The following is a 57,617-nucleotide window of genomic DNA, read 5'->3' as shown; positions in this document are numbered from 1 at the left end:
GGGGAGGAGGTAGAGAAATTGGGAGCAAAGCTGAGCCTGGGAAGGAGGGAGAGGTGGGATAAAAATCTTTTTAAGATGTGGTTGTATTCCTCACTGTCCTACTCTCTTTGACTGGTAAATAGGTGTTGGTGGTATTCAAATTAAATTGATGTTCTCTCTTCCCAAGTCAAGTCTCTTTTGCCTATGACCATAATTGGTCAGTAAGGCTTCCCTGTCCTCTCAATCTCCAACCCGTTTGTTTTATTTTCTCCTCCCCATCCCACCACGGAGGAAGGAGTGAGTGAATGTCTGCATGGTGCTCTGTTGTCCTCTGGGCTTAAACCATGACACCAGGAAATCCAAACAACGATTAAAGTACAGAGCTAGGGGCAAGCATACCTAAGCTGTAGCTCAGGCAGGGACTGAAGGCCCAGGCATGAGATTAAATGAAGACTCCAGTCAAAGGGTGTAGGTGGAGGCTCTGGGAGAAGCTTGTCAGGCAACCAAGGCCTATTTGTTACCTAGGTTCCTGATAGGGACTTACTGAGTGTGAGCTCTCCCGTTGATTCTGTGTAGGTCAGAGACAGAAAGAAGATGGGATATCAAGGTGAAGAGAAGCCAGGAGAAAGGTGAAGTGATGAATGGCTGTTTGCAAGGAAGATAATGGTCAGAGCTTCCTTTGAGCAGAATGTCTGTTGAAAAAGCAGACATTGCTTTTGGATGAAGAAATAGTCCTAATTTTTCCTTTTTTTTTTTTTTTTTTTTTTTCCTAGTAGGATGCAGGGTGATGTGAACATCTTTTATTCAAAAATATCCCTCCAAGCCCGCTGGATAGCACCAAAACACTCCAACACATGTAGTCCATATTTTCCCCAGATGGAAGAGGTCTGAGTGTCATTTGCTTTGTATTCGAATAGTACTTACCTTCATGATGTAACTAATGAGAATATCTTGATACTATAATAAATCTGGTAATACTAATAAAACTCTGAATATTGGACATCATTCAGCCTAGGGTTTCTTAGTTGATTTGGTTGATGACTGAAGAGAAACATGTTGGGGTTTTTTCTATCTTTCCTGTTCTAAGCATCACTTTTCAGGACAGAGACTAATTTAATGCACTTACATCTTGACGTTCTGTGAACCAGATTTCTGGTACAGCATCTGTTCTGTTCAATAAAGTTACAAACAAATTGTGTGAAGATTTGTCATTCAGTGTTCAGATAACTGCTCTCTTTCTTTTGAGTACTCTTTCTTGAAGTCATGACATCTAAGTTTTCTCAATGTTTCTTCAACTGAGGCCACTGCCGTGTCTAATAATGGGGAAATGATTGCATCTTTTTCAAGGAGAAGACTTTGTATTTCTATGTCGCAGCAGCACCACACAGGTATAATAGATTTGTTACCTTGTCCAGGTGCCTTCCTGTTACAACCTGACATAACACGTGTGTAATAGATTTGTTAGCACCTTCAGGTGCCTTTCTGTTACAGTTTGACATAACAGTACCCTCTAGCGGTAAACTTTATTTATTTATAGTGTATTTGGAAGTGCCAGGGAAATGGCACAACTCCCAAGGTGGCCCATTAGCTGATAAATATTATAGGGGAATATCATCACACAACACCTTTTTTCTCTATGAAAAATTTCTTTGACATTCTTCCAGTGTTATAGATGAGCTTATGGTAGTAAATTTCATTAGTAGACCAAATTTCCCATCAGTACATCTCTCTAGAACATTGAAACATACCTTTATACTACAGCTCTAGCATGCTTACTTATGTTCCTTTCTTTCTTTCCAAATATTCAAATAATCTATTTTTGGTAGGTAATTGACAATTTCATTTTTCTTAGTACAACATTCTTTTATATCCATGTTGTTCCCTTACAGACTTTGACTAATCACTCATAGCATCATATTTATGACTTGTTTATTTTATATGTTTTTCATTACTTAGCTTTCCTTTAGGATGCTCCAGTGTGATTTTCAAGTTCAGTCTCACATTCTACTTTGCAAATTTCTTTCCCAGCTCCACAGGTTTTTGTTGCACAACAGATGTAAAAACAGTATCTCACATGAACTTTGTAAGTAACTAAATGTACCAGCATATGCATTACTGAGTGAGAAGTCTTGTCCAGGGAAACATCTGCTATATCCTGATTTCTGGAAATCTGGAATAAGGATAATTTGTAACTGCACAGTGTTACTTGTTAATGCAATATCTCTGTGTATTAATTGACCACAGGTAACAGCTCTATTCCACAACTTTTTTGAATTAGTTAGAACCAAAAACTTCACAGAGTTGCAGAGTTCACACTGACATTTAGTCATGTATCTCAATTATATGTGGCCACAAACAGCTACCAACTGACATACAGTGTTTGATATTGCTCTCATGAAGACTCAGATTTCTGCTTATACTTCTGTGGGTCTGAATAGTCTTTAGATTCTAGCCTAAGCCATCTGCCCCAGCAGAAGTTAGATCGCTTCATAGTGCAACTTTGGGGAGTTTGTATTTTTTATCAGGTTACAGTCTAAATGCCTAGAAAAGTGCTCAAGCACTGAGACCACAACTGGTAATTTTGTGCTCAGTCTTATGCTGTTTATAACACTGTGCACCCATTTAGGCTCTCCTGAATGACCTTTTCATAAACCCTGTCCCCTCTGCTCAGCAAACCATCTGTGTTCCTGGCAGATTTATCAGGCTACATCTGCCTACGTGAAGATGTATTTCCATTCATAGTTCTCTTCTGCTTTTTTTTTTTTTTAGTAACTGTCAACTGAACAAGAAAATTACAAAATTAACATGAGAAGTGGAGTTCTTTTGCTCTCTAAGACCAACTAGAAAATAATACAAAAAAGGTGTCCGCAGTTTTATTTAAGAAGTTTGCTTCTGCCAGCTCAGATGAAGTGCAGTCTTAAAAACACTTGATGTAGTAGAGCTAAAGGGAATGTGACAATTTGGCAGAGGATGAAGTGAGTATGGGAATAGGAACTGTCCAATACAGATTTAGCACAGCTTTTAGGAGTATGCCTTGTCACATTTTTTTCTTCCTTAATGACTCCTTTTTCCCCCATAGTTGTGAGGAATGACAAATCAACTCTGTGTCTGACTGCACTTCAACAGATGTGGAAGAAGGTGCTTACGGAGGGAAGCTAGATATCTGAGAATGTTATCAAAAGGTGATCACCATTTGTCAAAATCATAATCTGTAAAACAGTTAACATTTAGCAGCCTTCTTATTAATGACTGCATTGTTACTCAGCTCTTTCATGTACCCACCCTCTTGCCTGCCTTCTCTTTGGAATGCCCATTCTCTAGACCAGGGTTAGTCATGCACTCTGTGTTTGCTCAGCAAGTGGTCCAGGTCTCAGCCTTTAGAATATTACAGGTAAGCAACAAGAGCGAATAGAATAGAATAGAATAGAATAGAATAGAATAGAATAGAATAGAATAGAATAGAATAGAATAGAATAGAATAGAATAGAATAGAATAGAATAGAATAGAATAGAATAGAATAGAATAGAATAGAATAGAATAGAATAGGATAGGATAGGATAGGATAGGATAGGATAGGATAGGATAGGATAGGATAGAAGTATTTCCATTGGAAGGAACCTACTATGATCATCTAGTTCTACTGCCTGACCTCTTCAGGGCTGACCAAAAGTTAAAGCATGTTATTAAGGGCATTGTCCAAATGCCTTCTGAACACTGACAGTCTTGGGGCATCAATCATCTCTCTAGGAATCCTGTTCCAGTGTTTGACAACCCTCTTGGTAAGGAAATGTTCCTTCATGTCCAATCTAAACCTCCCCTGGCACATCTTCGAACCATTCCCATGTGTCCTGTCACCAGACACCAACTACTTACAAGATAGGCTACTGAAACAATGTAATTCTGCTTGAAGACTTTCATTTCTGACTCTTCCAGAGAACTGTATGAAGACTGAGAAAATTTGTCAAGCAGTTGCAGTAAGCAGTCTTTTCTTTACATGTTTCTCGTGACATTTCTTAGTGTTCTTTCTTCGTGAAAGCTCAGGGTACAAATATCTGGTGAGTATGTATTCCCCATTCCCCCATTTTCAGTTTTTTGCAAACAATTTGACCATGGTGTGAAGGCTTCAGATTAGGAGGATGATCTGTACCTCATTTCAGTTAAAATACATGGTGGAATACCAGAGCCTTTTACAGTCTGAAGGAAGAAAATAAGTAGTATAAACTAGTGGCTTATTGTATTCTGCTATAGATAGAGTTTTAATTTATATAATGCACTGGATGGCAGTCATTTTAGTCTAACTTCTTGTAAGGATGGTGCTTTAAGCACCAGAACCCAATTCTGCAAGACTTTTGCACAGGGACCCAAAGATTTAATTTAGGCTCAATGTGATTCTGGCTCAAAGCTACGAAGAGTTCATTTCTGAGCTGGTGACACTCACTGAACTAGATCCTCAAGTGTTTTTATGTACCTACTTCCAGCTTCAAACGGTGTTTTCAGAACTTGTCTAATATAAGATATGGTCAGTTGTAGCAGTGATTAATTTCCCTGTTTTCAAGAGGGCTTTAAGTGGCATTATGTCAAAATCAATTTAACTGTGAGTTCTCCTTGTATTGTTGCTGCAAAGGTTGCCAAGAAATATTTGGCATGTTCAGAAGGAAAAAGAAAAAAAAAAAAAAAAAAAAAAGCAAAGGTAGCCTACAGTTCTAAACTAAGAGAGACAGTGACAAATGGTCTACCTCAATTTCTCATGTTCAGGAGGGAACACCTGGCAGCCATACAGTATTATTCCAGCTGGTTACTTACGGTTGTCTTTGGTTCTTTGCTGTCAGGAACAGTGCCTCTATGATATCCCTGTTAAATGGAAATGAAAAGTATATGTTGAAAATATAAATGGAAGGGAATTAAGCTGTGGATGCTACTACTAATAATTATTTAAAGCATTTTGTCCATTTTTCTCACTGTGCAAGTTGCTCCAAGAACACCCTGCAAAAGTGCCTTCACATTTTACATGGAAACATATCTCCAAGTTTCACCATTACAGTTGTTGCACAGGATAATAATACTTGTCTAAATCTAACCACACTGGAAAAAAAAAAAAAAAAAAAGCTGATCAGTGACTGTTTTAGTCATTCTACATCTACACAGAAATGTCACTTTTCAAGGGAATAATGTAAGAGAAAATGCCTCTTGAAAAACTCCAGAGGTCATAAGATGGAAGAAAGTATTAAAAGCTTTTCTAAGAGATATACTATTAAAGAACATTAAATACTAATTCATATTCTTTTGACAGAATCCTTACTGCTGTCATTCACTCATCTCATATTTGTGAGTATTATGAAATTTAAATCCAGTAAGTCCACGTGCTCAGAAGCAGGAGCTTTGTGCATCAAAGAATAGTCATACAAACAGTCAGGGCAAATCCTACAAGCCTAGAAGAGATCCACTGTTCATCCAAAGTCAGTTGTTTCTTGCTATCTACCTACTCATTTAAAACCTCAGAAGAGTGATGTGCACACATGCTAACAAAAAAATTCTGTTTTAAACAGTTAACATTCTCAAACCACACACTCTTAGGGTCAAATGCAGTTTTCCACATATTCAAGCAGTATTACTGAACTTGGTGGGACCTCCAGGATGTGTTACATGATGTAGCTGGCCTACTTCTTTACCTATGAAATTGACTCATTTCAAGAAGAGTGTCACAACAGTCTGTGCTTCACCTCCCCTCCCAGAAGACTTCTGAGCAAAGTCAGAACTTATGTGTTAATTCCTGATAATATAACTTATGTTATTAATTCCTGATAATATATAACCTTGACTGTGAATAAAACCAGGAATACACTATCACAAATGGTTACTTCTACTGTTTTGTCTAAACCATGTCAAGTTCCCAAGAGGGAACTGAACTAGTCTCAACAGTGCCTTGAGGCAGAGCACCCTAGACAGGCATATCTGCCTTTGACAGAGGTGTGTACAAATAAACTGTTCAGGGTGTTTCCAATGCTGATACAGTTTTCAGGTTCTTTTACAGAGGTTGTGAGAATGCTGTGAATAAAACTCTTGGGAGCTCAGTTATCTGTATGAAAAGTGATAGGACATACAAATGTGCTGCTGCTTTTGGCAGTGGTGCTCTGCATTAATCCTCCAGAACGACATTGAAGGCATGGTCAGACATTCTTATCCCTGTAAAAGTCACATTGGTTGAAAGATGGAAGGGAAGGAGCTTCTGCTTCTCAACTGCACTTCAGCCATCTCTCTTCCTTTCCTTTCAATACAAAGCTGAATGTCTATATCTCATGGACAAAGAGACAGTGAAAGTAGAGGAAACTAAGGTTTTATTTGTATGTCAGACCTCTCTGTTAGTTCAAAGTCTATGCTGGGCTCCACAGTACAAAGTTTAAACATAGCAACATTTGGGGGCAGAAGCTGTCGATGTTACAAGTTCACACTTTTTGTATTTAAGGGCAGCTTGCTGTTGAGCCACAGGTCAGGAATTCAGGAGGAGGCCTAAGGCAGATCTGGGAGTCTGTCTGCAGATGATACGGATTCTGACTGGTGGGGAAATACAGAGACAGTTGTCAGATTGCTGGTCCCATTTCAGCTGCTTTGCCTTCTCACTGTGATTTTACAGTATAACTTCGTGGAGTTGTTGGCATGAGACTAGTGGTGAAGACCTGCTGACTCCTATCATAAAATACAAGCCGGGGCGGGGTGGGGGTGGGGGGAGGTTGGAGCATTAAAAAAGGTAACCACTTCTGAAGAAAACTTGTTTGCAGGAAATTGTGGAATAGCACCCTATATCAATCCCTTGAGAAATAGGGAAATGTAGGGTTATAAAAAGAAAGGAACTAAAGTCTTTGTGTTCTTTGACAAATTTTAGCATCTCTGGCTGGGTGGAGAGAAGGGAATTCTGCTGCTTAGAATAAAGGAATTCAGCTTCCAGTGAGCTGGAAGGAAAGATGCTGTACTAAAAAGATGTTTGGGTTATTCTAATGGTTTGGCTCTCCTTCTTGAAGTGAAAGTAATGATGTATTTAAAATGCTAAGCAAACTGACCATTGGCTTGTTTTCCTCTGTGGGCCCGAGGTGTCCTGAAAGGTTTAGATGTGAACCTGAAGGTTTCAGTTTTCTGAGATTCTTGGAAACAGCTTGTTTCCACCAGCAGTGGGAACTGGAGGAGCTTGGACAGAGCCAAACTCAGTGGACAGACAGCTGAATTTCAGAATCCAAATCTCAAGAAAAATTTTGTAAAAAACCTAAATGATATCCTGGGGAGGATGTATAGAAACCTGAAGTCTGAGAGGTCCCAGATTAGATCCTGGAAGGTGATACTGGCTGAGAGTTCAGGAGTGTAGTGCCTTACCAGCAAAGTGGTGAATGGCTAATTGGGGGTGCTGGCAGGCACTATCGCAGGCTGTACTCGTCAAGGCCCAGCTCACAGCTAGATCCCTGCGGGCAGACCTCCGCCTGCACAGTGTCTGAGTGAAATCACTGCATAGCCTGAGGCAGCTTTTTGTTATAATAACAACCACTGGGGCTGGTGGATACAAGCTCCCTTTGGCTTAATGAGAAGCAATATTTTATAATCCTGTAGTGTCGGCTAGGTAACAAAGAAAACTCTTTTACCAGCTTCTCCTGGGTTTTGGGGATTGTTGTATTTTTTCCTCTTGTTTTAGATTAGTTTTAACAGCCATTTTATTACTTAAGTTTGCAGACTGATTTTTTTCAACACAAGCACACGCAGAAACCTCATACTAGTATTTAAAAGCATCAGTTTTGTAACATCCTTATGTATAAGGTTTTGAGTTTATTTTAATGAGGGTACTTACTAATATTCATGTACAGTTGTCTGGCTCAGTTCTGATCCTGTGCATCTGACAATGCTTGTCTTCTAAGTTTGTTTCTTATGCTTCAATAAATATTTCTCCATAAAGCATATTCATAAAGTCATTGCTCCAAACATTAGTACCACAACTTTCTTCTTTTGCTGTGTTTCATTGTGACATATTATTAACTGACTTCCTCTTCAAAAATTAAATTATTCTGTTTTATATTTGACACATTCCTGCTGGTATTTGGTATTATTTCATAGTGCTAGAGACGCCCTTATATTTAGTCTAACAAAAAAAAGTTTCTTACTTTCCCTTGAATTTCTCACCTACAGAATTTCTAATCTGATCTTCTTTCAAATTGCTTGGCTTATACTCTTGTTCTGGAAAGCTTTATTTTGGGGTTTTTTGTTGATTTGGATTTGTTTATTTGTTTTTTAAATAATGTTCAGATAACTGTTGCAGTCAGCTTAGGATCTATCCTTTGACCTGATTATTAGAATGCCACATCACTCAGAAGATAATCATTCTGATTGCCTGCAGATTTCCCTTCTTTCCACTTTGATTTATAAAATAACTACTCTGTAAGATGACCTCTCAGACAATTTCATGTAAATAAATTTTGACTTTCCCCCAGAGAGGTTCCTGCATGGATCAGAAGGCTGAAGCTGTTGGCCTCACCTAGTAGAGGTGTTCCATGCCTGAGTTTTCTCTAAAACTGGTTGGAAGAAGCGACAGCTATGTGGATGTGTAGCAGCAGGAAACATTTGGCTGATCAAGCAGTGTTTTGCCTATCACTTTGGAGATTTTTGGATACTATTGACTAGATGCATGTCTTCATTTGGAAACTCCCACTCCCGGTGAGCTGTTGTTCAGCTTCTGCAGGAGTGCTCTGTGGTCCTTTAATGGCTGTGAGCGCTTCATGCACAGCAGTGTGTGTCTGTGTGTGTGTGTAGGGGGCTCTTTTCCTTTGCATTCGCATGTTTTCACTTGCTGCTAGGAAAAAATGAAACTGGTACAGCCACTGCTTCTACTTCTCTGCCACATGCCTTACCATGCTAAGATGATCAGCTTTATATGCTTTAGCTTTGCATGCTCAGAATGAAATTAGGCAAGTTATTTCAGTATCAAATGTCAGGATAATTCCTATACTACCCTGTACTTTGTTGAATGCAATTACTAATGGAGTCACTGCTTGACTTAAACAACGATAGGATTACTTAGGATGCCTTTCAGCATGGAGTATTTCTCCAAATTTTTACAGAGTGAGCAGGAACAGAACATTTGCTCATGCATCAAAATAAGAAAAATCTGATATTCAGAATCTGCAGAAGTGTTACAAAAGAGTGCTATCTTTTGAAAAAAAAAAAAAAAAAGTGAATTATGTTAAAGATTGACTAGTTTACTGATCCTGCAGCCTTTACTTGTGACATTATTTTTATTCTCATCCTCATGATTTGGAAGACTAAGATTAACGCATACATATATCTGTGTGTGTATATATTTATGTATATATATATATACAGACATATATATAATATATACATAAATATCATGCACAACCCCAAACCAAAGTTTACTTTCTTCCTCACTGAGTCTGATGTATTGTTGAAGTTTGTGGTGGACTCTGTCCTGCCAAATTCTGAGTTTCACTTTCAATGAGGGATTCTCAACAGCTTCCAGGACTGGACCAGAACATGGCTAAGTGGTTTGGTATCTAGCAAAGAAGAGCTTTCCTTTTGCAGTGTTCCATTTGAAGCAGTATAAGCAACATCAAAACTCCGTTAATGTAATGGTTATCTGATCCCTGATGTTGTATGCTAGAGTTATAAGGCTTTGAAAAATACATCAGCTGAACAAAGACATGCAGAATGAAAGCTTTTGCAACAGCATCCTGAAGGAATTGGAAGAAAGAACCTATTTTGCTGTTTGTACAGTGAGTCTGACATTATCAGTATAAATCTGCAGAAGTACAAGGAGACACGAGAAAGGCTAAAATGACAGACTGGGTTACTGCAGAAGCTAAGCCTCTAGCAACAAGTGTCCTCATTCATGGACAATTGACTTAGAGTTTCTAGGAGTTACTATGAACAGTTGTGTTTAGAGAGTGACTCAGTACCTAGCAGTAATTTGTAAAGGATTGGTGTTCCCTCTGCTGCTCAAGGATTTCAGAGCTACCTTGGAAACCTCCAGCCCACTTGATCCCTGTGGCAACTTGTTCAGTCACAGACTTCACGCATAATCCTCGCATGTCTTTTCACTTAGTATTAATTCAGGTGACTGACACATAGACAGAGACAGGTAGGAGTAGCCAGATTGTGAAGGTGCTGAACAGTGCTATATTTATCTCTGTGTAATGCTTCAATGTATGGGACCATATTTCACAGTTCACAGAGGTGCTCTACACTGAGATGATTCATGTGCAGTATTTTCCCAGTTAACTGTAGAGGCTGTTTTTGAAGGGCCATGTCTGTCATTTAGGAAATACGGAGAAGTAAGTGATAGATCAGCTCAGCCTGTAGGTCTCCTGACTGAACAGAAGACTCACTGTGACTTTAACTTACATTCCCAGAGGTGTAAGGGACGAAAGTCCCAGTGACATTCAGAAAGTGAAATGGAACGTGGGCTGTGGGCAGCTCTGAAATAAGAGAGCTGTGGTTCAGCTGGAACATTGAGTGTAGTCATTTGTACCAGTGTTGTAAGGAAGTTGGGTCAGCTAATGTGCAGCCACTTCAGTATGGAGCCCAGAATATTGAAGGTGAACCAAGTGGGTTCAGCAGCCGCTCTGCAAGCATCAAAATGGAAGTCCCTGGCGCCTTTGCAGAAAGGGTGGGTCAAGTAACTTGGAGTGGGAACCCTCTCAACCATCCAGGCTTAGGAAGCAGAATTTACAGGTTGTTAGCAAAAATATTTGAAGAGATTTGAAAGTTGAGATCATTTATTTCCTGTCAGAGAGAAGTGATCACAATGAAGATTTTTTAAATAAATCATTAGTGTTCAAATGCAGGCAACTGAGCACAGCTCTTGGAAGCATCCTTCCTGAGGTGACAGCTGCCTTTACCCTCAGCAGAATGTGTCTTTACATAAACTTGCATGACCTTTCTTGGTATTTCAGTGGAAATAACCCCTTTGTACACCTCTGGCAGCTTTTCGCCCTCTCGCACCCCTCAAGGCAATTTGTTGCCTTTCTTGCTTGGTCAATTGGGGTGTTCATGGCAGAGATCCTAGACCCTGCTGCCATCTGGACATGTGGAAGTGTCCATGTCTCCAGCCAAAACCCCATGCCAATGTGGCAACAAAGGGAGAGACTTCTTCCTATGCTAAGAGCAAAGTTGATGAAGGGGCACTTGTCTGTGTTTCGGAGGCCTTTGGTTTCAAATCAGATGAAATGGACTGATAATGGGAGATCCCTGAAGCCCACTGTTGTCCTTTGTGAACACCTGCAGTAACAAATCTGCTACAGAGGAGACACCCAGTCAGTCATGGATGGTGACCCCAGTGGCAGGCTTTCTTGGAGAGACCAGAAAAACAGCTCTCCTCTCCAGAGGCCTCTTAAAGGGCATCTGTAGGGGTTCCCTCAGTTTCTGAAGCACAGAAATGAGATTATCTGTGAGTTTTTTAAAAAAGTGTGAGAGAGTAATGCTTTGATTCAATGCATAGACTGTGTGTTGTGTGGCAATAAATCTCTCCTAGTACCATCAGTATTTTTTTCCCAAGAAGGGCAGTGTCCTGGCAATAAAGAGTAAAGCACATTTTCCTGTTTGTTAGTTGCCTCTTTTTAAAAAAATCTTTTCTTTGGGTTGTTGGAACATACTTCTTGGTACTAAGTGCAAAAAGAATAACAGCCAGCAGTGTCTTTGCTGCACTCTCTTTCAAAGTCTCACCCTCACTGCAAACCCCTCAGCTTTTATTAACCCTTTCCTTCACTGAAAACCCATTAACCTCTGAATGACCTTTTCTCACCCTCACCCTTTAGCCAAGTGCAGATAGACTGATCAACCCACACTGATTTCCATTACCATGTTTATCAAGATTGAATAAAACCTATAGAAGTCCAAAATTAAGAAAAAATGGTGCATGCTATCATGGATAGCAAAGACACTACACTTTCATCTTCTCCACTGGGGCCAAAGATGTCTACTGACAGAAGGGCTACCTGTGGCTGAGCTACAAGTTTCTGTGCCATAGCTCAGCTCTTAGCTGAACTATTAGCTTAATTTCTGACTCTTCATATAATGTTACCTATAGTTTCACTTCAGGGCTATAGCCTTGAGTGAAACCAGAATGTAATTTTCAGTCAACTTTCAAAGACAGTGTAACATATGATAGTAGTGAGACAGGTATTGCATACAGTCAGAAAATGCCCTAAATAGTAGCATTATTGAAGGTTAGATAGTTTTAAAAGCAATTGGTAAATCCAGCAATATTTTCTGTACATGACATTTTACAGATTTTTTGCATTGGTCCTTCTTTTCAAGCTCATGACTAAAAACTGTCCATTATTTGCAAAATATTAATTAGTCTTCTTTGATGAGCTAAATCTTTAAGGCAGCAATTAGATCGCTACCTCTGGTTTTGATGCTGGAAATCCTGCACAGACAGCATTTTGCTTTCAGTAACCCTGCTTAATAGTTTGTAACTTGCCACAGCATCACTGAAGAAATAAACCATGTGCTAGCAAAAGAAAGTGGCTAACACGTAAAGTTTCTCTTTGGTTCTAGCTTTTAACTTGACTTTGTCTTATTTTAAGTAAATGAATCATAATATATTCCTTTTGACACCTTTGCGCTTCATAATACATGTTCTAACTGTGGTTCTTACCCATACTTCAGTTATATTAGCCCTGTATAATGACTAATTAACTCTGTACTCTGATAATTCTCTACTGCTGTGAAATGTACACTGTTGAATTTCTGTTGTCAATTTATAAGAAATTAGAAGTTTTGGTTTTGGAGTTGTCAAAGAGAAAATCACATACAGAACCTATAATGAATTAAATACTTATTTGCTGCCTGTGATTCGGATGCATATTAAGAGTCCATTATAACTTGCCTCTCTATATTTTCACACAGAAGTCAGATAATCCTTTTGCCAAGGAATGAGGAAGAAAAGCACTGTACCCTTCTCCTTGCGTATGTGCCTGAAGGCCAAGGATGCAGCAACCTTGATGACATTACACTGACAGTTCATTTGAAGATATCAACAAAGGAGGTTTTTCAAAATAGACTGTAATTTAAAAATTTTAGTGGAACATTTTGAAGAAAGAAAGTAGCCTTCCCTCACCCTTTCACTCCCTCACTTGGATTTTCTCTCTGACTTAGCTGACAGCTATGCTTTTGTATGAAATCCAAGGAACAGATGAGTTAAAGTAGGGAACTGGAGTTCTGTGTCCAAGTATCAGAACACCTTGCTGCAGCACTACACTTGTAAGATTCACCTTTTTATAAGAAGTATGAGTTGCAAAAAAGATCTGCAGCATGAAGCTGAGATGGAGCTGTATATTCTGTACCTGTACCAGAGGCTCCAGGGGACAGCAGTCGGTTAAGTTGTACTCTGCCTGTTTTCATGAATAAACAGCCTTGCAGGTGATAGAGATTGCAACAACCAGAACAAAACCAATTGTGGCCAAGTGCCAGCTTTATTAATACAGTTCTTATTTCACAAAAATTTCTTGCTGTACATCTAAATCAAAAACATTGTGCTGAGCGGCACATTTTTACAATCCATTTGCGTGGTGGAACTGCAATATGAAATAGCCTGAAGGAGTTGCATAGGAAATGTCAACTGTTAATGCTTTTTCAAAATGGAACTGAAGAATATAAACATATGATTTCATAAAACTTGCAGGAGATATAGTTGTCAAGTTTCTAAGTTTTAAGTCTGATGGCCATTTATCCCAGTACAAATTCGAAGAACTAAACAGTTTTGTCATATTTGTTAGGTGTTTCTGTATTCATGTTATTCAAAAGCTAAAAGCTTAATTTTATGAATCATTCCAGCATCTGTGAGATGTCTGAAAACACTGGAAGCAAAGATGTACTTAAGTGCTTGCAGGATTAGACACCATGGATGTAGTCTTCAGCAATTTGTAAAACTTGGACTTACCTTATTTACTCTGTCAAAACAGAAAATATTTATTTAAATCTCTTAATTTGAAATAGTCTTGTATGATTCTTTCCCTACAGGTTTCATGGTTTTAGTCTATTAAAACAAGAGGCAAAACCAAAACACTTATCAGTATACCTTGCTTAAATCCTTCTCTTGGCCTCAAACCAGTCTCTAATACATGCTGAATGAATATAACAAGATGTAACCAAAAAGAATACACATCTTACATATTCACCACTGCTTCAGTATCAAAGTCATACCCTGTAGTTCCTGAATGTAATACTCATCTCCTAGCTTCAAGTTAATAGTAAGTAACTCTCCCACCAATTTTGAAATAATGGAAGGCTTTCTTTTGCCTGTTGATTAGTAAGAAAAAAGGAAGAGACTTTTATGTCCTCCCCTTGGAATTGTAATATTTTAGCTTAAGCTTCCTGACCTGATTTGTAAGTGTTCAAATCAAGAAGGATTAAAATTTCCTCATAACTGAAAAACAATTCTCTACTGATATCTCATTTTGAGAGTCTTATCTCCAAGGTCAGGTGAAAACATCAAGGGATTAGAAATTTGCTTTGTCTGTGAGATAGCTCAAGACAACCTTGTAGTGTTCTCCCACAAAACAATTTGGCTATTTCTTCTTAATTTAAGCAATTTAAGCGGAGAAGAAAACAGCACAAACAGCCTTGAGCAGCTTTAAAACTGATAGACCTTACATAATTTTCAAGTTGTTTCAGACATCTTTCACATGTTTCTTTGATGAGTTTTAACAACTAATATTTTTGCAGGATGCCGTTGCTCCAGAGTGGCTTTCTCTGCCTGTTACAGTTTTTTTTTGTTTTGTTTTTGTTTTTTTTTTTTTATTTTCATGCCTAGTGATCTATTTGCAAGATCCACTTTCTGTTTTCCTTAAGAAATTGAGGATATATTCTGCAGATTAATTCTCTGCACTGTGTTGTTTTCATTATATTAGCTGTTAAGGGAACATTTCCTTTTTGCAGCAGTACACATGTGAAATTAAGGTCTTTGGGGCATCTTTCTCTGTATCATGGACTGGTATCCCTAAGCTAGCTCCTAATGAAATCAGGCTGTGCACTCTGTTCCTTTTCTGCTGTCCTCTTTCTTTAAAATTATTTTTATTATTTTATCCAAGTGATCTGTCATCTTCCTATTGTAAGTAAAAATCCTTTAGGTCTAACAAAGTGCTTTAAGTGACTACTTTTTGAGCATGAAGTTATTATATCTGTGCTGTTTAGAATACATATAGAGAAAAACAATATGATGTTTATTTCCACCAAATACTAGATGAAGTCAGTGGAAAAACCTTCACAGATTACAGTGGGCTTTATCTGTGAGTGTCTCACTCCCTGAAATACTTCAGTGACTGCCTCATCCTTACTACTTACATGCACTCCTGTTAGGGCAAATTCTGTACCATTCCCTTTTCTTTCTGGCTTTCTGGCTTTCTGGAGTAAACCACTGAGAATAGAAGCATCTTGCCATCCCATTGTGGCATCCTCTAAAACGCGTAAAGGATCTTTGAAGAAAAAATATATTTAAATGCTGTGAATCTCTCAGTACATGTGCTTCATTTCTCCAGGCTGGTGCTGAGATTAGAAGGTTTTATAAATCCATGCAACTATCTTGACTTACACAGCATAATCAAATTAGACAGAGGACTATGCAAAGAAGGGTCTTGCCTGTCAACACTGCACTCATGCTTTAAATAGAAAAATTTGAGCAGTAGGCCTTAAAGAAGCACTGATTTCAAAATTCACTAAAGAGAAAAATTCTTTGCAAAGGTGTATTACCAACACATAGTCTCATTTTGTGGAGGAAACTATTTCATGTCAGGTCAGGATTGTGCATTTTACTTGTGAGCATGATGGTCTTTACATACCATACTTTACCACACCATACCACAACATATATTCTTTGTCCGTGTCATTAAGGAGAAAACTGCTAGAATGATAGCAAAAACTGTAATGAGGTTTGCTGCCATTCCCATTTTACAGCTGTCCAGTCTTCTATCAGTCTCTGAAGCTTTCATCATCCCTATGAAACTTAATTTCTCTCAATCACCAATTTATTTTGACAGACTCAGACCTCAGAGTATGGAATGTGTAAGAAGATGTTTCCATTGCAATGCAATTATTGCAGTCCTTTTTTAAAGATTTAGAAATTGTTTATAAATGGGAGTGCAGTATCTTGCAGTAGAAAATGTGGTCCCTAAGCAGATAATGAATTCTGACAGAATTCTGTAATTCATCTGTATTTATTCTAACTCAGGATATTTGACATTCCACATTTTTGTTTGCACAGTAATAATCAGAGGACACCTATTTGTTTTTCTGAGGAAAAAATAACTGATCTTGGTACTAATCATCTCCGTGCAACAATGTCTGAGTCAGCTGCATATTTAAGTGAGGCATCATGGACAGTGCTGTAGGTTAGAGGTTTTCAGGACAAACAGCTGAACTGTGAATCAGAGGGAGACACCCAATGGCACTAGGTGGTAAGAATCTTCTAGAAGGACACAGCAGATCCTACAGAGTGAAAAGTTTTACCCAAATAGTTTCATTTGTCCATTGGAGTAAAATCTTGTATGATTAGGAAAAAGTAAGGATTTCCTTTCCGACTTCAGATAATCAGAACCACAAATAGAAGGACCCATGTATGGCCAGCTTTACATATCCATCTTCTACTGTTTATTTCCTACTGTTATGCAACAAAATCTAACTGTGTTTCTCTCCTGTTTTGGTTTTGTTTATTTGCTTAGGTTTTGGTGTGTGTACTGTTTGCTGTGAACAAAGTTGCAGAATTCATACCTCTTAACTTTGAAAAGAAAGGACATAATATCTCTAGTTGGATTTCCCATTCTGGTTCATAGCAGGACCACACAGTTTTATACCAGCACAGCTGAGCCACAGGCATCTTGCAAGACAGAGAAAAAAATGTGGGAGGGGGCTGGAACTACTTCAGCTGGCAATGGAAGTGGTTTTCTGTTTGTAATTTGGCTGTTTACCTTAAACACTGAGGAGAGGGGAGCTTAGCTAACAAAATCAGAGTGCAGCCCTGGCACATGTGCCCCAGTCCTTTGTTTCATTTGTTCTGTGTAGATCAGAGCATCCAGGTCATGTTCTCCTGGAGGACCTTCAGAACTTCACAGGTCCTCTAGTCCACAAATTCACTTTCCGTGATGGAAGGGTCCTCATAATGTCCTGAGTAACACACCAGCACCTGACAGCGGTGCTTTGTGTCACTTTCTCCAAGCCTCCTCATATTTTTGCCTCTACCCAACGATGATGCACCACTAAGGGCTGCCATAGGCTATGCTCACCTGTGTGTAAAGTAGGTTACTCCCCTTTGTGAAAGCATTAAACTGTTGTGTTGTGGATGCAGGTGCAGAGCAATGGGGGTCACAGACAGTGAGAAGTAGCTGATAATGATATAAAATTGGACTAGTTTGGCTATGCTTTGACATGCTTAAGTGGACCTAAGTTAATTTGGTGGCTGGAGAGACCTTGTAGCTCTGTGCAAAATATTCAAAGGTTTCCTTCCATGCAGAAACATTTATTTTGAAAAGACAAAACTAAAGCTGCATTAAATGAAGAAACAACCAATCCAGATTTTTCACTGACAAAAGGTGGGTGACACGTGGTAAAGTTAAACTTCAGTAAACCAGCTTAACTGGAAGTGTTTGTGGAGACAGATACTACAGCTGTCTTCCCATGGGTCTGGTATTTTTTATTTATTCTTTGCATTATAAGAGTTTTTTGTTGCATTAGAAATAAAAATGCATAATGCAGTGTTATTCCCTCTGCTCCAAAGAAACTGAGTCAGTTTCCAGCAAATCTAACTGCATGAAATATTCCCAACATAATTCTCACAATTCATACTTCCAAAAGAAGAGCTAGACTATAAGAGGAGAGCTGATATTAATATACTTTTGATTAAATCTGACTGGTAAGTGTAAAGGAGGGTCCTCATATAAGGGAGCTGAAAACATGCTTAAGCTGAGGGATTTTTTTCTTCCTCCTCTATTCTGAAAGAATACTAGGATCCATCAAGGATATTCGAATACCCTGGGCTTTTCCAGGAAATGTTGGAGTATGGTGTGTAGGCGAAAGAGAGAGAAATTAGAATCTTAGAGCACACACAGTTGACTAATGCTGGTGCAAGATGTGAAAAACATACAGGGCCGCAATCAAGAGAACAGAGATCAGTTATTTGAGTCATCAGTAGAGCAAGATTTCAAACATTCTTTTTTTAAAAAATGCAATTGCTATTAAATAGGATTTTTGTTGTAGGAGCTTCTCTAAGGTAATACAGTTGGAAAAGATACAAATGATTAATATGGTAACTAGTCTCTTGCTTGTACTTATATCACTGCCAGTAAGAAATCCTAAAAAGAAATACTAAAATGAATCCCAATTAACTCTTTGGTAACAAATTAAACATTCTAGTAGATAACTTACTGCAACTTACTCATGAAACTGTTTGTTTTTTCCCCTTTTGGTAACAGACATAAAGCTTTGTAATATGCAGTACAAGTCTTTAACATTTTAGTCATTATGAGCTGAAAATGCAGTCCTGCTGTATTAAACTGAATGTGTTTGTCAGGTGAAGGTAATAAATAATGCTGGCTATAGAAATATCTCTTCCACAGCAGATGCTCCAGAGGTAGCTGCTTGGCTGTTTAAAACACCTATAAAAGGTGCTCTTTGGAAACACCAGTTCTAAAAAACCCTGCAATCATCTATAATTCAGTTAAAAGTCCCAAGACTGAACTAACAAGAGTTGTGTCTGTCATTTAATGTCTTCATTGCCTGCCACTGAAACATCTCTGCCAAAATTGCTGTGGAGGGGAGGGTTGGGGTCACTGGAAAGCATGTGTACCACCTCTGGAGAGGCTGTTGTAGTGCTGAAGGGATTGAACACACTTCCACACCCTTCAGAGCAGCTGTAAGCCTGTACTACACACTCAGTGCTAGGTGTAATGTCTCTTAAACAGAGTTGAAATATTTCCAAATAAATGAGCTTATATAAGTTTACACCATGAGAAAAAAATATCTCTTACATGGAAAAGAAATTAAGAAATTGAAATCCTTCCTCCTTCCCGAAACAAGTACACTCCAGAGACAGTTGGTTCAAACGCAAGGTGAGAGGATGACTTCTATGGGAGTGACTGTGTCCAAAATACAGACAAAACCTCCTATTCCAAAAAGATGCATTCCTAATCACACTTTTCCTGTAAGATTTAACGGAACTTTGTCAGGGGAAGAATGTGGGGACTGATGAAACTCACCACTCAAATACACAGGCCAGGAGACATGGAGGCTGGAAGGGCAAAAGGAAGTTTGTTGGGATTGTCAGGCGGAGCAGACACGGTGTTTTCAGAGCCCATCGCTGTCCCAGAAGATCTTCTCGCTGTCCTGCGGACACTCAGGGCCCAGCTGACATCGCTCACTAGCACCGCTCTTGCTACCTCCTTCGGAATGGCTGCATTTTCCTCATCACCTCCTCGGGTGAGCCCCGGTCAGCGCCGGGCGACGGCTGGGGAATGAACCGGCTGTCGGAGCGGGGCACCAGCCCGGAGAGCGTCCCCAGGGGTGGGGGGAGCAGTGGCAGCCGGGGGGGTGTTGCTGCGGTGCCACGGCAGCGCCCGCGTAACTCAGCAGGCTGAGAGGCAAAGTACCTGACCCCACAAAGCTACAGAAGTCGGTTTCGAAAGAGAAGGGCGCCCCACGTTCTCCTGCGAGCAGCCCTGGGGGCCAGGGACTAGCTCTGCGCCAGGGTGAAAGCTGCACCGCCGGAGGGAAGGGCAGTTTGGGGGGTGCCTCCCCCACCGCAGGACCGCGGACGCAGGGGTGCACAGCCCACGGTAAACCCGTGCCCCCCCCACCGCGCATCGCCTGGAGCGAGGGGCGAGATGTGGGGCTAATGCGCAGGCACCAGCAAAACTGCGGACGGCCAACGCGCGAGCCTTCCAGCTTCTGCCGCGCCTTTTCAAACGTGCTCCGCTTCCCACGAGGAAACAACTCCCGGGAGGTAAACTGCCCCTCCCGGGGTAAAAAAAGCCTCCTCAATCCATTTGCCCTACTAAACACTGGAGGCAAAAAAAAACGCTTGAGGGGAAGGAGGCTGAACGTGACGCCCAGGGGCTTCTCCTGCAGGTACTTCTGTGCCTGGCCCAAAGCAGCAGCTCCCTTCGCAGGCGCGACGGCTCACTTGCGCGGCGCTCACTGCAGGCACGAGCCTGTCGGCCCCGGCACGGAGCTGCTCCAGTCAAGCCCTGCGTTCCTCCTCACTTGGGCTGAGTGGCCCGAGAGAGGCTGAAGGACAGTCGTGCCTGAGGACCTTCTCTGCAAAGCAGGCTGGCTTCCATCTGTGCAGGATGCCAACCTTGGGAAAGCAAGCGGCACGAGGGACGTTCCAGTTGCCAGGCGTTCAGCCAGCCCTTGGCCCCTTCGGCTTGGTCAGGCGTCGTTCGTACGGGAACAGCTCCGTGGCAATGGGAACTGCAGTGACAGGGAAACATCCACCGTCATTATGTCAACGCGCAAGGACCAGCACATCTGCTTAGGGCTCGATTTGACTTCCGAGGGAGTCAGTAAAACCGTCCGCCTCAATTCTTACGGTGGGCTCGGCCCCACCGGGCGATTTCCTCTCCTGGCACCGGCTCACCGGGCAGCCCCAGTCCCTGTCAGGGTGTTGTGCGGGATCTCTGCGTGGCGGCTGAAGGGGGGAAAGTCAAGACAAAGGTGGAAGCTGGTGGAAGATCAGCCAAGGGCAGTGACAGGCGGGCAGGAGGAGGCCAGAGCCTCCATCAGGCCAAGAGGCTTGAACTGCAGCATTGAAAACAACACCCATGCTGTGCTGCAGGTGAGTGTTGTTCCCGATAGCTACTTTAGTCCTTAGTTTTTCAAAATAAAAAGGCTTCCTGTTCAGGAAAAGGGTGTACTCCGACACCTCAATAGCCCTGCCTGATCCTCCAGAGTGAGACATTCCGATTTGTTCCCATCAGTTGTTCCCCTCCCGTTCCAGGCGCAGCTTTTGCTTCCAGGTCCCGGCGCTCACCGGTGCTCCCGCTCTCCCTCGGCTGGCGGGACTGCGCCGGGGGCAGCGGGTCAGCGCTCCGGGGCAGAGCGGTTCCCAGCCCCGACACCGGCGTGGGGGCGGGAAGCCGGCACTGCCGCGGACACCGACACCATTCGGCCGGGCCCACGGGGACTGGCAGCAGGGCCGGGAGAAGGCATTTAGGGCTGCACAGTGGGCATGCAGATGACCCCGGGCTGATGGCTGTGCTGGTGGTGCAGCCGAGCACAGCCCGCTGGCTGGGGAGGGGTGAGCCCGCTGCCGAGTGCATCCCATTGTGGGTGCTGGACTGGGAACAGCCCAACAGTGCTGACCCCTCTCTCTGGGGCAGCCCTCACCCGCGCTCCAGTGCTGACCAACACGGGGTAGGCCACCCCTTCTCTCCCTCCCTGTGCCCGCAGCCCCTCATGCCTGGTGGGAAAGGAGCCTATCTTCATTTTTTTCAAGATCCCTGAGACTTCAGGGCACAGAGGTGAATTTCACATTTTCTGTCTTATTACCAGAATTCAACTGTGATGGAAGTAATAAGGACACAACCTTCACAATACAGGTCATAAGCAGTTTTAGACAGGCACATACTTTAAAGACTTGTGAACTACTGGGCTGCTAAGAAAATTAAGAAATAAATCCCAAGTCTCACAAGCTTCTCAGCTTGCTTAGTGGAGTAAAATGTTCTAAATTCTGGTAAGTTCTTATGGGGACACTGAATAAACATTTTAAGAGGTTGATGCATCCGGCTTTGCAGATGCTGTAACACAAAGTTGCAGACCATGTGTGCATTTGTCCACTTACAGAGTGGGGACACGTGTGCTTTTACTAGTGAATTTCAATCTTTACCAGCCAAAGGGAAGGAAGGGCAAGTGGCTGCCTTCAGTGATGTAGGTTAATCCTCATAATGCCACATGAAGGTGCTGTGGAAGGCAGGTCCATGTCTGTGGCAGTCAGGGGGAGGGGAGGGGGAGTGTGTTTGTGTATTTGTGTACCATTGCACAAAAAGAAAATTTGTGTATCACTCAGTATGTCTCTGCAGCCTAACTCAGTGCAATATAGAGGTATGAGAACTAGAAAAGGTATTAAACACAGAAAGGCTAAAAAAGAAACTATTAATGAGATACTAATTTACCAGAGGTAATTAGGACCCTGCTAAATTAACCATATTGCCTCCACTTCTAAGACAGATCAGGAACCTTTGCATGGCACTTCTATCACAGTAACAGATCTGTAGGGTGATACTTGCTCCCCCCACCTTTTTTATGGGACATGTGCAAGCAACTATGTGGGAAAAAACTCACTTCAGGTGTCCTGCATTTATCCAGAAGAGCAGAAGAAAAGAAAACACCTGCAACCTCATAGGGGCATTCTTGAAAATGAATTTGTTTAATCATAGACAAACGCCTTCTTGTCTTAATCAGAGTTATTTCTTCTCTAAAAATCTCACATTTTATCCATACTTATTATATTGCATCCAAGAAAAACGAGAGCTACCATTTTAAATCAGCATCTCAATTATATATGAAAGGCCACTGTTCTGCTAGTAAAGGTTTCTGCTCACAGTTTAGAATTAAGTTGCGTCAGCATCTTCTCGAGCTTTATTGCTAGTGCCATGTTACCTTTAATCCTTAATTTTCCCGACATGAAGGCCAGGGTTGGCTTCAGTTTACCTAATAAGAAAAACAGAGTCATCAGAACATGAAAAGGAACTGGAGACAGCCTGTGAACAGGAAAACATAATGACACTACGGTGAAACCTAGCAGATGTACTGCTACTGAGTTCTGCTGTAAAAGCAGTGCACGTTTAGGAAACACAGATTAGATGTGCGGAACAGAAGTGCAACAGATTGATTGGATTCTTTCCAAAGCTGTGCTTGCTGCTAGAATCTCAACACGTAGTGAATAAAAGCAGCATGAGCCTTTGTGCTCTTCCTGTTCAGGGAACAGTTCAGCAAAATCCAAGGCGTTCCATCCTACACTTTCACTCGAGCCACAAAACGCCCAAAGCTCCTCCACCCCAGGGTCACCAAGAAGCGAGGAGGCTGGCTGTTCGCCCAGCAGCAGCAGCAGCAGGAGGATTCCTGGCACCGCTGCCCGCCTCTGCCCTGGCAAATGCCTCTGCCACTCACCTGTGAACATCTTTACAAAGTCGGCACTCGACATGCTCATAACCACATCAGCCGCCACAGGAGGCTTTCCGAAACCAGCGCTCCCACCCTTGGTTTTCAGGTCAATGTACCAAGTGCCTCCTTCGTCACCTGAACAGACAACGGAAGAGGTGACGGGGCGGCAAAGAGCGCTGTGCCCTCCCCGTTCCCCCTGCCAGGCGGCTGCTGCCGCGTCCGTCGGGAGCTGCGACCGGATCCCACACGCGCTGCCGGTGCTCTGCGAGCAGCTACCCCCGGCCCCCCGTTCTGGGGGCGGGCAGAGCCAGCCTCGGGCAGGCGCCCCGGGGCACCACGTGCCGGGGACACGGGCAGCAGAGCCCGGGGCGGCACTCTGCCAACAGGCCTGGTGGCAGCGGCCGCTTTCAAGGCGACCCCGCGAGCAGCCCTGCCCGGCCTCACGCTCTCCCTGGGCCGCAGGGCCTGCAGGCTGGCAAAGCCTGCCCGTGCGCCGCACCGGCCACAGCAGCCTCCCACGCGGGCTAGTGCTGGCCCTGGCCCTGGCCCTGGCGCTGGCCCTGGCCCTGGCCCTGGCGCTGGCCCTGGCGCTGGCCCTGGCCCTGGCGCTGGCCCTGGCCCTGGCCCTGGCCCTGGCCCTGGCCCTGGCGCTGGCCCTGGCCCTGGCCCTGGCCCTGGCCCTGGCCCTGGCGCTGGCCCTGGCCCTGGCCCTGGCCCTGGCCCTGGCCCTGGCGCTGGCGCTGGCCCTGGCCCTGGCCCTGGCCCTGGCCCTGGCGCTGGTCCTGGCCCTGGCGCTGGCCCTGGCCCTGGCCCTGGCCCTGGCCCTGGCGCTGGCCCTGGCGCTGGACCTGGCCCTGGCGCTGGCCCTGGCCCTGGCCCGAGAAGGAGCGTCACACAGGACAGGACACAACAGAAGGCGGCCTGGCTCGGGGTCCGCTCGGAAAGGTGACTGTTTCTCTCTGAAAACACCCAGTGCCTTGGGCTGGGAGCGTGAGCGTCTGAAGGTGTTCCAAGCCGTGGTCTTACCGGATAATTCAAACTGAAAGACACCCTGAGTAGTTCTCACATACTCCTCACTCATGGCCCCCTGAATAACTCTGAACGTTTCTGCAACAGGACTCAGTGGCGTGGCTGGAGCAGATCCTGTGACAGCCTCAGCTCCATCTGGTCCCTTATGCTGGGAGCCGCTTGATTTCTTCTCCCCTTTGAATGCCTGGGAAGCACCTACAAGAAAGAGATTGTGTATGCCTTCCAACTGCAAAATGCTTTAAATTTGCATGTAGAAACATGTGTAGACAACTCTGAAAAGACTGAAGCTTCACAGTAGGGAAAGCTAATATTCTCCCCTTTCGGTATCAATGTTGATAAAGGACATTTTTTGCACCTGGGAATCTGAACAGGTGTACAGCACTAAAGGTAATTCTGCAATATATTTCACTTCCTAAAACACCAAAAGAGAAGTGAAAATAAAACCACAGAAGAATTCTAATTCTGACCATTCACAGTTCACTACAAAGGCTTACACAGCACATTGTTTTCTAACGCGATCTATACACCCCTAGCAGCACTCACAAAATAAAAAAATTGGTGTTTTTATTAAACAACACTTTAACCTTACAATACTTCTATCTTGTCCATCTTGCTAAACACGGATGCTTTCATTACTTCCCCTGCAAAGGCTTCTAAACTGCAAACCACTTCACTGCTTTAATCAGTGTTTTACTACACCGCAGTTAACATGCACCTCTACCGTTAAAGAACAGCAATTGCAATTTTCAAGGCTGGTCAGGTTGAACAGCCTCTGAAAATGTTGTGGCAAGTCTCTTAGGTGTCTTAACTATCGAATACTTAGGACTCTACTGGGAGTCCCTATTAAATAACTGGTGTCCTCAGGCCCAGGCAACTAACAACATCCATCCGTGGCAGAACAGCGCTAGTGGGATTGCTCAAACACCGTTTTCAAAGGAAAAGAACTCTGCTCAAACTTTGTATCCTTTGCCCTTCTCCTATCCATACTGTGGCATTCCTAGGAATTCAGCATTCTTATTTGTCCTCCAACTTGGCACACTATAATTCTGAAAAAGCAAACCCAATGCTTTTCTAAAAATGAAAATCTCTCCATTTCATCTAAGAGATATTTAAATCATGTGAATTTTGCAAGTTTCATCTAAGAAACAATGGAGTCTCTACATTGTGTTCTTTTTTATAAATTTACCAACACAAATGAGACATTCCTGCAAAATGTGCTGTTTCCTATTTAATTTATTTTTCCAGCAATATTTATCTGTACTACCACAATTCAGATGGTTAAAAAACAATTCTTCAAAATTAGGCACTGATTTTATCTCATGGAAGTCCTGCAGGAGGTAACATTCTTCCCCTAGCTTTATGTACAGAGTCATTTCCATAAATCATACCCTCCAAATCAGAAAAGGGGTTTTGCCAAAAAACTTGAGTGGAGTCTAAGCTCTTCCGAGAAAAGAAAATACAACCTGAAATAGAGAGAGCATTCATTGTCATTAGAAATTATCAACTTTTACACACAGTGCTTTCCCTACCATATCTTTCTTGTTTCACATCTGACATGTCAGTTTCAATATCCAAGAAGAAGTCAGGCATGAGGGGATGACCTAAAAGGGAGGAAAAATGTAATAGTAAGTCCAAATGAAGTTAGAGAGAACAAACAGTAATCTAATTCATGTGAAAGTATAGCCAAATTTGTAAGTGAGTAAACTATAAATTGAAGGAAAGACAAAGCATGAAATAACTTGTTTAGAGATTGGTTCGTTTAAAATTTGACCTAAGAAGCCTCTTAAAATTGCAATTAAAAACATTTGAGGAAGAATTAAAAAAAAAAAAAAATCTGTCTCACTAGCTGGTAAATAGTCATGTATGCATCTACAGTGCAGGTACATCTTCTTTTGAGTATTTTTTTAATTTAATAGGCACTTGATGATTAGAATCTCAGTGGACTGGTCACATGTGCTTTCCAGGAATGCATGTTCTGAAAGCTGAGGCAAAGCAACTTTCCACAGACTAATTTAAGAGCCCCCAGAAACAGAACTATACTAATATTCTTCATACAGCCTTCCCTCCTTCCTGAACTTAATTCTCATCTTACAGATCTGTTTTACCTGGTGCAATTGCATAGGCATCAAAATCCTTAACTCCTTCTTCTCTCAGCAGAACTTCATCAATAATGAAGTTTCCAGTGAAACTTTTCGGTTTTGTTAAAATGCAGTATGCAGCGTCGGCAAGGATGTCCGTTTTCCTGCACTGTTTCTCTATGCCAGCTCCTCCAAGCATATCCATAGCAGCTGTATATATGGCTACAAAGTTTGGAGGGTAAGAAAACAAAGCTTTTACACTGATGACATGTAATTCCCATTTCTCTGTCAAGTGCACAAACTTTGTTTTCCTTTCACACAAAAGGACACTGTAGGAAGACAAAGCTATGAAACACTAATAACCAACAAATAATTCTCTACAAGCACCAGTGAAAAAATAAAAGTATTAAAAGAAACAAGAAGTGGAATAACGGGCAGAACTTTTTATGACATTCACATTCCTCTATCCCTGTATCAGTGGCCACACCCCCCACCACACATTTCCTCCAGGTTATTCAGGAGATGAAAAACTAACAGGACAACAATTTTTTTCTCTAAGTGAATGTATGATACATCAGTCATTAAGAGGTACTTCCTTTGGTGATTATCACACTGAAAATCCTGATGTTTAATTTTAGCCCTGTAATAACTCCCATGAAATACCAAAATGTCTCTCCTAAATTAATCAGAAACCAAATAGCAAAAACTGAAATAATTTGTTCAATATTCCATAGAAAGGCTGTTAGAACCAAGAATAAAAGCAAGATCTCCTAAGTTTCTGCTTGTTTTATTAACCAATTCTACTAACTTCTACACTATTCTATCAGTCTTCTTTATGCTTCCCCCAATGAAGATAACTAATACTGTGGCATCTTCCAGTCTAGGTCTGTAATTTGCTCTTCCAGGCTGAGGTATCCGTTCCATTCATCTTTCATCCTGTTCCACAGAGAGGCTGTTTGATTGAAGCTTTTGGCACTCACCATGTTACTGTTTTCCCCTCATACAGTTCTGCTTCATGACTTTTTCCCATCTGCTGTTTAAGACTCATCACTCTGCCTCCAGGTTTTGGGACAGATTTGCAAACCCTCTCCTACACATGGGCTGGCAGATCCTGGAGGTCGAAGGGTAAACCTGATTTTAAATCGCTTTTGCCCTCCTTTTAGTGCTTCCATTCCACACAAAGTAACAGCAGCTTTGATGCAGAAATGATCCCAACATCCCTCAAAAAGCAAAGAACAGGCACTGTGAAGGACACATCTATCTGAGCTACCATTCACCTTCCAAAGTAGGAACTGGAAAAAAGGACTTCAGTCTTCAGTGCTGGCCAGGGAGATCCTGTCAGCATTTTCTAGGAAAGGGCAGGTAGATGTCCTTGTTGACTCCCTTATTTTACTCTTCCATGGTGAGGATTAGCCCCAAGGTTTCATTTACCTTTGACGAAGCTTAGTTTCTTTTTTCCAAATCAAATGAACTGCTATAAATACTCACTTAAATAAAAAAGTGGTGAATAGATATACTGTACATAAATCTAAGTCTCCCTGGGTCTTTTTCTCATTTTTAATGATAGGAAATAAATTTGCCTTTCTTTGGTCCTCTAAAATACAATCTGTCCTTCAAGATTTTTAATTTTTTTTTTTTTTAAATAGATACCAACAGTTCAGAGAATACTTCTAGCAAATTTTCTGATTTTTTTTTCTAATTAAATTTAATTTTGCTAACCTGAATATATTCCACTATTCTGAGGATTCATTAACTTGTTCACTTTTCCTGGTCCATGCTTCTGCCGCTTCTCTGTTAGTGTCTACTATTAGACTTGTGAGCACAGCAAGCCTGTGTGCACAGACTGAAGCAAAAAGGTTTTAAACAGAGTCTGGCTGCACATTATTCCACCTATTTCATATAAAGTGCTTCTGGTTTCCCTCTAATGTACATGAAGAGTCTTCCAGTTCTGTCCCAGGATATCTCTGCTACTCATATGTACTCTTAGTGATGGGATTGCCCCTTGCCCTTTTGGTAAGCTTCCTCTTTCACTTTTAAATAAATGGAGAGCTCCTGGCATCTTATTACCAGCATACTTTCACATGTTTAAAGATGCGGATTAACCAACAGATACTGGCATCCACACTAGCACTGAAGCTAATCACATTTGTATGAGATTATAAAGGATTTTTAAATTAAGAACTTTGCAGCTGTATTTTAGATACCTTGGAAGTCTGTAACTCTGTCAGGGGACCACATGGAAGTAGTTAACTTTCTCACTTTTGGAAGACAACCCTTTCAAAAGAGCATTTTTTGTACTGGATATTATTATCCTTTTTTGCACTTGAGGGCACATCAGTTTTCATGGAGGCATCACTGACTTATACAAACTTTGAGAGCTCATCTAATGTTTCTAACAGTCTTAAACTGAACAAGCAAGAGTGGATTCAGCAAATACAATGCTGGTTTTATAGAAAGCTTAATGACTTTTTATATTACTTTGCAGCATCTCACAGAGAGAAATCTTTATTAAAAAGGCATCTATTAGAATATACTATTGTCATTTGTAAACTGAATCTTCCTGCACTTCCAAGCCTCCATGTTCTGCAGGTTCCTGAGGGGAACAGATATTAGCTGCACGCCATAACAAGTACTAGCTTCTGCAGAGTTCACCTCTCATTTTATCAGGTACAAATATGTTACCAAGGACACAGTGGCACTCTAATACACAAAACAAAGATACTGCTTTCATTGGTTTGGGTTTCCCCCCCCCAATAAGTATGTCAGGTTTTGTAGAAGTTTAATCAATACCATCATAGACATCCTTTAATACCAGACCACATCTTGGACACTGGTACTATTACTGACATTTGAAGTGCTATAGCATATGCAAACACTGGAAAGAAATAACATATTCAAGTGTACAACATAAGACTTAATGTAACTTCTGCCTATAAAGTTAGCCATGCCTCTGAAAAATTTTTCATCCTGAGTGGGTAGACAAATTCTCCTAAATTCTGTTTTCCCTTGCCATGAAAAACAGGAGGTCAAATTATTTAAATGGATGGGGGAAAACAACTACAGTACAAAATAAAGACCTAGTATAAACAGTTGGTCTCTGCAGAAAGAATCCTTTAGTTTTCAGCAGCATATTGGGACCCGTAAAACCACCGACTTATTTCCACAGCAGTAGTGGATGTTTTCTCCAGTATATCCAGAATCATAGAGAGAAGGTATTGAAGAATCAGAAAGCTGCGGAGGGTGCACATAACATGACTATGCAGCACGTAAATACATGCATTTACAAGACACAGGTAATAGTGTACCACCTTTTACGTGAGAAAAGTCAAATTAGTAATGTTGTCTGCAGTTTGATACCATGTCTCTCTGTCTGAGTGAGGTACTCTGGATTAATTCCTTCATTGTCCCTAACTCTCACATATAATTTTTATACTGCTTAGTCAGTGACCTAAACCCACAAAATGGTATATAAAAGACCACCTCTGCTAGTGGAAAACCAAATTACTCCTACATATAGGATTCTGAGGTGATATAAAACCCATTTAGCAGTGACATTTTAGGGACAAGACAGGTGCGATGGGCATGAGGTCTAGGAAGCTATAGGCTTTAAGAACCAAGTTTCATGGCTCTATTCCAGATGACAAAGATAGATGCTGGGAAATCCCCATCGAAACTTTTCTGAGGTTTCCCAGGAGCACTCCAGAAGCAAGTACATGGAAAGAAGTTCATGTTTCTTCTAATTCCTTCAGAAATAAAAAAATACAACAGACACAAAACCTGAAAGGTGAGCTTTCACTCCACCACCAGGAAGGCAATCCAGACCCTGAAGTTACACGTGCAGTCGCCTTCAGTACATCAAAGATGAGGAACTTACCCTCTTCAAAATAGACAGTACAGGTTTTGTGATGATATAATTACAATGAATGATATAATTATCATTCCAAAAGTCAATCCCTTACCAAAATTTTTCTATAGGTAAAACTCATAGTGTGAGCAAAATTATGAGGCATCCACTTACTGGGAGAATTTAGGATGCAAGCATCCAGACCAATGAAGAAGGACAAGGTCTGTCAGACATATTAACCCAAGTTCTCAACTGAGTATCACCTGGAGGTATATAAGCAAAGAAACTCAGCTGATTTTGTCTGAAATAATTAAGTTTTGTTCATAGTTTTCACTTTAGAGGAAGAAAACCAGAGTTCTAGTTCACACTAGAAGTTAAAAGGAGCCTGCAACTCCTAACAGGAAAATATTGAGAAGTGTCTGAGTACAAACACTTCTTACACTGGAGCACTAGTCCCAGAAAAGGACCTTGGTTTATATTTTTATTTCCTCCTCCTTCTTCCCTCCCTCCATTAGTTAAGGGAATAAACTCTGCTGTTGTAACGTTTCATAACATAATGACTGAGCTCACATCATTAAAGGGCAGGATTACCCACTGTCTTTACTGATTTTAACATCAGTATAATTTCTGCACATAGATGTATTTATGGTGAAGAAACTGGCCTCTTTGTGAAACAGCTGACCACATCTCCAACAGCAGCCCTGATCCTCACTGATCCATAGACAACAAATTGAAATTAATACAATGTGGGAGCATCAAGCTGTTTTTCTTCCACAGAGCTCTTCAGTTTCCCGTGACTTGCAAGCAGATGGTTCTGTGAACAGCCATTTGTTCCCTCTGCACCAAAACTTCTAGAAACAAGGGGGTTTTAAAATTATTTCTGCATTTACAGAGATATATATCTTGCTAGTTCCATCTCTGCTCTGGCAATTTACAAGGAATCCTAAATATTACTACATACACAGACGTTTAATACTTATTAATGAAAGCATGCTAATACATTTGTGATTCTGTCCAAACCAAAACTCTGAAAGCATGAGAAATAGCACAGACAAGCCAAATACTACACAGATGCCTCAGCCAACTGGAAGGGTTGAATGGGTTGCAAACTAGCTGAAGAGGAGTTTGGATCAAAGTAGCAATGGTCTAGTGAGAACTAGGAATGAAAACCAGCACTCATGCAGGATGAACAAAGAATATGCAAAAGAACAGCTCAGTCTCCTGAATCAATTCAGGAAGAAGTTTGAAATACACTGAAAGTCAAATGAAACAAGCTGTAGAAGACAAAATTAAGAAAGTCATTATTTTAAATAAGTAAAAAAAAAAAAATCACCTGTTTTAGGCCATAAAGCATTGACAGCAACTTCTCCTCTAAATTCTTCTGACATTCCCAAGACACACATGGACATCCCATATTTAGAAATGGTATAAGCTAAGAAAAGAGGTATAAAAAAAGATTAAAATTTACACTCTATCAACAGGACTTTAATTATGAAGTAAAACTAAATGATTTGTTCATAAGGAAAATTAAGTATTTTTGGAAAAAACAGTATCTTCCTCAAGTTAAAATCACTCCCTTCTCCCCACCACCCCCACCAGACACAAACTGTAGCGTGCCATCTTGTCACTACTAATAAGATGAGAGCTACACACATTCTGACAAAAACAATGACTGAAGCCTAACTGTAGGGTGGTTTTGTTGTGCTTTTTATAAACAGCACAGTGACAAAAGTGCTGAATTTTTTCAACAGGCCTAAGGCATACTACCTGCTAATGACCAACCTAGTATTCTATAGAAAACAAAAATGGAGGGGTGGAAGGGGGAAGGGAATTCTAAATCCTTGTCATCTATCTATTTTGAGAAGGGAAATTTTTGGGAGGAAAAAAGTGGGACTTGCTGGAAGAGTGTAACAGGACAAGCATCCAAAACGGAAAGGTTTTTTTTACAGTTTTAAAATGAGCAACACTAACCTCAGACAAAACGGCGTCCCTTTCCCACCTCAAAATTAATTTCCATTTTAAAAGACAACATTGAGCTTTATCTCTATTAAATCAAAAGTAAAGCTGAACCAGCAGGAAAATTTAGTTTGGGTTTCAATCTCTATTTGGAACAGAAAATATTTTGTAGTCTTAAGAATTCCTATGAAAAAGCCCAGACTCTTTCTTATCTTGAAAACATAAAAGACGTACTAGGCCATGAAATCTGCACTACGTTGTCACACAAAACAATTTCTTTTAGATTAGGTACAAAACACTCTAGGGAACAGTTAGTGCCAGCCTGTACATAGTGCCAAAGACACAAGATGTGGCATTCAGGGCTGGCCCTCTTGCACATGCACCACATATTTACATAGTTCTCAAAAAATAACAACAAAGGCTCTGAACGCTACTCACCACAATGATTTTTAAACCACATGGGATTCAGATTCACAGGTGGGCTGAGGTTCAGGATATGGGGGTTCTTACTCTTCCTCAAGTAGGGAAGGCATGTTTTAGACCTGAAAGAGATTCAGACAAATCAGTCACCTTTTATTTTATGGAACACCTTTACAGTAAAAACCATACTAGCTGACCAGTATTTTCATTTTCATCAAAGTCCCACACTAAACCGAGACCCTGACCTTGTATCAGTTATTTAACTGATATAAAGAACAAAATAAAATCTCTCCTAGCTGACTTATCTCAGGTCTAGTATTCATTCCTGATAACTGGACCACATTCTCCAAATGGTGCAGCAGCATCTACTAAAGCTGATTTTACAGATGCTCAGAAGCCATAATCTCCTTGTAATAATTCTGCTAGGGACAACAAAACACTATGAGGTGAGAAGCAAAATTAACAGTGCAGAGACAATCATTTAGTCATAAATATATTCTCCTCTGATCCCACACCTATTTCTTCTTTAAAACCACACTAAAGAAATAATACTGTATAGTGAAAAGCTATTAAAAATATTCCAGGCAAAACTGGAAAGCCTATTCTCTGCTGACTGGAAGAGTCACTATTTCATTCAACTTAGAATTTACACATATCTGTAAATCGTAACTTTTACTTTATAGAAACTGTCATTTGACTTCACTTCTCCCACTAGGATACATATTTGCATTTAATCTCCGCTGGATAATTTTTAATCAAGCTTCATAGGGAACAGTAGTGCCATGGACTACACTACTGACCTACTTTTCACACAGTTCAACAAGACCCACGCATACTGTCAGCCACAGAAGGAACACCTTCAACGGCAAAATCATTAAAGAGGTAAAGTAGACAATATAGCACCTGCTTAAATGTCTGGGGGTCTCAACTCTTTTCAGTGTCAGGGTGCAGGGTTCACTAACAGATGTCTTAATTGCTTAATGCACAGGAACCAAGAATATGTCAACAAGTATACTCTGTAAAAAGGGACATCCTCCTTCACAGACAAAGACTCCACACCATTTTTTGTTAGCTATTGTAATTTTCGAAACATTAAACTGAAAACAGGTCTCTACAACTTATGAACAGAAGCAACATACAAAGCAAGGGGAAGAAAAGGCTGAAATGCCTGACTAGGTCTTCCCAATTGACAGTTATGAAAGCAATGACAAAGACCGTTTGTAACTTCCCTTGAGAGGCATTAACCTTTCATATACTCTTCCATTCACCGAACCTGCTTTTTAAATTTTTTAAGGCAGAGTAGCACCAAAAGGAAAAATGACCTTAAGAATTATCCATTAATTAGGAATAGTCAAATGTACCATCAAAAAAGTGATCGTTGCTGTTGGGTGGTGAGGGGGAAACGGAGCTTGCCACTGGTAATACAGTGGAACCCATTCAGAGATTTAGCAAGAGATATCCACAGAGTGCTTTCTGGAATGCCAAGCTCCAAAACCAATTTTCCTTTTGGAACGCAAAACCACTTAACGCTTTAGACTTTCAAAAGTAGGCATCACAGGGTGGAAGCACATAAATCCCACTCAGCAAACAAAGACAGTCTTTCTTCTACCTTCCTTCTTTCTCCATGCTATCTATATGCTGTGTATGTGTCTCTCCAATTCAGAAAGCTGCAATTTATCTGTGGTTTTACACTATTCCAATGGCAAATCCCTTCACCAATTCTTAGCAAAAGAACATTAAGGAATACAATCATAATATCTGATAAGCAGATTCATCTGCACAGAGAAAAATGACAGACAGTTCTAGATAAAGCTTTGATACAAAAGTTCCTGATCACAGCAAGCAACAACTGAATTTAGAGAATCTACACCATTCTAATGGCTTTTTTTTAAAACACAACCCTGTCAAAATAGAAGTTTTCATTTTAAAAGAGCAACTTGAAATGACATCCCATAAATCTAAAGATGATCCCACCTACTGAATCAATTTCCAAAAATTAAGCAAAATAAGGACCACAGGAATTGTGAAATCAAATCTTGGTATGCTAATTTAAATAAATTATAGAATTGATAAGCTGAAAGTAGGAAGATAACACTTTAGATTGTTAAGTTACACCTTTAACGTTTCTCTTTTAACTACTGTAAGTTATATAATGTCTCCAAAGATGAGAGAAGCTTATGAGAAGGATGCTGACAAACAAGATGTTGCACTTGATTTATGCAAAGAGTTAGTCATTTTGCTTGAAATGAAAGAGCAGACAGCATTTAGCAAACTGGAGCTCTGTTTTGAATAAAACTAGTCTCTGCTTCCTACCTGCATGGAGGGGCCTGTGAACACTTAGTGACTACAGTAACAACATTCGGGTTTACTCCAACTACCAAATAATCCTTGCAAATATTAATTTCAAATCAGCTGGCCAATAACCAAGCAATTTCCTGTAAGCACATGTAGAATCCTTGCACTCCAACTCTAGGGCAGCAAGACAGCTACACAATTTCTCAGAAAACCTAAGATAACATTTTGTTACAATGTTAAACTTTGTTATGATTACTTTACTTCCTTCTCTCAGCACTTACGTAAGGTAAGTTCCCCGTACATTGACATCCATCATAAGATTGACCTTCTTTGTTTCTGTTTCCAAAGTGCCAGTCAAAGAGATGGCGCTTGCATTGTTCACCAAAATATCAATCCCTGTTTTTAAAATAAACCATTTCATATTAGCATTTAAAGACAAACAAAATGGGAAAGGCAGGCTGTTCTTTTCTCTTTTTGTTTGAACAATCTGCCTGTTAACATCTCCCCAACACCTTACCATACCTCCAAAAGTCTTCACAGCTTTTTCCACAGCACTAATAACTTGCTGTTCTTCCCTCACATTAACAATGCACGGCAAAGCCTTTCCTCCAGCTGCTTCAACTGCACAATTAAAAAATTAAACATTTAAAAATTTGCTCTCAGATGGAGCAAATATCATGAACCTACTGAGAATTTCTCATTCAATGACATACTTCAAGAAGGCACTGAAAATTGCACTCTCAAATAGCGACCTTATTTACATGTTGTGTGAAGAACAGGGAAGCCAAAACCAAACCTTAACACTTAGAATGTGTAGGGTACACATATTTAAATAACAGCATTTTTGTATCTCTACACATGCATCTTCATTACAGTAATATTTTGATACCTCCCAGCATTCCTGGGAGGCAAGAGAAGCACTAAGTGTATTTTGTTGAAGGTGAATTGGACCTAAGAGAGTCTACACAGTTTTCCACTCAGGTATGACAATTAAGCTAGGGCATAGAGTCAGCCCAGCACCTGAACCCCACCCCACTTATTACAACTTACTTTCTGCTGCAGCAGTGTAGATAGTCCCTGGAAGAGTAGGATGGGGCTCAGCTGTCTTGGCAGCTATCACAATGTTTGCACCGTCCTTGGCAGCTTTCAAAGCAATGGCTTTGCCAATGCCACGGCTTGCACCTGTGATGAAGAGAGTGCATCCTGCTAGCTTCCTAAAGGTGAAGGGGGAAGTGGAGGGTAAAGAAGAGAGAGAATAAAGCAAAACCTGTAAATCGTTGACTTTTAGCACTCTTTAAGGGCAAAACTGATTAGTGCAGTCTTCCAAACAGGCAAATGCCTTCATCATTTTACTAAGAAAGCAGCCCCTAAATACAAAATAAATGGCTACAGCTACAGCAAAGTACAGTACCACTGAAATTAAGACCACTCTCCAAGTTTGCAAGCACTACAAAAACACGTCACCCAATTATATTTCTCCCTTTTTGTAAAATGATTCAAGACACTGTTTACAACAGAGCTGCTACGTTCTCCAAGAATGGAAAAAGAGAAAGCTGTAAAAATAAAATGCCAGTTACTAACAAGACAATACACCTACGCAGCTCTGTAATTTACTTGTCACAGCCCTTTAAACACAAAAAACCTGCTGTCTCAAAATGGTATAAAGTTCAAGTCCAGAACCACAATGCCAATGCAGGGTGCCATGTGAAAGTGCCAAAAACTTGATTTTCAGAAATGGCTGTTACTTAAGTGTTTTACATTGAACTCAAGAGTTTCCCAGTAACTATATTTAATCCAATAGGTTCCCCCCCAAAATGGGTCCAATCAAAACCTCTGGTTAAACTAACAAGTTTTAGAATGCCAGAAATATGTCTGGCTTACACAAACAATGTCACTGAATTTCCACACCACCTCTCACAATATTTTTGCATCCAAGATACTATAGTCTGGATGGGTGCACAACCTGATGTGTAAAAAACTAGTTGGTTGGTCAGACTCAGAGGGTGGTGGTTAGTAAGTCATACTCTGTCCAGAGACCAGTAACAAGTGGGGTACCACCTCTATTCCTGGACCAGTCCTCTTTAACACCTGAAAGAGGTGACAAAATGCCCTGGGGTTAGACAACAACTAGTCCACAAGCTTGAGGCCCCGGCTGCTATCCAGCGGGTCCTTGACAGGCTAAATGAACAGAAGCCTCACAAAATTCAGCAAGGACAGATGCACAGTTCTGCACCTGAGAAGGAAGAGTCCCTGCAACAACACATGCTGGGGACTGAATGGCCAGGGAGTGCTGTCCTGAAAAGGCGCTGGGGGACCTGGCAGACAGCAAGCTAAGCATGACCCAGCAGTGAGCCTGGCAACAGAGGCCCCCAGCGTCCTGGGCTACAGAAACACCGCAACCAGAAGATAAAGGGAAGGGATTATAACGCTCTGTTTACCCTCATGAGATCACAACTTACGTCCCGTGATGAGTTTTGGGTCCCTCGATAACAAGGTATGTGCTGACAAATGTGAGCAAGTTCCCTGAAGGGAGACAGAGATCGCAGGAGGCTCAGTGCTTGTTCGAGAGGGACAGTTAAGCCTGGAAAACAGCCTTGGGGGGACCAAGCAGCAGCCCCCCCCCCCAACCTATGCAGTGATTGATGAGAAGGAGCCAAGTATACATGCTGTGGTGCAGTACAGGAGGATGAGAGACAACAGGCCCTTTCAAATTGAAAAAAGTAAAGTTTAAACTGGAGAGGTTCACGCTGTCTTGCCCACGATGGCAATCAGACAACAGAGCAGGGGACTGAGCTCTTTCCAGCCTTGGAGGTTTTCAAGACCCAAATAGATAGCGCCCTGAGCAACCATGTCTGATCTCCTAAGTAACCCGGCTTTCAGCAAGACGTTGGACTGGAGACCTCCCAAGATCCCTTCCAATGTGAATTATCCAGTGATCCAATCTGGAACATTCCAGCTGCAGATTCAATTCCTTTCCCCAAATTATTATTCTATTCAAAATATGAGGAAATGTATTATATTCATTCCAGTTACATTATCTCTACTTTTCCCCTCCAACCTTTCCTACACTGACCATCACCTTCAACTCTTCTTTTTTCTCAGCACAACTGCATCTCTAGCCTATATAAACCTGTTTCTCCCTAGGCTTACAATCACCAGTGACTACATTCACCCTCTGGAGCTCCCTTCCTTTAGTTATAGCTCCACAATGTCCAAATGTGTCCCTACAGCCCATAGAAATAGTGTTCATCAAAATAAGCAAACCCCTACCAACAGGAAAAATTCATTTTCACTTCAACTTCTCTGAAGCACTGACTTGATACTATCTCTCCCACTCCTTTTTTTTTTTTTTAAACCACTCTTGTTTCTTCCTTAATTTTACTTCTACTTGTGTCTCACTGAAGGAGTTTCATTTATTCTATGCAAGTTGGTGTGACAGCATCTGCAAAGCCAAATGCACCAAACTCTTTAAAAATGTTTATTCAGTGTCCCCAAAAGAACTTACTAGAATTTAGAACATTTTACTCTGCTAAGCAAGCTGAGAAGCTTGCAAGACTTTGGATTTATTTCTTAATTCACTTAGCAGTCCAATAGTTTACAAGTTTCTAAAGTATGTGCTTGTCTCAAGTTGCTTATGACCTGTATTGTAAAGGTTGCATCTGTATTGCTTTCATTGCAGTTGAATTCTGGTAATAAGACAGAAAATGTCAAATTCACCTCTGTGCCCTGCAGTGTCAGGGATCTTGAAAAAAATGAAGATAAATTCCTTTCTCACCACGAATGACTTCTAATACAGAAACCTGCAGGTCACATCAGGGACACTTTTTACAGCTTGCTTACACATATGTTAGAAATTTAAATAATCCTGTTTATAACATACAGGAACAAATAATACCAACGTATCTTCCTGGCTGTTAGCAGTGCTGGCACTGAAGGAAGGCAGAAAATGCCTCTAAATTAAGATCTTATACTGGAAGAAAATTTGATTGCCAGGTAAGAAGGTATGGGCTTGCAATATGAGAGACAGAAAAATAGTTTTATATATAAATATATATATATAATTACAAATACACTACCCAATTTAGATTAAAGTCATCCAGTAACTACTTCCATTGCAAAACGCTCCACTCAAGAGCACTGACTAATGATCATCACGAAGATTTCCAGAACCTCTGCCAGTCCCCACCTGTCCCCTTATCTCCTGGGCTTGTTTCCAGCCTCTCTGCTGTGGGGAAACTCCTTGATCCAGACCTCTGATGTTACCACACACTGAACAAGCACGGGCACACAACCTCATAGCTGGCGCGACTAAAACAACAGCTGTCGTTACGTCAACGCGCAACGACCAGCACATCTGCTTAGGGCTCGATTTGACTTCTGTGGGAGTCAGTAAAACCGTCCGCCTCAATTCTTACGGTGGGCTCGGCCCCACCGGGCAGCCCCAGTCCCTGTCAGGGTGTTGTGCGGGATCTCTGCGTGGCGGCTGAAGGGGGGAAAGTCAGGACAAAGGTGGAAGCTGGTGGAAGATCAGCCAAGGGCAGTGACAGGCGGGCAGCACGGCGAGGGCAGGCGGCCGGGGTGACCCAAAGTGGGAGCCAAAACACCCCCGGACCCACCGGAGGGGAGCAGGGCCGCATGCACCCCGGGCGTGCACCCCAAGTGGAAAAGCCAACCGCTGCAGGCGCGACCGTATCCTCCGGTGCAACAATTCACTTGCACACGCTTGTAAGCGCTCAGCTGAGTAACACACTTGGAAGCGAAAGCAAACCGGCGGCGAGGCGAGCGTCCAGCGAACCACCCCGGCGGCCCCCGGCCGAAGCCCACCGCGCCCCCCGCCCCGAGCGGCCTCCGCCGGCTGCGAAGCCACGGCGTTTCCCTCAGCCTGGCCCCCGGCCCCCGCCGCGGCCGCCGCCGGAGGGGAGCGGCGGCCTGAGGCGAAGGGGAACGGGGGGGCGTCCGCGCCGGCGGAGGGGCGCGGGGAGGAGGGGTGCCGCGGCGGCTTACCCCGTGTTGGGCAGCATGGCGGCGCGGGTACAGGCCGGCCCGGGGTGCGGAGCGGGTCGGGAGGGCGCCGGGGCCGTCCCGCTTCGCGCAGCCGCCGCGGCGGCGAGGGGCGGAGCGGCCGGGGGACGGTGAAGGGCAGCGCCGCTGGGCCCGGCCGAATGGCGTCGGTGTCCGCGGCAGTGCCGGCTTCCCGCCCCCACGCCGGTGTCGGGGCTGGGAACCGCTCTGCCCCGGAGCGCTGACCCGCTGCCCCCGGCGCAGTCCCGCCAGCCGAGGGAGAGCGGGAGCACCGGTGAGCGCCGGGACCTGGAAGCAAAAGCTGCGCCTGGAACGGGAGGGGAACAACTGATGGGAACAAATCGGAATGTCTCACTCTGGAGGATCAGGCAGGGCTATTGAGGTGTCGGAGTACACCCTTTTCCTGAACAGGAAGCCTTTTTATTTTGAAAAACTAAGGACTAAAGTAGCTATCGGGAACAACACTCACCTGCAGCACAGCATGGGTGTTGTTTTCAATGCTGCAGTTCAAGCCTCTTGGCCTGATGGAGGCTCTGGCCTCCTCCTGCCCGCCTGTCGCTGCCCTTGGCTGATCTTCCACCAGCTTCCACCTTTGTCTTGACTTTCCCCCCTTCAGCCGCCACGCAGAGATCCCGCACAACACCCTGACAGGGACTGGGGCTGCCCGGTGAGCCGGTGCCAGGAGAGGAAATCGCCCGGTGGGGCCGAGCCCACCGTAAGAATTGAGGCGGACGGTTTTACTGACTCCCTCGGAAGTCAAATCGAGCCCTAAGCAGATGTGCTGGTCCTTGCGCGTTGACATAATGACGGTGGATGTTTCCCTGTCACTGCAGTTCCCATTGCCACGGAGCTGTTCCCGTACGAACGACGCCTGACCAAGCCGAAGGGGCCAAGGGCTGGCTGAACGCCTGGCAACTGGAACGTCCCTCGTGCCGCTTGCTTTCCCAAGGTTGGCATCCTGCACAGATGGAAGCCAGCCTGCTTTGCAGAGAAGGTCCTCAGGCACGACTGTCCTTCAGCCTCTCTCGGGCCACTCAGCCCAAGTGAGGAGGAACGCAGGGCTTGACTGGAGCAGCTCCGTGCCGGGGCCGACAGGCTCGTGCCTGCAGTGAGCGCCGCGCAAGTGAGCCGTCGCGCCTGCGAAGGGAGCTGCTGCTTTGGGCCAGGCACAGAAGTACCTGCAGGAGAAGCCCCTGGGCGTCACGTTCAGCCTCCTTCCCCTCAAGCGTTTTTTTTTGCCTCCAGTGTTTAGTAGGGCAAATGGATTGAGGAGGCTTTTTTTACCCCGGGAGGGGCAGTTTACCTCCCGGGAGTTGTTTCCTCGTGGGAAGCGGAGCACGTTTGAAAAGGCGCGGCAGAAGCTGGAAGGCTCGCGCGTTGGCCGTCCGCAGTTTTGCTGGTGCCTGCGCATTAGCCCCACATCTCGCCCCTCGCTCCAGGCGATGCGCGGTGGGGGGGGCACGGGTTTACCGTGGGCTGTGCACCCCTGCGTCCGCGGTCCTGCGGTGGGGGAGGCACCCCCCAAACTGCCCTTCCCTCCGGCGGTGCAGCTTTCACCCTGGCGCAGAGCTAGTCCCTGGCCCCCAGGGCTGCTCGCAGGAGAACGTGGGGCGCCCTTCTCTTTCGAAACCGACTTCTGTAGCTTTGTGGGGTCAGGTACTTTGCCTCTCAGCCTGCTGAGTTACGCGGGCGCTGCCGTAGCACCGCAGCAACACCCCCCCGGCTGCCACTGCTCCCCCCACCCCTGGGGACGCTCTCCGGGCTGGTGCCCCGCTCCGACAGCCGGTTCATTCCCCAGCCGTCGCCCGGCGCTGACCGGGGCTCACCCGAGGAGGTGATGAGGAAAATGCAGCCATTCCGAAGGAGGTAGCAAGAGCGGTGCTAGTGAGCGATGTCAGCTGGGCCCTGAGTGTCCGCAGGACAGCGAGAAGATCTTCTGGGACAGCGATGGGCTCTGAAAACACCGTGTCTGCTCCGCCTGACAATCCCAACAAACTTCCTTTTGCCCTTCCAGCCTCCTGTGTATTTGAGTGGCATTTGGCATTGTACCATCCCACGAGTCTAAAGTACTGTTTTCAATGAATGAAGAAATAGGTAGGAACATCCCATTTTTCAGGTGGAAAGTGAGGCCAGCAAAGGAAAACCACTTGTCTAAGATCACCCAGCATGCCAGGGGCATCACTGATATTTCAGTCCCATGGCCTGTAGGATATTGTTTCCTTCACCTGTTCGCTGTTAACAAAGTACATCCTAATGAGCAATGCTGTGATTTCAACATATTAAGAAGATGATTTTCAGCAGAACAATCACTATATTTAAAACATTCCCCCTTAAACACACTGTGGTTTGACTGGAATATTAAAAAATATTTATATACTTAACAATAAAGGTTAGGAACGTTTCTGGGCACCCTGCTACTAGAAGCAATTCCTGATTTTGACTCAGATTTTAACAATTTCTTAGAAATAAATGAGGAGAGCAGAGGATAAGTGTGTAGAGGAGAGTTGAGGTATGTTTTTGTGTTTGTTTTTATTTCTTAATAACAATTAAATATTTATGTTAATTGATAATAAACTAAATTTATTTAAATTCCACAACTCAAAACTAGTTTTTTTGTTGCTCAGAAACAATGTATATATTACTACATACCAGCTAATGACATGGTTTCTTGTCTTCAAATGTTTTTCACTGCAACTTTAAAAGTCTTCTTGTTTTGGTGGTAGCAGTGAAGATAGAAATATGTGGTAGGGAAAGCACTGGGTGTACAAGTTGACCATTTCTGGTGATAATGAATGCCATCTGTATTTCAAGTTGTTTGTTTGCTTGTTTGTTTTTTCTCCAGAGAACTTGGACTCCATTCAACCCATTTGACAAAACCCCTCTTCTTATTTGGAGGGTATGATTTATGGAAGTGAATGTGGAACCTCTCTGCTTAAAACTAGGGTAAGAATGTTAGCTCCTGCAGGACTTTGAAACTTACATGGGTTATAATCAGTGCCTTATTTTGAAGAATCCTTTTTTATACTGAAGGTCACAGGAATTTATTGCAGGAAAAATAAATTGAATGACAAATGGCACATTTTGCAGGAGTATCAAATGATCTGTCCTGATAAATTTGTAGAAAAACCAGTCACTGCTGTTTCCTAGATGAAATTTGCATAATTTACAGTCTCTTAGATGAAATGCAGAACTCTATTTTAAGAAAAGCATCAGGTTTGCTTTTTCAGAATTATAGTGTGCCAAGTTGGAGGACAAATAAGAATGCTGAACAGGCTTCCTAGGAATGCCACAGTATGGATAGGAGAAGGGCAAAGGAGGCAAAGTTTGAGCAGAGTCCTTTTCCTTTGAAAACGGTGTTTGAGCAATCCCACTAGTGCTGTTCTGCCGCGGATGGATGTTGTTAGTTGCCTGGGCCTGAGGACACCAGTTATTTAATAGGGACTCCCAGTAGAGTCCTAAGTATTCGATAGTTAAGACACCTAAGAGACTTGCCACAACATTTTCAGAGGCTGTTCAACCTGACCAGCCTTGAAAATTGCAATTGCTGTACTTTAACGGTAGAGGTGCATGTTAACTGCGGTGTAGTAAAACACTGATTAAAGCAGTGAAGTGGTTTGCAGTTTAGAAGCCTTTGCAGGGGAAGTAATGAAAGCATCCGTGTTTAGCAAGATGGACAAGATAGAAGTATTGTAAGGTTAAAGTGTTGTTTAATAAAAACACCAATTTTTTTATTTTGTGAGTGCTGCTAGGGGTGTATAGATCGCGTTAGAAAACAATGTGCTGTGTAAGCCTTTGTAGTGAACTGTGAATGGTCAGAATTAGAATTCTTCTGTGGTTTTATTTTCACTTCTCTTTTGGTGTTTTAGGAAGTGAAATATATTGCAGAATTACCTTTAGTGCTGTACACCTGTTCAGATTCCCAGGTGCAAAAAATGTCCTTTATCAACATTGATACCGAAAGGGGAGAATATTAGCTTTCCCTACTGTGAAGCTTCAGTCTTTTCAGAGTTGTCTACACATGTTTCTACATGCAAATTTAAAGCATTTTGCAGTTGGAAGGCATACACAATCTCTTTCTTGTAGGTGCTTCCCAGGCATTCAAAGGGGAGAAGAAATCAAGCGGCACCCAGCATAAGGGACCAGATGGAGCTGAGGCTGTCACAGGATCTGCTCCAGCCACGCCACTGAGTCCTGTTGCAGAAACGTTCAGAGTTATTCAGGGGGCCATGAGTGAGGAGTATGTGAGAACTACTCAGGGTGTCTTTCAGTTTGAATTATCCGGTAAGACCACGTCTTGGAACACCTTCAGACGCTCACGCTCCCAGCCCAAGGCACTGGGTGTTTTCAGAGAGAAACAGTCACCTTTCCGAGCGGACCCCGAGCCAGGCCGCCTTCTGTTGTGTCCTGTCCTGTGTGACGCTCCTTCTCGGGCCAGGGCCAGGGCCAGGGCCAGGGCCAGGGCCAGCGCCAGGGCCAGCGCCAGGGCCAGGGCCAGGGCCAGGGCCAGGGCCAGCGCCAGGACCAGGGCCAGGGCCAGGTCCAGCGCCAGGGCCAGGGCCAGCGCCAGGGCCAGGGCCAGCGCCAGGGCCAGCGCCAGGGCCAGGGCCACGGCCAGGGCCAGCGCCAGGGCCAGGGCCAGGGCCAGCGCCAGGGCCAGGGCCAGCGCCAGGGCCAGGGCCAGCGCCAGGGCCAGGACCAGCGCCAGGGCCAGGGCCAGCGCCAGGGCCAGGGCCAGGGCCAGGGCCAGCGCCAGGGCCAGGGCCAGGGCCACGGCCAGGGCCAGCGCCAGGGCCAGGGCCAGGGCCAGGGCCAGCACTAGCCCGCGTGGGAGGCTGCTGTGGCCGGTGCGGCGCACGGGCAGGGTTTGCCAGCCTGCAGGCCCTGCGGCCCAGGGAGAGCGTGAGGCCGGGCAGGGCTGCTCGCGGGGTCGCCTTGAAAGCGGCCGCTGCCACCAGGCCTGTTGGCAGAGTGCCGCCCCGGGCTCTGCTGCCCGTGTCCCCGGCACGTGGTGCCCCGGGGCGCCTGCCCGAGGCTGGCTCTGCCCACCCCCAGAACGGGGGGCCGGGGGTAGCTGCTCGCAGAGCACCGGCAGCGCGTGTGGGATCCGGTCGCAGCTCCCGACGGACGCGGCAGCAGCCGCCTGGCAGGGGGAACGGGGAGGGCACAGCGCTCTTTGCCGCCCCGTCACCTCTTCCGTTGTCTGTTCAGGTGACGAAGGAGGCACTTGGTACATTGACCTGAAAACCAAGGGTGGGAGCGCTGGTTTCGGAAAGCCTCCTGTGGCGGCTGATGTGGTTATGAGCATGTCGAGTGCCGACTTTGTGAAGATGTTCACAGGTGAGTGGCAGAGGCATTTGCCAGGGCAGAGGCGGGCAGCGGTGCCAGGAATCCTCCTGCTGCTGCTGCTGCTGGGCGAACAGCCAGCCTCCTCGCTTCTTGGTGACCCTGGGGTGGAGGAGCTTTGGGCGTTTTGTGGCTCGAGTGAAAGTGTAGGATGGAACGCCTTGGATTTTGCTGAACTGTTCCCTGAACAGGAAGAGCACAAAGGCTCATGCTGCTTTTATTCACTACGTGTTGAGATTCTAGCAGCAAGCACAGCTTTGGAAAGAATCCAATCAATCTGTTGCACTTCTGTTCCGCACATCTAATCTGTGTTTCCTAAATGTGCACTGCTTTTACAGCAGAACTTGCTAGGCAAGTAATCTGTTTTGCTTCTTTTCCTCTGAGATACCTGGGTTATATGGTCTTCTCTCAGTCAAAATTAGTCATAACCTAATAATTTCATTAAGTAACGGGTTAGAATCATAGAGTGGTTTGGGTTGGAAGAGACCTTAAAGATCACCTAGTTTCAACCCGCCCCTGCCCCAGGCAGGGCCCCCTTCCCCCAGCCCAGGGTGCTCCCAGCCCCGTCCAACCTGGCCTTGAACCCTTCCAGGGAGGGGGCACCCACAGCTGCTCTGGGCACCCTGGGCCAGCGCCTCACCCCCCGCACAGGGAAGAACTTCTTTATATCTAATCTAAATCTACTCTCTGCCAGTTTAAAACCATTACCCCTCATCCTATTGCTACAATCCCTGAGAAAGAGTGCCTCCCCATCTTTCCCGTAGCCCCCTTTAAGTACTGCAAGGCTTCTATAGGTTCTCCCTGGAGCCTTCTCTTCTCTAGGCTGGTGTACAACATCTGATGCAATCTGGCCCTCTTATTGTTTTTTTTTCTAGTTCCAGAAAAGGTTTTTACTGGTGAAGTATTTGTTGCAGAAGAGGCAGTGTCACAACTGTCGTAATGTTAAATTGCTGCACTGCTTTATAAGTATGATTTCCACATTTATCATTCAAGAGTTCTGAACCTTCTTTAGCTAAACTTCAAAATGGAGTCAGAAAAGAATAATTAATCATGACAAAATAACTTGTCCATTAAGTAAGTTAATCACTATCATCAAGTCCTCAAAAAATACCTTTAAAAATGGACTGGAAAAGCAAACTCTATTTCAATTAATCAGCCTCCTCCTTTTCAGCAAAGTACTTCAATATTGTGATATATTTATAGATATATAGATACATAGAAATACTTTGTTAGGCTGAGATATTTGTAGGGTATGAGATTTAATTGCAAGTCTGATTTAGAATTTTTACCATGTGGATAAAAAACAAAGTATATACCTAAGAGGAATTTCTAAAGAAAATTAAGGTCTTACTCTATCGTTATTACTGTTTCCTGCACACAGCCTGTATCCAGTTCCTTTTCATTTTCTGATGATTCTACTTCTTTTTAGATAAGCTGAAGCCAATCATGGCTTTCATGTCAGAAAAATTAAGTGTTAAAAGTTACATGCTGCTAGCAATTAGTCTGGAAAAGATGCTGCCACAATTAATTGTGGAATGCTATCAGAACACTGGCCTTTAATATATAACTACAATGCTGTTTTAAAATACTAGTTCTCATATTCTTTGATGCAGTATAAGTATCAATAAAATCTGTAACTGTTAGAGAAGATACAACTCAGTCTGATTGTAATGCCTAACAACGAATAAATTTTTCTTAATAACTTGCTGTAATGAATAAAAGAAAAATGATGTCCCACATTTCTGTTGTTTTAAGGATCATTTTTTTTTTCACTTTTTACTATGATTGCAAACTGTTCTTTGTTACTGCAAGATACAGACCTAAGAGAACTTTATTTCTTATAATGTTATCTTGTCTTTGAATTACCCGATGTCTAATGAGATGTGAGTTCTGATCTCAGGATTACGGCATGCACAATGTGTTTCATGTGTACTGTAAGGGTTGACCTCAGCACTAACTTTACTTCTGACTGGGAAACAAACAGCAGTTTTCTCTCCTGTACTGGCTTCACAAAGCTTGTAGGAACTGACCATGTCTATCAGATGTTATTAAAAAAGGCTGATGATCTCAAGCTATTGTAAAACACAATGTATGTACCTGTGTCCAAAATATGGTCACATAAATATTATTTCTTTAGGGAGCCACCTTAAAATATGAAACATCTGTGAAAGCTATGTTTTTCAAGTGAACATACCTATTCAAAGTACATTTCCAAACACTGTCCTGTAACACTACAAGATCCGAAGAAGATCAAACAACTTGGGTATTGGGAACAAGGTTGTTTAATTTCATACCTATTTCATCATCAACCCTATGCCTTTGCAGTTTTCCCTTCTGTGCAACTTTTCTGCCAAAGCATTTTGTTTTGCAGGATTTCAGGAGTGGAAGGGAGAGGTGTGCAGCATCCAGTTCAATATTAACTACATCCTGGAACCTGAAGACAGAATGTACTTATTTGTTTCTCTGCCTGTATCTATAGTTAACGGTGTGTGTGTTTCTTGTGTAGACAGTAATACAGTAATACTGCTCTATCACAAAATGGTCGATAGCTGTGAATGTCATTTGGTGATGGACTGTCACACATGTGTGATACTAGAGAACGTTGTCACCTTTAGAAGAAAAGTGCTTTTGTTGGATGGGGATCCAGAACAGCACAAGCTGTCTCCAGCTGACCACTGTGTTTCTTCTCTCTCTAATACACCAGGAGCATTGCTTGCATGATGGAAGAGTGAGAACCCACCATGCTGCCCTGGGGGATACTGATTGCTGCCAGCAGCCAGACCAGGGCTGTGCCTGACCACCGATGTGGCTGTATGAATAACTGATCATGCCAGGGAGAGAAGGGTAGGAACTATCACATCCCACACTTTGATTGGTGTAAGCAGTTATGGATTCACACCCAACAGGACAAGCAATTCACTAGCAAGAAAAAGGAAAACTAGAAAACTTGGACCTAATTTTCAATTAAAAGTATTTCTACTATTCTACATGACCCAGGATGAGTGTGAGTCCTGCAGGCAGCATCATGAGCACGTGGGTAGGTCCCACTGCCTTCTCCTCAGAGTCCTTGGGATAAATAGGGTGGTGGCTATGCCATGGGGTGGGTACTGTGGGACCTGGTGATGCTTAGTATTAGGGATATTTGATTCTTGCATTCTGAATGTTCGTATTATGCCATTCCTGGAGTCTCCACTGTGAACAGACATGGCTGAAAAACATGCCGGTCTGCTGTGCACCGTTAGGATGAGACCTACAGTGGGTGCTTAATGGAGGAATTACTGCAAGTATTTGCAGTCTGCAGAGGATTTTTACATAAGGGCACAGAAATGTGTTGGGTTTTGATCTGTTGTTCAGTTCAGAGATGTTGAGGCTCATAAAAATGAAGCAACTAAACAAACAGTGACTGTTATGCTACTGCGAGTAACTGTAAAGCTACAGGTCTCTGGGTGACAGCTCCAACTGATAAGAAAACAGCTCTAAGGCCGATGTAAAACACAGACCCTATACACATGCTGCTGGCAGCGGCGAACAGGACTAACGGCTCATCATACTGTGAAGAAATGTATGCTCATGCCTCATGTGCCCAAGGGCTCTGCCTCGTTGTCTTCCCTCTCACCTCTTCAGTAGCTTCAGCCCCTCCACTTGTGTGTTTTCCCCCGTTTTGAGTGGAGCTGGGAAGGATCTGGTGCCAGCAGTGGGAGTACCCAGCACAGGAGAGTGGGGCTGGGCTCAGGGGCCCCAGCAGAACCGGGGGGCAGTTCCCCCCCAGACCCTGGGCACCGCAGCGTGCCCTTGTGCTGCCAGGCCCGCCACAGGCTTCCTGAAGGGTGAGGCTTGCTAACATGCATCAATCCCTTTTTCTGTGCTTAATAGGGTTCAAAAGCAGGAAAGAATGGGATAGGCAGGTTTGCAGCAACAGCAGAATCTGCATCTGTGCCCCGCAGCCTCTCACCTCTCTTCCCTCCCCTCTGGTACAAAGTCCCTGCTGCAGAGGAGTGAGGGTGTACTTCTCTGTGACACAGCACCCAGACTTGTCATACTTATTTGTCCCACCAAAACAATCAGTGAGAGCATAACACTGTTGTCATGGAGAGACTTGGTTTAGAAGAACATTAGGCTGAATGCTTAAAACTTCAACAAAAATTAAAACCACTGCATGTCAGTCCTTATAATGGAGTGTTGCTTCATCATAGTTCTGTGTATAATTCTATCCAAGATGTTGCTTTATATAGCAAAGTTAAGCAATAACTATCTGAATATAACTAAGTTATAGATTATAGAATCGGTATTTTTTACTGGGGTGTAGCTGTTCCTCTGTAGCTCTGCTTCCCACCATTCCCATCGGGGGCTGATGATGAAGGAAGAGGAGGGGACCTTGCCAGCTGTATGGGGACAGTGTCATCACACCTCTTGAGACAGATTTATCTCCACAGAGTTTTATCCGTGGGGTCCACACATCAACTTGAAGTTACCATAGGGTAAAATGAATGAGAAGAGAAGGAAGGGGGAAACTGTCCAGTGGCCAACCAAGAAGCAAAGCCATGGGGCCCTCAGAAAAGTCTCCTTCCCAGTGTCAGCAAGTGGCGAGGATGACAAAGATGGCTAACTATTCTTGTCCAGCTTTTTCCTCTGTTAGCTCTGTGCTTGGCATTAGGACCCAGCCAAACTCCCTCTTTGTTGTTCTTGTGTATGATGCTGTCAGGATGACATTTCATCAGTCACAGGTGGTAAATGCAGTCACTCCACTTTGTGCATCTTTATGGCTGGTAACGCTCACGAGATATTTACATGACTGCTACCTACTTTTCTATTTGCTAACTCTTGTTTTTCCCCTAATGTAAACTAAAGTTACAAAACAAGTAGGAAGCACAAGGGTAAGAAAGGGAGGATTCTCGGACTGTTAGCAATTGTTTTCCATGAGAACCTATTATGATACAGAGATTTGCAGGTGGAAGACCATGAGGATAACAGCACAAAGGCAACAGCATAGGAAAGAGAAGGGAAAAAATCTGATACAGCAGCTTAGGTGGAAGGCTGCAGAGCTGCAGGTGAAAGGCTGGCCACAGATATGCGGGCAGAAGGCCCTTTGCATTGCAAAGGTGAAGGCGCTTCTGCATGCTTATGTGCAGCGGTTGAAGTGTCTGGCATTTGTTGTTCAGTGCTAAAAGAGGGCTTATACAATTAAACTGTGATCGCAAGATTGGACTTGGAGGCTTGCACATTAGAACTTCATAACCAAGGAAGCAGGGAAGTGCACACACAGTTTCTGCATGGTGTGGTTAAGCTCAAACTCTATGGTTAAGCTCAGTCTCTATGCAAGAAAGAAAAAGTGAGTTCTATTGAATTTCTTAAATGTGAACTGTAATTTTAAGCTTGTTTCCCTGTTCTTACTTTCTCCCATTGATAGGAACCACATGGCATTGTTAGCGGTCGCAATCGCGAAAGAACTTATCTACACCCAGCAGATAAGCAGGCACTTCTTTATTCCAGCGCTGGGGAACACGGGGGATAACTCCGCCAAAGACGTGTTCAGCGACAGGTACAAAGCACCACATATTTATACACTTCTTCAGCAGAGTCATAGTTACATAAGATCAATAAATTCATAACGTTTAAGTTGACCTTAATAATGATTGGCTTTCAGTTACCTCACCTGACCTATATTCCTATTCTACAGAAATCATTGGTCATCTTTACTGATTGATTTAAATAGAATGGGGGGAGGGCAATGATTAGCATATTCATGTTATTTCCTGGAAATCATTATCATATGCAAAGGTCCCTAACGCATGTGTGGTTATACTGGACGGGGGTCTCTGGTGGTCGTCGATAGTCTTCCTCACTGTGTCGGCTGATTGAACTCCATCCCTGCGCATGCTCACTCCACCTTTGGTTAATGCTCACCTCTCCCTTGGCCGATCTTCCCAACCAAACCAGTTTTCCTCCGGTACCTATTGTTTCAAGTCAAGATCCATAACCAGTACCTATTGTGTTAATTCAGAGTCCATAACAATTGTTACAGTGTTCAAGGCACACAGCATACTAGTTGCTTAATCCTAAGGGCCTTAGTGTACTTTATATTCTCATAGCTACTGTAGCTTCATGTTAAATCAAAATCATACTTTTAAACTAAAATCAAAATAATATTCTAGGATCCAAACTGTTTTATTAAGGTAACTGCAACGTTTCCCCCCTTTGAAAGTATTGATAATCATACTCAATACTTTCACATATTCAAATTGTAGTCTCATTAAATGCCAAATGGTCATATGATGGTGTATCTTTTAATGTCTTATCTCGTTGTCTTGCTTCTGCTTGTATAATAATTCGATTAAACTCTGCTTTAAGGGTCAACTTTAACACTTCTACCATCATAGACTATAAAATTTACAGAAAACCAAAATTCAGATACTTAATCATGCTTCAGAGTCAATTTTAACATTTCCAGCCGTCCAAAAAAGGTATCTACCCCAACCAGAACATACCGATATCCTTTACATTTGGGTAATTTTGTAAAATCAATTTGCCAATAGTCACCAGGTTCTACTCCTACTTTCAGTTTGCCCATTTGAACTCTCTTCTGTACCACTGGATTATTCATTAAACATACATTGCATTTTTCAGCAACTGATTTAGCCATCTCTAACATCCTTACCGATACTGTGTGCCTCTTCAGGAATGTCACCAGGGCCTCTACACCCCAATGGCATTCCTGATGTTCTACTTGTAGTATTTCCCTCATAATTAATGGGGGCACAACCATCTGGCCTTCAGAGGTTGTCCACCATCCTTCTAAATTCTTCTTTGCATTTAAAAATTGAGCTAATTTCTCATCTTCCTTCAAATATTCTGGTGGTTCCTTTGGGAGAGTTACAGTTCTAGTAGCAATTATTGCCATTTGTAACATTCGCTGTTGAGCTGCTTCCTTGGCAGCTTGATCTGCTAACCTATTCCCTCCTACTAGTTTTGTATTTCCAGATTGATGTGCTTTACAGTGCATGATCGCTATTTGGGCCGGTTCCTGTACTGCCAATAACAACTGTAAGATTTCCTTCTGATGCTTAATATTTGCCCCCTGGGAGGACAATAGTCCTCGTTCTCTCCATAATGCTCCATGGACATGAACCACTCCAAAAGCATATTTTGAATCTGTCCAGATGTTCACTTTCTTTCCCTTACTTAATTCCAATGCTCGTGTTAAGGCAATTAATTCTGCTTTCTGTGCTGATGTAGTGTTGGGCAGTGCATTTGCCTCTACCACAGTACTTTCAGTTGTTACCACATATCCTGCGTAGCGAGTTCCATTCTGTACAAAGCTGCTGCCATCTGTAAACAGCTCCCATTCAGGATCTTCGAGAGGGACATCCTTCAAATCTTCTTGACGAGAGTATGTATGTTCAGTAGTCTTTATACAATCATGTTCAGGTTGTCCTTCCTCCTGTGAAGCACTCAGAAAAACTGCAGGATTTACAAGATTAGTTGTTTTCAGAATCACATCATCTTGCTCCGTAAGGATTAGCTGATATTTCATCATTCTGCTAGGGGACAGCCAACACCCCCCTTTTTGTTCCAGCACTGTAGCAACCATATGCGGAACATAGACCATGATGGTTCTTCCCAAGTTGAGATTTCTGGCTTCTTGTATCAATATTACTGTTGCCGGTACTGCCCGCAAGCAGGAAGGCCATCCTTTGCTCACTGTGTCCAGTTGTTTAGAAAAGTACCGACAGGTCTCTTCCAGCTTCCCATCCTCTGGGTCAGGACCCCCAGGGCAAGGTGCTGCCTTTCATGAGCAAACAACTGGAAATCTTTAGTTAAATCAGATAATCCTAGAGCTGGTGTTGCCATTAAAGCTTGCTTAAGCTTTTGAAAGGCCTCCTGTTGTTGTTGACCCCATATGAAAGGGGGTGGACTTTTGGGCCTCATATAATGGCTTGGCCAACAGACCATAATCCAGAATCCAAAGACGACACCACCCGGCCATTCCCAGGAAAGCTCTTAATTCATGTACAGTCCAAGGTTCCGGAATAGCACAGATTGCTTCCTTTCAATCAGTCCCCAATCTTCTTTGCCCCTTTGAAATTTCAAAGTCCAAATATATCACAGTTTGGCTTACTATTTGGGCTTACTTCTTAGACACCTTATACCCATTAAGTCCCCAAAAAAAAAATTTAAAAGTTCAATGGTTACCTGTATACAGGCTGTCTTTTCTTCTGTAGCTATTAAGATGTCACCCACGTACTGTAAGAGTAGATGTTCTCGTCGCGGAGTCACTGTCTTTTCATTTATCCATATCTCTAGTTGTTTGGCAAGTTGGCTACCGAAGATTGTTGGGCTGTTCTTAAATCCTTGGGGTAGTCATGTCCAGGTTAACTGTACTTTACACCCTGTTTGTGGGTTTTCCCACTCAAAAGCCAACAGTTTACGACTTTCCTGTTCCAGGGGTATGCAAAAGAAAGCATCTTTCAAATCAAGCACTGTAAACCACCGGTATTTTTCTTTAAGGGCTGTCAATAAGGTATACGGATACTACCAGGTGAATGTCTTTTACAATTTGATTTATAGCTCTCAAGTCCTGTACTAATCTATACTCACCTGTGGGCTTTCAGACTGGTAAAATAGGGGTATTATATTCTGACTCACATTCTTCTAAAATCTTACATTTCAAGAATTTGACAATCAGCCTTTTAATTCCCTGTTTTGCCTCAGGTTTAATTGGGTATTGTTTGATCCTAACTGGTTTCGCTCCTTCCTTTAATTCAGTTTTCACTGGTTGTGCCAATTTGGATTTTCCAGGGACATCAGTTTCCCACACCATGGGAACTACTGCATAACTCACTTCAGGGGGGATTTCTTGTATCTTTGGTTTTTCCTGTATCATCAGAATTTCCCCTGTTTTTGATTCTGGTATTTTTAACAACAATTCTCCATTTTCAAAAACTATTTGAGCTTTTAATTTGGATACCATATCTCTTCCCATTAAGGATACTGGACATTCTGGAATGTACAGAAATTCATGTGTTATGATTTTAGTTCCAAATTGTAAATTCAACGGTTGTAAGAATGGCCGGTTTTCCTCCTTCCCTGTGGCTCCCACAATATTTACCATGTTAGATCCTGTCATCCCCTTCTGTTTGTTCAGAACTGAGAACGTTGCTCCAATGTCCACCAAAAATGTAACCTCCTTCTCTCCCAGCTTAACTGTAACCAGAGGCTCAGCTGGGTTCACCTCCGGTCCCCATCAATCTGCATATTCTCCTATAATCATCACATTAGCTGCTGTTTGCTGACCATTTAATTTCCTTGGACAATCATTTTTCCAGTGCCCCTCCTTCTTACAAAAGGCACACTGATTTATTCCAAGAAGGGTTCTGTCAGTCAATCCTCCTCTTCCCCCTTGTATTCCTCCCCTTAAAGGACCTCTTGAGATCTGTAAAAACAATTGCAAAATTGTAGTGTGTGCCCTTCTCTTAAATCAGCACCCTGGGATGGTTGCCCAGTTGGATGCCTAGGTCCGGAGTCAGGTCCTCATTCAGAGAAAGGCAGTGGAATGGGGTGGGGAGTATATGGGAACTGCAGGAGTTATTGGGGCAGTAGGAGCAATATCTAATTCAGGACCTGTTTCTGTATATCCCCTTCCCTTCAGTGCCAAATGTTTAAAGCACGTTTTGGTGGAAGTACATGTGAGGCAACGTTCCTGAACCTTTTTATCCTTTACCATAAGAGACATCTCTTGATTAATCAGCCTACATTCTTTTTGCCACTCCGGTTTTTCTCGCAGATAAAAGAACAGATCTACCTACAGAACCTCATCCCATTTTTCTTCCCTTTTACAAAATAACATTAATTGCAAAATAGTATCATAACTTAAGGTCCCATTCAGGGGCTACATTTCTTCATCTTCTAATTTATACAATGGCCATTCATGATTACAAAATTCAGTAAGTTGACTTTTGCTTAATTCATCATGCACCTCTTTCCAGTGAGCTAAAAGGCAACCTAAGGGAGTGTTTCTTGGTATAGAACTCTTACTCCTTCTCCCTCCTTTAAACAGGTTTGAAAATTTAAATGCCATAGCAAACCGACAGTATACCTTCTTTTTTATTTTTTTCCGTTTTTGTTTGTTTGTTTGTTTGTTTGTTTTTGTTTTTGTTTTTGTTTTTCCTTTCTTTTTGCTTCGCTTATCTCCGGCTGCACCCCTCGCACGATAACAGAACCGCGGATCAAAGCTCCACACTCGCTTGGTGTGTAATTGCAGGTCTCAGTCACTCATTCACACATAAAACCTCAACAGTATTTCAACAGTGTTTCATTGTTTCCGGTGTTACCAGAGTTACAAAGTTACAAGATTCAGAAGCATAGAAACAAATTACAGAATACGAAAAATACAATTTCCTGTATCAAGACCAGAAAGTACCCATGTGAACACAGAAGTGTTCCTGACCAGATGGATACCAGTGAGGTGCTAGCAACCCCGGTATACGCTGTTCCACGCAAGATCCCACGTCTCATGATTTATGAACAGCCCAGACCCTCTTCTAATAATCCTTGCCTTATTCCTCGCAGTGACTCAATTGAGATAAGGAGTCCCTCTGGGAAAGTTCCTGGGAGCGCCAAAGAGAGTGCTATTCTCAAGGAGTCCCGCAGGCCCCGCTCCTTTAATTCCCTTCCACCACTGACACTGATGCCAGCCCCACGTAACTTTCGTATTCGCCTTAGGGGCGGCGCCGAGGCTTCCCCTGCTCGGGAATTCCCTAGCCCCAGCCACGCGGAACTTTCGCTCTGTCTGACAGGCAGGCTTTCCACAGATTCAGAAAGAAGTGCCTTACCTTCCCAGGGGACGTTGCGAGGAGCTTTATGGGTCGAGAACGATGGCACTCCCCGAGAATTCCTCGGTGCCGGCTGGAGTTTGATCAGAGCTCGATCCCGTCCAGTCTCACTCACAAGGTCCCATCTGGGTCGCCAAAACTGTTAGCGGTCACAATCGCGAAAGAACTTATCTACACCCAGCAGATAAGCAGGCACTTCTTTATTCCAGCGCTGGGGAACACGGGGGATAACTCCGCCAAAGACGTGTTCAGCGACAGGTACAAAGCACCACATATTTATACACTTCTTCAGCAGAGTCATAGTTACATAAGATCAATAAATTCATAACGTTTAAGTTGACCTTAATAATGATTGACTTTCAGTTACCTCACCTGACCTATATTCCTATTCTACAGAAATCATTGGTCATCTTTACCGATTGATTTAAATAGAATGGGGGGAGGGCAATGATTAGCATATTCATGTTATTTCCTGGAAATCATTATCATATGCAAATGTCCCTAACGCATGCATGGTTATGTTGGACAGGGGTCCTCTGGTGGCCGTCGATAGTCTTCATCACTGTGTGGGCTGATTGAACTCCATCCCTGCGCATGCTCACTCCATCTTTGGCTAATGCTCATTTCTCCTTTGGCCGATCTTCCCAACCAAACCAGTTTTCCTCCGGTATCTATTGTTTCAAGTCAAGATCCATAACCAGTACCTATTGTGTTAATTCAGAGTCCATAACGATTGTTATAGTGTTCAAGGCACACAGCATACTAGTTGCTTAATCCTAAGGGCCTTAGTGTACTTTATATTCTCATAGCTACTGTAGCTTCATGTTAAATCGAAATCATACTTTTAAACTAAAATCAAAATAATATTCTAGGATTCAAACTGTTTTATTAAGGTAACTGCAACAGCATGAGCATCAACTTTCAAAACATACCTTTCCGTCAATGGTTAAAGATTTACCAGCGTGGAGAATAACTACCATATCATTATCTTCAGTTGTAATCTTTGTCCTTATGTTGTGTGAGTATGTGTGAGATATGGTATTTGGAGAACACATAGCATAAAGCCAGTGTACAGAGTTCTGGATTTTTTTTCCTAGAAATATAATTCATACTCCTTAAAAAATATTTTGTCCAGAACAATGTTGTCAGTTATTTCTTTATAAGCTAACAGCTTACTATTTCTGCTAAACAATTAAATGTGATATAGGGGGAATTTTGTGATCCAGACTTTACTGTAAAAGCAGAGTGCCTGAAGTCACATCTATTCACTGAAACTCGGGTCTCTCAAACTTCCAAGCTTACCAGGCCAAAAGTTAAAGGAATAAAAGAATAATGTGGTTGCCTTACCCAAAACTCAGAGGAAACAAACACAGCTGGCTCACTTGGCTACCTTCTTTGCCAGAGGAATAAATGCTCCTGTGACATTGACAGTTGAACACATCCTAAGTAAATAATGCCTCATCTTCACGTTTACCACCTTGGCTGCTGTTATTTTATTTTCTTTGAAGAAAAGTAGAGTCCCCAAAGCCATGACATACAAAACACTGTTGTCAGCCCGTTACAGGTGGGCAACTGCACCAAAGGCTGGAAATGATCAGTCCCAGCACCAGTCCAGCTCTGTCATTGCAACACTCTTTCCCACCCTCCACCTTTTTGTGCTTGCACTGTGAGCTCTGTAA

At 43.0% G+C, this 57,617-nt stretch overlaps 2 protein-coding genes across 4 annotated transcripts; one reads left to right on the top strand and one right to left on the bottom strand.

Annotated features, from left to right (window-relative positions):
* Window positions 1–22,358: 22,358 nt before the first annotated feature.
* Window positions 22,359–39,867, bottom strand: HSDL2 (hydroxysteroid dehydrogenase like 2). Its single transcript, XM_042788008.1, has 11 exons — window positions 39,749–39,867; window positions 35,795–35,958; window positions 35,267–35,365; window positions 35,026–35,140; window positions 32,468–32,571; window positions 31,407–31,505; window positions 26,257–26,451; window positions 25,681–25,752; window positions 24,149–24,346; window positions 23,129–23,257; window positions 22,359–22,669 (listed from the first exon to the last, which is right to left on the bottom strand). Exons 1-11 carry the CDS (start codon window positions 39,763–39,765, stop codon window positions 22,557–22,559), a joined length of 1,305 nt encoding a protein of 434 aa, XP_042643942.1. The 5' UTR covers window positions 39,766–39,867; the 3' UTR covers window positions 22,359–22,556.
* Window positions 39,868–41,558: 1,691 nt separating this feature from the next.
* On the top strand, window positions 41,559–48,115 carry LOC116958855 (hydroxysteroid dehydrogenase-like protein 2). Of its 3 annotated transcripts, XM_042788010.1 has the most exons (6): window positions 41,565–41,860; window positions 42,609–42,709; window positions 43,850–44,047; window positions 44,975–45,103; window positions 47,481–47,556; window positions 47,814–48,115. In XM_042788010.1, the coding sequence occupies exons 3-6, from the start codon at window positions 43,993–43,995 to the stop codon at window positions 47,839–47,841; spliced, it is 288 nt and encodes a 95-aa protein (XP_042643944.1). In that variant the 5' UTR covers window positions 41,565–41,860; window positions 42,609–42,709; window positions 43,850–43,992; the 3' UTR covers window positions 47,842–48,115. The 3 variants fall into 3 exon arrangements, 2 of the variants coding, with proteins under 2 accessions (XP_042643944.1, XP_042643943.1); XR_006164871.1 differs by lacking the exon at window positions 47,481–47,556 and having other exon boundaries at window positions 41,559–41,860; window positions 47,814–48,113; XM_042788009.1 differs by lacking the exons at window positions 41,565–41,860; window positions 47,481–47,556; window positions 47,814–48,115 and having other exon boundaries at window positions 44,975–45,639.
* The last annotated feature ends 9,502 nt before the right edge of the window (window positions 48,116–57,617 follow it).

The sequence above is a fragment of the Tyto alba genome, unplaced genomic scaffold, assembly GCF_018691265.1.
Source record: "Tyto alba isolate M040663 unplaced genomic scaffold, T.alba_DEE_v4.0 Super-Scaffold_13, whole genome shotgun sequence".
NCBI lineage: Eukaryota > Metazoa > Chordata > Aves > Strigiformes > Tytonidae > Tyto > Tyto alba.
This window is presented reverse-complemented; position numbering and strand designations above follow the sequence as displayed.

Bases quoted from the DNA above. Each gene is read 5' to 3' on its own strand.
- HSDL2 (XM_042788008.1), bottom strand. The intron at 31,506-32,467 runs GTGAGTAGCGTT...CTCTTTTCTTAG, and splicing joins GTGGTTTAAAAATCATTGTG to CTTATACCATTTCTAAATAT. The intron at 25,753-26,256 runs GTAAAACAGATC...CCTCCCTTTTAG, and splicing joins TGCCTATGCAATTGCACCAG to GTCATCCCCTCATGCCTGAC.
- LOC116958855 (XM_042788009.1), top strand. From the start codon at position 43,993: ATGAGTGAGGAGTATGTGAGAACTACTCAGGGTGTCTTTCAGTTTGAA. The intron at 44,048-44,974 runs GTAAGACCACGT...TTGTCTGTTCAG, and splicing joins CTTTCAGTTTGAATTATCCG to GTGACGAAGGAGGCACTTGG.